Source organism: Cynocephalus volans, chromosome 6, assembly GCF_027409185.1.
Source record: "Cynocephalus volans isolate mCynVol1 chromosome 6, mCynVol1.pri, whole genome shotgun sequence".
NCBI classification, from domain to species: domain Eukaryota; kingdom Metazoa; phylum Chordata; class Mammalia; order Dermoptera; family Cynocephalidae; genus Cynocephalus; species Cynocephalus volans.
The window spans coordinates 86,558,316-86,630,404 of NC_084465.1; the positions used below are offsets into that span (position 1 = coordinate 86,558,316).

General features: G+C 37.5%; 1 protein-coding gene across 1 annotated transcript; it reads left to right on the plus strand.

Moving 5' to 3' along the window:
- The first annotated feature begins 3,451 nt into the window (after positions 1-3,451).
- Positions 3,452-39,426, plus strand: CCDC126 (coiled-coil domain containing 126). The gene is made up of 4 exons (XM_063099658.1): positions 3,452-3,680; positions 4,068-4,149; positions 16,390-16,775; positions 38,552-39,426. The coding sequence occupies exons 3-4, from the start codon at positions 16,538-16,540 to the stop codon at positions 38,734-38,736; spliced, it is 423 nt and encodes a 140-aa protein (XP_062955728.1). The 5' UTR covers positions 3,452-3,680; positions 4,068-4,149; positions 16,390-16,537; the 3' UTR covers positions 38,737-39,426.
- Positions 39,427-72,089: the final 32,663 nt, after the last annotated feature.

Here is a 72,089-nt window from a genome sequence, read left to right on the forward strand (position 1 = left end):
GAAAATAGCATTAGATGAATTGTTAGACAGAGATCAGGGAAACCTCTGTTGGAGAGTTAAACAGCACTTATACATACATACAGTATCCAGAGATTTGTGTACGGAGGTCAGTAGGAAGATTTGTTCACTCACCATAGATTTATTGAGTGTTCCTACCAGTGTCTGGAAACAGTGGATAGTGAGGTGTCTACAATTTAATATAGGAAATTGGTTTAGCATACATAAAAATTAGGTAATAAAATAGTCTAACAGACAAATACAGAACCATCTCCCCACCTTAATACTTTGCATGGCTCCTTAAATCAAGTAGAAGTTCCCCTTAGTTTGGCTTTAAGCCCCTCCAAGTTCTTGCTCTCTCCTATCTTTCTGGTTTTCTTATATATCTCTATAGCAGCATTGTTCAATAGAGCTGTAATGCAGACCACATATGCAGTTTTATTTTTGCTTATAGTCATATCTAAAAAGTAAAAAACAACCAGGTGAATTAATTTTAATAATGTATTCTATTTAACCAAATATATATAAAAATCATTTTGACATATAATCAATATTTAAAACCCCTTAGAGAGATATTTCACATTCTTTTTCATTGTGCTAAATCTTTGACATTTAATGTGTATATTACACTTAGCACATCTCAATTCACACTATGTACATTGCAAATTCTCAAAAGCCACATGTGGCTGGTGACTACTGTATCGAACAGTGCAGGTCATCTGTACCCAGATTATTCCATGTTTTGTGCACATGACCTCTACTGTCTCTTCTCCTTTGTGTCTGCCTACCTTGCAGACTTTTCCCATTCAAATACATGTTTTTTTTCTCTCCATATAGCAGATATAACATTCTGCTGTGGCTGTTTGTGTATTTATCTTCTCCTCCATACCCTCTACCATAAGAGATCATCTCATGATCTATGTGCTTTAGTGTCTTTAATGTTTTAATGTGGTCATTATGATAACAGCCAATATTTCTTGAGAGCTTGCCATAGGTCAAGCACTGTGAAAACTGCTGTATACACATGAACTCATATTTTCGTTTTAATTTTCACAATTTCCTTATGATGTACTCTGACTACTGACATTTTACAGATGGGGAAACTGAAGCTTAGAGAGGTTATAAGCTTGCCCAAGGTCATATAGTTGTAGGGCCTAGAATTGAACAAAGGCAACCTATCTCCAGACCTATGCACTTTCATTTTTAAATTGGGAAACATAACACGTGTGTGGAAAAATGCATAAACAATAAATATACAGTCTAATGAATTATTATAAAGCCCACAACAGTGTAACCATCATCCATACCAAGAAATAGATTTGTGGAATTCCAAGCCATTCCCTACCTCTTCCCAGTTTTAACTCCGTCCCCATAGGGCTCCCTCTGTCTTAGACGTAGGTAGCCATTATGGTAACCAATTTCTTGCTTTTCTTTACTGTTTTAACACCCAAATATGTATTCTTTTTTCCTGTTTTTGAAAAATAAAAATGGAAGAACACAGTACACATTCTTTTTGTGAGTGGTTTCTTTCTTAACATTATGTTTTTAGGATTCATCCATATTGTTGTATGTAGCATGTCCCTTTTTCCAAACTGCTGTATTAATTTATTGTTCCTAAAGTAAAACATGAGAATTACCATTGCTCTGCTCCTGGGTAACACTTATGATTGTCATCTTTTTTGTGTGTGTGTTTCTTTTTTCGTGACTGGCACTCAGCCAGTGAGCTAACCGGCCATTCCTATACAGGATCCGAACCTGCGGCGGAGCGTCGCTGCGCTCCCAGCACCGCACTCTCCCAAGTGCGCCACGGGGCCAGCCCAATGATTGTCATCTTTTTAATTTTAGCCATTTTGGTGGGTGGTGTAGTATTCTCTTGTTGTGGTTTGAATTTCCCTTTTTTCTAATGAGGTTGACACTTTTTCATATGTTTACTTATTATTTGGATTTCTTCTTTAGTGAATAGCCTGTTCCAATCTTTTTCTTATGATTGTAGTTCCTCACAAGATACAAGATCTTTATTGGTTACACATGCTGTAATTTTCTTACTTGATTCTGAGGCTTGCCTTTTAACTTTCTTAATGGTGTAATTTGACAAAACCAAGTGTTAATGTTAATGTAGTCAAATTTATCCATTTTTCCCATTATTGTTAGTACTTTTTGGATGTTTAAATACTCTCTTTCCTATCCTTGAGGTCATGGATATATTTAAAAACAATAAAAGCTTCATTATTTTCCCTTTCAAATTTATGTCTAGTACCTATCTGGAATTGATTTCTGTGTGTAGAGTCCAATTTATTTTTTTTTCAAATGGGAATCTATTAGCTCCAGCACCAATTAATTATTAAAAACTGTTCTTTAGGCATTGCTCTGCATTGCCATTATGACAACATAAATAAAATTCCCATATATGAAACTTTTTGGGCTCTCTATTCTGTTCCATCGTTATATTTGCCTATCTTTGACCCAGTAGCATACTGCCTTAATTACTATAGCTTTATAATAGAGCTTGGTATATGATAGCACAAGTATTCCTCTTCCTCATCTTTTCTCTTCTTTCTCCTCTTCCTAATGAACACTTGTCTTTGCTTTTCCATAAAATCTTAAATTAGCTTGTCACGTTTCTCACACACAAATCTATTGAGATTTTGTCTCAAATTTCACTGGATCTATATATAGATTTGGAGAGACTTGACATCTTTCAGTACTGAATCTTCCAATCTATGAACATGTTATATCTCTTATTTACTTAGGTCTTCTTTGACGTCTTTCAATGTTTTCTCTATACAGGTTTTGCACTGCTTTGATTTCTTCCTAGGTAGTTGATATTTGTTTGGAGCTACTGTAAATGGTATCTTTTTAAAAAATTAATTTTCTTTTTTCCTGGTATGTAAAAAGAAATTCTGATTTTCAAAAACATGATTTTTATATCTATTAACTTTGTTAAAATCTTTTATTAATTGTAACGGTTTATTTGTAGATTCTTTTGGTTTTGCCACATACACAATTTATATCACCTGTGAAGAAACAACAATTTTGTTCTTCCTATTTAATCTTTAGTTCTTTTATTTTTCTTGCCTTACTCCACTGGCGAAGGCCCTTGAAAGGCAATAATGCGCATTCTGGTCTGTAGCTCACTTAGTGACTACCAAACTCTCCCGCCTCAAGGTAACAGCATAGGGAGGGTTGGTTCCCAGTTGGAGGGTGGGGAGTAGGACGCCCGCACCCTCCTTTCGGCGCCTGCAGGAGTTAAGGCAGAGGGAACATCTCGCAAGCTTATCTTCCAGTGCGGAAGGAGTCGTCTGCCCCTCTCTGTTGCCGCGCAACGGCGGCGTCCTGACCCGGAGTAGGTGCCAGGCGGCTGGAAGCACGTGCCTCCTTCCTCATTCCGGGACTACAATCCCCATAATGCCGCGCGCCGCAGGCGGTGGGCCCCTGGAGTGGGGGAAGGGCCGAGCCGGGAGGCGGAGCGGAAGCTGAGTGCGAGGGACGAGCGGAGTAGGATTTCGGCTGTCTGGGGACCAACCTCGTCCTGACTTCCAACCCCCGGCTTGTCTCCATCTCGACCTGGAGGCTGCTGCGCGAGTGCGGAACGCAGCTGACACTCGCTAACCGGCTTTCGCCTCGCCGCCCCGGCTCAGGAGCCCAGTGGCGGCGGCGACCGTAACGAGAAGCTCACAGGCAAGGTAATGGGGAGGGGGCGAGAGAGAAGCAGGGGTGGTGGGGTCTCAGCCCGCCCGGCCCGCTCCTCTCGCGAAGCCCCTCGGGCCCGGGCGGCCGCCCCTCCCCCGCCGCGCCCCCAGCCCGTGTCCCCGCCGCGTCGGGGCCGCAGTCGCGGCAACCGGGCTCAGGGACGGGCGAGCACCCCCGGCCACGGCGGGGAGGGCTCTTTGTCCTTTCCTCTGGCTGCGTCCCTGCCCCCTCCGGGGCTGACAGCCGCGGCCCCGGCGGCCCGGGGAGATAACCGAGCGTGGCTCCGGCTGCGTGAGCCAAGCGGGGCGGGCTCGTCCCGAGCTGCGGGAATGGAGAGCTCGGGCGGCAGCCGCACTCACTTCTTTTTCTGTTTTTGACAGCTCAGTTCTGTTCTACTTTGGGAGAGAGAGAAAGTCAAATGCCCCTTTTTAACTCCTTCGGAGCTCATCTCCTGGGTGACTGGTAAGGATGGACTTAAACTGCTGGGTCGACTGTGGCGGTGTCGAGTGGCTCAGACAGTCTGGGTTCGAATTCTGATGTCACTGCCTGCCTTTGTGAATTTAGTGAATTAGAGGCTCTAAGCCGGAGTTTTCCCATCCATCAAATGCAGATAACAACACCCACCTTTTAGTTGTTAGAATCAAGAAATAATATATCTATAACGTCGTTAGTTCTTTATTTGATGAGAAGATTCTTTGAATGTGATACTTATTATTGTTTACGACTGAAGTGGCCTCTGGACTTTAGAGTTTGTGCTTTTCTTTGTGTAATCATTAGCACCCTAGGTAGTATGTTCTTCACTTTATACTTTGTTTACCTTCAGCCTAAGCAAAGAGTTCTTTAAAACATGCCGTCTTCTTAATTTCCACTGTTTTAAGACGGCTGAGAATTGTCTTAGGAAATTGATGAGTCTGCTTTTCTGTGGATCAGCTTTAGAGATACAAGGACTTATTCACCTTCCCCCCCCACCCCCCAGCTGTCCCAGCTGTGTCCTTCGGGGATCTTTAGAGGAGCTTATGTGTTTGTTTTGTTAGAGTAAGCAATCTAGGTGTTCTGCACCATCTTTACTGTACGTCAACTTTTTTCTGTCCCTCTCTACACTTTCTCACATGCTAATAATTTCCCCCCTTTGGGATTTTTTCCAAGTTGTAGTTTTTGCTCTCAAGACATGTTGAATGAATGCAGTAAATTGGATAAGGAATGACTTGAAAAATTTTACATTCGTGAAACTTCAGTTTTGGCTGTTCTCCTGAATTTTACTGACATTGGTGATGTCACGTTTTTCTGATTCTTAGTTAAAATTTATTTTTCATTTTAAAATGTGTGCCTTTTACTGCTTTGAGTTCAAACACTATTGTGCAATATGTAAAATAACATGTCCTGAATAAATGCTGTTTTAAATTGTAAGTCGAGGCGGGGAAAGCCATTGGGTCTGATGAATTGTCCGTGTAATGTCTTTAGTGACAGATGAATTTTTGAGAAATATATATGAGAAAGAAAAGGAGAAATCTAATGAAGGTATATCATAAGGATAACAGAAAGCCTTTGAGGAAAACGTTTCTGTGTTGGTGTTATTTAGCGCAGTGTAGGACAGAGAGTAATGACTACGGGACCTTGGTTCTTCTGTTAGCTCTGTCTCTGTGTAACCTTAGGTTACTTTGTGGTCCTTAATTTCTTCATTTCTAAGATAGTGAATTGGTCTGATTCCAAGGACTCTTCTTGCTCAGACTTTCAATGATAATGGTTTTTAGAGGTTGTTCTTAACGTGGGAAAAAATGTGATGTAAACCCTTTTAGTTATTTATTTGTCTTAGGGCGTTTTTTTTTTTTTTTTTTTTTGCTCCAGGGCATATAGTTCTCTCAAACCACCTTGGGAAAAGGAATACAACATGAAAGAACTGTAAAGCTGGCAGAAATCTCTACCAACCAGTTCATCTCTCTCATCAGCTGTGCATCTTTTCTCTGCATTTTTGACATTTTAAATTCTCTTTCTTCTGCCTCTATATTTCTTTTTTGCTCATAGCTTCTGTACCTATTATACCTGCTTCTTCATAACTTTAGCTTGTCAATCCCCTAACCCAACTTCATTGTTTCTTTTTGTGAATTCTTCTCCTTTACCTCCTTCTGCCAACCCCCTGGTTTTCTCTGGGGCCTCTTTGTAAGAGGCCTCTGGCAAGGGTGCCCAGTGGTAGTCTACTTAGCTGTGGAAGGGGAGATGGGGTTATGTGACACAAAACGTGATTGGCTGAGGCTGTGGGCAGGTCAAGTTTTGTGACTGAAGAATCTAGTACTGCATAATATATTTTAGATTAAACTTTTTCTGTAGTATAGTGATTAAGTAGTTTTCCTTTTGCCCTAATATTGTCTATTTTTATTTCAGCCTTACTTTACCCTATTTCTTTTATCTATTTTTGTTATCTTCAGTGCTTTTGTCTTCTCCTCCCTCTCCCAAATATGCCATCTAAAAATGATCTGATATCTTGAGATTCATATTTTTGTATCTTAGCTGGAATTTTAGTGTAGCTTCTTTTCAGTCAGTGCATTTTAAATCTTAGACCTAATTATGGAGTGGATGGCTGTGCCCTATGTTAATTTTTTTTCCCCCAGATGTTAGCCTCAGGCAATATTATGTAGAGAAAATATTTTAGGAATGGGCCTTTTTCCCTGAAATTACATTCCACGGTCAAGTCTGTGGAGGGCTTTTTTTCTTAGTCTTATTTGGAGAGAACTGCCTGAACTTCTGAGCTCTGGTAAACATACTATGTCTTTTTGTAATAAATATATGCCTCTGTAGTTGTAAATTCTTTTGGAGACTAATAGGTAGTGATTCTTGTAGCACCTTTGGCAGAGTAAGAGCTTTTCTGCTTGCTAGTTGCTGCTATTGCTGTACTTTTGCTATAGTCATAACAGTACAAAAAGCAGAGCACTGAATAATTGCAATAATGGGATTTGAATGATAGATTTTAAGGTAGGATTAGCCATCTATTATTATTATTTTATTTTACTTTTTTAAAGATGACCAGTAAGGGGATCCTAACCCTTGACTTGGTGTTGTCAGCACCACGCTCTCCCAAGTGAGCCAACTGGCCATCCCTATATAGGGATCCGAACCCACAGCGTTGGTGTTATCAGCACCACACTCTCTTAAGTGAGCCACGGGCCTGCCCTTATTAATTTTTTTTGGTTTTGTTTTGTGCCTCTTACTGGGATCTAAACCCTTGACCTTGTTATCAACACCTTACTCCAACCAACATCTATTAATGTTTTTAATGTTGCCATTGCAATGTTTGCATAAAAATATAAGGAAGTACTTCATGACAGACAGTGTGAAAAATGCAGTGTTTTTTCAACTTCTTGACTACAACCCATAGAAAGAGATTTTTTTATATCAGGACTCCGTAGATGTATAAGTGTTTGCATGTGTCTGTGCATGTAAAAGGTAAATAAATAAGTAAACTGAGAGAAGAGATTCACAAAACAAAATCTGTAGTGTGTGTATGGTCTACTCAAATGGTTTCTATTTTATCTTGTTTTTTTTTATGAAGTGCTAGTTGCAAACTGTGGATTTTGGTTTTGAAAAACACTGAAGTCCTGGGCTGAGAGTTTGGATGCCTAATGTTTCCTCATTTGTTTGATGTTGGGTAATTATTAATCTTTTTTGTGCTTCACTTCTTTATCTTTATAATGAAGGTGTTCTAATCTAAATACTCAGTGAATCTTTTGTCTTCATTTTTCTCTAGTAATAATATTGAACTAATATATTTGGCTTTAGGTCTCTGGCTAGGGAGAAAGCACTGAAAAATTGCTGAAATATCTGGTTGTTTACATGGTGTGCTGCTTGGCAAGTGGCATAATAGAGCTTTGAACAGGACTTTTCTCCCCAAATCTAGTAAATTGGAGTAGAGATGTTAATGCCAGTAATAAATATAAAAATTTAGGAAAAAATGTACCCATGTTTGTTTTTCTACTTTTGTGTATCTTAACAAGGAATATTTTGGAGTTTGGAAAATTGTGTTTAAAATGCTTAATAACTGTTTTAAGTAAAATAGCTGGCAGATTGCTACCTAGATTTTATTCTATACTTCATCTTGTCACTGCTCCCTTTGTATTAGAAAATGCCAATAAGAATATGTTTTTCTGTGTAAAGACCACCATATCAGATCATTACTGTTCCTTTATATTACCAAACAGCAAAACTGCCGTTCTCATAAGAAACAGGAACACGAAGCTTTCTTTACTTGCCGGTTTCCTTCTGTTCACTTTGGATGATTTTTCCAAGCCAGGTCATTCCATGCTAGGAATTGGGAACCCTCTCATTCTCATTTGTTTGTACTGAGGAGAATAGAAATAAGGAATTTACTGCCCGCTCCCAAGATTCTGGTCAGAAAAGAATTCAAAAGGTTTTAGTTGGAAGGAAATTGGAACCAGACTTGGTACTTCCTTTTCTTTCTCACGTCAAATATCACCTCCCCAGAGAGCCTTCCTTGACCCCACACTTCATGTAGACTTCCCCAGATACAGCGCCCTGTTTATTTTCTTCATAGCAATTTATCACAAGCTGAAATTAGCTTGTCTTTGTTTGCTTATTGTCCCACTCCTACTAAAACATAGTCTCCAAATGAGCAGAAGTCCTACCTTTCTATCCCCCTACCCCCCCCCCCCTTTTTTTTGGAGCTGGCCAGTTCAGGAATCAAACCCTGGACCTTGGTGTCATCAGTACCACTCTCTAACCAACTGAGCTAACTCGCCAGCCCCCTTTCTTTACCTTTTACATCTCCAGTTCCTGGCACATAATAGGTTCCCTGGCACATAATAGGTTCTTTAATAAATATTGTGAATGAATGAGTGAACAAATGAGTGAATAAACCAAGTTCTTTCATGCTTTAAATGAAACTGCACATTGTAAATGTTGTATTTGAGCCTGGGCCTTCATGCACCCCCCCTCCAAATTGTTTTCTGAAAATGTGTTATCAGTTTTCTGGAAATGCTTGTTGATCATGGTGAAGGTTTCTACCTCCAGAAGAGCTTTTATTTATCTTTGTTTTACTTCATATTTTTTTTTCTCTTCTAGTTTTATGCCTGTGTAAAAAACTAAAATATAAGACTTCTTAAATCCTTCTTGTAGCAACTTCGTAATACTTTGATTTATGTGAATAAAGTGTATTTGAAATTTTAATGGGTTAACTTGATAATTTAATGAACAGTCCTAGTTAGGCATCTTCAGGATTTTAGGATGATTTTCTAGTTACATTCTTTTAAAGCAAAAAAGAACAAAGCTTTATTTAATATAGAATTCATGCAGTATTTACAAACACAGTCTTTCTAGTGGAGGTCAGGGAGCTAGTGTGGTATAGAGAAATACCTAGACAGTATGTCAGGACCTGTGTTCTGGCTCAGCACAGTTTGTGCTACTAACTGGTTGTCTCATTTTAGGCAAGACACATAACATCTCTTGGCTTTAGTTTTTTCATCTGAAATGTGAGGGGATTGGGTTAGATTTCCTCTCAGGTTCTTCCAGCCCAAAAATGGATAATTGAAGACACTTTAATTTTACCTCCAAATATCCATCCTCTCCCCCTCTACCACCAAAAACCATTGCAGGGAGGTCACATTGCTGCTGGGGAGAAGATAGAGTTAGACTCAGGGATTTTTTTTTTTTTTTAAAGATGACCGGTAAGGGGATCTTAACCCTTGATTTGGTGTTGTCAGCACCACACTCAGCCAGTGAGCCAACTGGTCATCACTATGTGGGATCCGAACCTGTGGCCTTGGTGTTATCAGCACCACACTGTCCCGAGTGAGCGATGGGCCGGCCAGGGATGTGTTTAAAAGTAAACTATGGGGCATTCCTCAGTGACTGCTGATTGCTCACCAGGCTCTGTGGGAGATGTGGCAGCAGTGTAAGGTATGTTATTCTTGCCCTTAAGGGACCCGGCACTTAATCAAGGAGACAAGGCACTCACACACGATTGGGTGATATGATGTGTAAAATCAATTGGTATAAAGTAATGTGCTGTGGGAGTTAGAAGAAGATCATTGTGGGCTAGAATAAGGTAATGAGGTTTTGGAATCCTTCTAACTGAGGTAGCATTTAAACAGATATTCTATGTAGTCTCCTTTTAGGAGACTACTTGGAAGATGAACTGTTCTCATCAACAATATGCTGTTAGGTCGTCTTTTAGGACTGGGTAATTCTTCAGTGACTTAATACCAGTGAAATATTTCATGTTGTCCACAAATTCTGAGTAGAAAAAATTTTCAAGCCTGCAGCCTCTCTGAGAGCTGAATGTTATTAACTGAATGAGAAGATGTCAGGAAACATGTAAGGAAACATGCTGAATAAGTAAAAATATATAAATGTAAGATATAATTATTGATATTATAATGAGACAGACAGAAGACTAGCTTGATTGGGGGGAGATTTTGTGGCTAATGAGAAATAAATTTGGTCTTTGGGGACTGGATTATGGAGGCCCATGAAAGCTAATCAGAAGTTTTATTTGGGTCTGTTGAAACATCTTGTGTATTAACTGGAGTTACTCAGATTATCAAGAATAAGTATTGTTACATAAGGGCCTGATACTAAAAATAAAGGTTGCTATTTACTGAGTAGTATGAGGTGTTATTTAATCTTCAGCAGTATTAGGTAGGTATTATTGTCTCCATTATATAAGTGAAGACATCAGAGCATAGAGAGAGAAAATAACTTGCTCAACACCGTATTCTGACTTTTTTTTTTTTAACTTGCTCAAGGTTTTAAAGATAGAATATGTAATTTCATATGGAGAAAGAGAGTCCCTTGATGCTGGAGGTGAGATAGGAATGGGAGTACTACATTTTTTTTCTTTATAAAAATCTCTTGGTTTTTTAAAAGTTTTTTTATCATTTTATTTAATTAATTTATTTATTAATTTTAACTTCTCAATATACCTTGTAGTTGATTTTTGTAACCCTTTACCTGTTCCTCTTTCCCTCTTCCTCTCTCCTCTCCCTCTCCCCACTACATCATATCTGTTCTCTTGTCTTAACAAGTTCCAGGAATTGTTGTGGTGGTTGTGTCTTCTTCCCCCGCAACCCTTTATTTGTTTGTGTGTTTATTTATTTATTTATTTTTAGCTCCTACAAATAATTGAGAACATGTGGTATTTCTCTTTCTATGCCTGACTTGTTTCACTTAATATAATTTTCTCTAAGTCCATTGATGTTGTTGCAAATGGTAGTATTTCATTCTTTTTTACAAGCAGAGTAGTATTCCATTGTGTAGATAAACTAGTTTCCTTATCCATTCATCTGATGATGGACATTTGGGCTGGTTCCAACTCTTGGCTATTGTAAATAGTGCTGCAATGAACATTGGAGTACAGGTATCCCTTCGACATGATGATTTCCATTCCTCTGGGTATTTTCCCAGCAGTGGGATCACTGGATCATATGGTAGATCTATCTGTAATTGTTTGAGGAACCTCCATACCGTTTTCCATAAAGGTTGCACCATTTTGAAGTCCTACCAACAGTGTATGAGAGTTCCTTTTTCTCCACAACCTTGCCAGCATTTATCATTCTCAGTCTTTTTTGGGGGTATTACATTTTGAAGAATTTACATTTGAGCTAAGTACTAAAGAGCGAAAAGGAACAAGCCATGCGAAGCAAACTCCAAGCATGGGAATAGCAATTGTGTAGACCCTGAGGTCAGAAAGAATTTAGTGTGTTTTGCTTAGTGTGCCTACAGCACATTGAGCAAGAGGGAAGAGGTGTGAGATTAGGACAGAGAGAGGTTGGTAGAAGTCAGATTATGTAGGGCCTTGTGGACCATGGTAAAGAGTTTGAATATTATTCTAAATGCAGTGGGAAACTGTTGGAAGGTTTTTAAGCAGGGGAAATGATGTGATATACTTTTGGGTGTGTGGTAAAAAAAATATATAAGGTTAAATTTACCATTTTAACCATTTTTAAGTGTATAGTTCAGTGACATTAACTACATTGATATCATTGTGCAACCATCACTGCTATCCATCTTCAGGACCGTTTCATTACCCCAAACTGAAACTCCATACCCATTAAATCATAACTCTCCATCTTCCCCTTCCCCCAGCCCCTGACAGCCACCATTCTACTTTCTGTCTCTATGAATTTGCCTATTCTAGATATTCCATATAAGTAGAATCACAATATTTGTCCTTTTGTGTCTGACTTATTTCACTTTGCATAATGTCTTCAAGGTTCATCTATGTCATAGCATGTATCAGAACATCATTCCTTCTTATGGCTAGAATATTCCATTGTATATACCACATTTTGTTTATCCATCCATCTGTTGATGGACACTTGGGTTGTTTCCACCTTTTGGCTGTTCTGAATAATGCTGCAGTGAACGTTGGTGTACAAGTGTCTCTGAGTCCTTGCTTTCTGTTCTTTTGTGTATATACCCAGAAGTAGAATTCTGGATATGGTAATCTTATTTAAGTTTTCGAGTTCCATGAATGGATACTGTTTTCAACTGCACCTGTATCCCTTCACATTGCCAAGAGCAGTGCAGAAGAGTTTCAATTTTTTCACATCCTTGGCAACACTTTTCTGGTTTTTTTTTGATAATGGACATTCGTCAGGGTTGTGAAGTGGTATTTCATAGTTGTTTTAACTTATGTTTCCCTAATGATTAGTGATGTTGAGCATTTTTTTCATTGGCAAAATGTCTATTCACATCCTGACTTTTGTTTTTGAAAGAATATTTTGACTGCTCTGAGGAGAATGGATTGAAAGGAGGATGGAGAAGAATCTAGAAAACTTCTTGAGAAACAGCTGTAGGAATCTAATAGGAGGTGATGGTGCTTGGACTACACTCTGTTGCCTTTCTGTAGGTCTAGTACTTCACAGCTACTTAATTTTAAGTGTGTCTTCTCTCCTTAAATTCTTCTACCTTTGTGCCGTATAGATTTTAAATCCTTTTGTAATTTCTGCAGTTGGGGGAGAACTTCCTCCTGGGAATCCTAAAAATATTCAGGAGATTATTTTAGGTCAGAATACAGGTTGATCATCCCAAATCTGAAAATCCAAAATTTGAAACACTTGTGGTCCCAAGCATTTTGGATAAGGGATACTCAACCTATAATAATGATGATAAAGGTGAGGATGCTTTTAATTTTTGCCTTAAAAACTCTTCAATTACTTGAGATGAATTTGAAGTTTTATTTTTAGTAAGTGATTAGTTGACAATATAGAGGCCTAGAGGTTAAGATTAAAAAGTTTTTAGATTGTAGACTGTTTTAGTAGAGGAAGTTAGATTCCTTTATTAAAAGACCACGCTAGAAGTAGCCATAAGCCCTCAGTAACAGTGGTGGCCTAGCAAGGTCCTAGTTAGTGACTCAGTCCTGACGTAGGTGGCCTTCAAGGAGCTGGACCAGTATTTGAAACATAAAGAGAAGCTGGAGAGGTTCAAAGTGCAAGTTCCTCTGTCACTTGTAGCTTTGAACGTTATGCAGAAAGAAGAGACATTGCATTCTGTCTTTTCTTTCTAAAGATTTTTCTTTCCTAAAGATTGAGGCTAAGAATAATTTTCCTTCCTAATCACTAAATTAAAAGTACATAAATAAATCACCTCCAGTTGCTAAGTAATTCAAAACTCCTTGTCTCTTTTTTTTCCTATGTGGAATCACAGAGAACAGAACAGAGTATTCATATTGATCCTAGGGGCTAAAGTGGTACCAGTGGAAATCACTTTCTCTTTATTCTACCTCACCCTTCCCTAGTAAATACAAGGTCTGTCTGGCCCACCCTGGCAGTAATGATTTGGTTTCCAGCAAAAGTCACCTGTTTTCTCTCCCCCTTACTCCTTCCCCTTCAAGGTCATTATGGGTATGTCTAAGTAACAGGATTCCTGTGTCACACCTGATGAACTGACTTGTAACTTTGAATTTAGTGGCCCTACCTGCAGCTATCATTGCTGCTTCATGAAGAAATTTGAGATTTGGATAGTGGTTCTCAAACTTTGCCGCACATTGGAATAATCTAGTGTTATTTTTTTTTTAAATACTGATGTCTGGCTCTTATTCCAGGCATTCTAATTTAATTGGTATAGGGTGTGACTGGGCACTGGGATTTTTTAAAAAGAAACCCTGCAGGTGATTTTAATGTGAATCATTCCCTGAGAAGAGGCCAAAGGGAGAATTGTATCCTTTTGGCAATCTTAGTCACCTCTACTGGCCTTGCTTGGAATTGCTTGTGGAAATGAACCCTTAGAACAGTTTTCAGCCTGCCTTGGGTTGCATCAAGGAATGCTCATGGGACTTTGAACTGCTCAGCCCTTTGTCAGGCATAAGCTGGCTCTGGGCCGTCTTTTTAACTTGGACAAGGCTCCAGGGTGTCCTTTCTTCCTGGTAGCTCCTGTAACCAGTTTATTTCTTGGTTTTTCTTTTGGAATTCTTAGTGTAAAGTGGTATTAGGTGCTTCCAAGTTCTCATCTCTTTGCTATTCCCAAAGACAGATCCTTTTCATATTGAATGTTTTACTTCTTATCACTATGGGAAAACATATAACAAACACCAATCAGTTACAAAGCATATAAATTGTTTATTATAGTAATCCCCATAAAAGCTCCTGACTTGCCTGAGGTGAACGTTTGTGCTGCTTTTATTTTGTTGAGGGCAGTGTTGAGCAGATAAACCGTATGAAGTCAAGGCTATGAAGACTTTCCATTCATGAAGTTCTCTTTTCTGAATCTGATGGTACAGTCGGACCTTAATATACAATCAGTTTAGAGCAATAAGGGGCTCTTTATTTGAAGTTTGCAATTTAGATCTTTGGGTCCCTCATACTGAGAAACACTAGGTTTAAACTAGCCCCCTTTGTTCCCTGGGATTTTTTACTTTGGGGGCATATCTTCACCAGCTGTGCCACTACCTTGTGCACCACCACTTTGTTTTCTATGTATGGTGTTGTTATTCTTTTTTCTTCTTTTAAAAAATTGAAACATACGTGTTGTTATTCTTAAGCTTGTACCTACTTGAAAGGACTTTACCTCTTGTAGATGAGGCTTCCTGTGTTTGACGATCTCATTCCCCACCCCATGCCCCCCTCCCAGTGAATCTCCAGTTCTCTGCTTAATGCCATTACACTCTTAGGATTTGTTACTTTTGTAAAGTTTTATAAAACCTATAAGTTCTAACAGGGCTGGGCCTAAGGAACTTTCTAAAGGAAAAGATGGACCCTGAATGGAGATACAGACTCTGAACTTTTGGACTTTCAGCTCTTGCCGAAGTTTGGGCAACTGAAGTCAGTTGGCCTGTGCAAAAACTTTGGGCAGACTAACCTCTCTGAGCCTTAATTTGACCATCTTTAAAGTGAGAATAATAACAACAGTAACAATATCTTCCTTGTGAGTTTATTGCAAAGATTAAATGAAATAACCCTTGTGAAGTGTTTACCTCAGAGTTAGGTACATAATAAGATCTCAGTAATTGTTCACTGTTGCATCTTCGGCTGCTGTTTTATTGCCTTTGCTGTAGAAGAGAGACAGTGGTTAAGAGCCTGAGCTTTGAATCTTGTCTCTAGTGTTATCCAGTTATGTGATGTTGGACAAGGTATTTAGCTTCTCTTTGCCTCAGTTTTCTTTCCTGTTAAGTGAGAATGTTATTAGTATGGGAAGTATTGTGAGGATAAAATAATTCATAAAAGGTGCTTAGAGCAGCATCTAGAACGTAGTGATTATAGTAATCGTTGTTGCTGTTATTTAACTAAAGTACTGTTTGCCTCTGGTTTCCAGTCTTTTCCCTTTTTAGCCTTGGACACACATACCCACACATACCCCTAGAGCTTTCTAGGCTGTTATTTTAACTTACGCCTGCCAAAATACCTACGAGTCTATGTTCTTAATTCTCTAGTGATGTCACTTTTCTGGCTGTGTTATCATGTCAACCTTAGAAACAACCCTGTTGCGATTGTTTCAGGACAGTTTCCCAGTTGATCCTTCCAGTGGGTACTAGGATAAATAGTGTAACTTATTTGTTATCTGAAGTTGGATCCTTCCAAAGATTACCACATTCCCGTTAGTAATATCTTATAGTGATATTTTCTTTCTTTTTTTTTTTTTTTTTGTCTTTTTCGTGACCAGCACTCAGCCAGTGAGTGCACCGGTCAGTCCTATATAGGATCCGAACCCGCGGCGGGAGCGTTGCTGCGCTCCCAGCGACGCACTCTCCCGAGTGTGCCACGGGCTCGGCCCTTATAGTGATATTTTCAAACATTGGCACACGATTTATTCTTGTTAGTCAGACAGACATTTTGATTTTCCAATCTGTTTTACCTTTCTTTATTTCTAATTTTCATTTTGGCTTTTTTTTTTTTTGAGGACTGGCTTTTAGGCATTTAGGTTGGTGACATGTATTTGAATAGACTGAGATCTTCTATAAATCTTATTATATATCTATGGTTTAAGTTACAAATGAGAAGAAATCATTCAAAGAGTTTTGTAATCATAGTAGCATTTTTTCAGATATTTTCAATGTATTGATGTTTATTTCTAGTTTAAATTTTGAAAAGATGTGTAAATGAAACTTAAATACAAGAAAGCTTACTTAGTGGTGGAGAAAGTTGTCAAAGAAGGTAATATAGTTCCAAATCAAAACTACAGAATCTCTTCTTTATCACTGTCTATTCTGTTACTCATATAGGTTAAGACTAATTGCCTTTTTTCTTCCCAATTTTACAGAGTTAACAGAGTGGAGGCAACGTTGCTGAAGATGGAGAATATAAAATATTAAAGGAAACTTTTTTTCCTTTTTTCCTCAAAGTCTTGATTGTTTGGTGGCTTGTCTGCAGTTACCACTTTTAAATCAAATCTGTTTGCCTCATCAGAAATGTTTTTTACAATCTCAAGAAAAAATATGTCCCAGAAACTGAGTTTACTGTTGCTTGTATTTGGACTCATTTGGGGATTGATGTTACTGCACTATACTTTTCAGCAACCAAGACATCAAAGCAGTGTCAAGTTACGTGAACAAATACTAGATTTAAGCAAAAGATATGTTAAAGCTCTAGCAGAGGAAAATAAGAACACGGTGGATGTCGAGAATGGTGCTTCTATGGCAGGATATGGTAAGATAACCGTAGAATATTTCTAGTTTTCTCCTCTTCAACCTATCCACATTTAAACATAATCATGGAAATTGAACTCATTATTTCATGCATCAGTCTTTACAAAGTAATTTTTTCTTGACTTTTTTTAAAGAAAATTTTCAAATGTACTGAAAATTGGAAATATATGATACTCATATATTCATCACCCAGACTTAACAGTTACTAATATTTTGCAACATTTGTTTTATCTAATTGTTGAAGAATATTTAAAGTAAATTATATAAATTGTGACATTTCACTGTAGTTATATATCTCTTTAAAAAATACATATATCACTTTTAAATGATAATGCCATACCAACATCATACCTAGTTTATATTAAAATTTTCCTGCTTGTCCCAATATAAGCCATCCATTATGTAAGCATTTATTAATTCCTGAGAACCAGGATTTTCCTACATCCCCAGTATTGTTTATTGCCATTCTCCTTTTCGCATCCTGGGTTTCTGTTGTGTTTTTCGTTCCTTAGGCATGTGCCATGTTCTCTCTTGCCTTAAAGATTTCAAAACAAACAAACAAACAAAAAAAGAGACAGATCAAATAGAAGGGTTCTGTCTGGAACATTGTTTGTACATGAGTGTGTAAACATTTGCTGTATTTCAGTGTTTGTTTAACTAAAAGTTATATACGCATGTATTTAAAGAATCAAAATGTTATGATTCTTGTAATAAAAAAGGGCAGTTCTTCCCACTCCCAACAGTCCTCAAATTTCCCTTTCCTCAGAGCCACCCATTTAAAATTCTTTCATCTCATTTATTTGGTGATTACTTCCGTATCTAAATAACGTGCTCTATGAGCTACTTCTTGATTTTTCAGATATAGCTGTTATCTGTGAACTTCCTATTATGCAGGTGAGGTTTCAGCTTGCTTTCTCACCCAAATATGCTTTTCATTCCACCTACCCTGAGGCTGCCTTTGCATACACGTCTTTCTCGTCCTGCCATTTTCCCTTCGTAATTTTGGTTAGAGTAATATTCAGTGTTTGCATTATGATGATTGTGTTAATGGTATCCATTACTGAGCCATATACTATATTATGTTTACTTTTCCTTTTCTGTACAACATTATTTAACCGCCCTAGAATTAATAAGTATCAGTTTTTATTTCTTTGCCTAGTTTAATACCCCATCCCTCCATAGTTGTTTAAATATCCTTCTGGTATATTCAGGCACCTTAGGTATTTTATCACTTTCTTTTTCTTGAAGAAATCTTTCCTGGAGCCTTCTGATCCATAATGGTCTGGACTGTTTGCTCTCTAGGCTTGCAGCAGTGAATTGTTCTAGGATCTCAATCTGCCATTATCTCAGGATTTCCTTTATCACTCTCTTGTGTTGGATGTCCTGTTTCTAGAATTCTGTAGCTTCCTCTTTATTGGTTATCCACAGATTTTAGGGGATCAGATCTTCTATTAGGTTCCTGAGAAAGGTCTAAGAGAGGTAAAGTTTTGAGTACTTTTATGTCTATAAAGGTCTTTTTTCCCCTTAACCCTCATGCTTAATTGAAAGTTTGGCTGGGTGTAGAATCCTAGATTGAAAATAATATTCCCTGAGATTTTAAAGCCTTTTTCCCCTGTAGCTTCCATTGTTCTTTTTGAGAATCTAATGCTATTCTGATTCTTCATCCTTTATTTTTTAAAAATTTTTTTGTTTTTCCTGACCGGTAAGGAGATCACAACCCTCAGCACGGTGGGGTCCGCACTACGCTCAGCTAGTGAGTGCACCAGCCATCCCTATATAGGATCCGAACCCGCGGCCTCGGCGCTGCCAGTGCCGCATTCTCCCAGTGAGCCACGGGGCCGGCCCTGATTCTTCATCCTTTATATGTGACTTATTTTTTGGAATCTTGTAAGGTCTTCATCCCATACTGTTCTGACATTTCTCAGTGATGTGCCTGTGTATAGGTCTCTTTCATACATGTGTTGGGTCCTCAGTGGGGACTTTAAATCCTGCAATTTATGTCAATCAATTCTGGGATATTTTCTTAAATTATTTGTTTGACACCCCCCACCCCCCACCCCTCGCTTTTCTCTCTTGAATTCTGTTATTCAGCATTTGGGTCCCCTGAACTTATCTTCTAATTTTTCCTTATTTACTGTATTTTCTATTTCTCTGTGTTTTTGTTTTATTTTTTTGAGAGATTTCTTCAGCTTTATTTTCCAGCACTTTATGGAGTTTTTCATTTTGTCTCTCATGTTTTTAATTTCTAGGTACTTTGAGGTTATCGATAGTAGCTTTTCTGAAGGTTTTCATGTTTTTTCCAAATATGTCTGGAGATCCTTAGCCTTTAGCCCATGTTTAAGAGTGGAACACTGAAAGGTTGAAGGGAGGTGCTGAGTTGTTGGGTGGTCTTCATTATAGGATAATCTGGCTGAGACATTTCCTTGGGTATATCATTAATATATGCAGTGACTTCTCATACCAACTACCTGGACTTGGCCAAACTCCACAGGTTAAGGCCACTGTCCTCCACAAGACTGCCCTTCATTCAGACACCAGCCACTAGTTTGGGCATTCCCAAGCTATCCTCAATTTTGACCAGCTGCCTCTAAATTTGGGGTTTCACACTTCCCTCACCCCATGTTCAGTAATTTGCTAGAATCACTCACAGAACTCACCAAAAGCATACTTTTACAGTTTTATTATAGCCAAAGGGAGACACATATAGGGCAAGGTCTGGGAAGGTTCCAAATGCAGTTTTCATTGTCCTCTCCTCATGGAGTCAGGACATTACCCTCTTGGCACACTGAGGCATGTCAAAGTGTGATAATAATACAAAATATTGCCAAATAGGGAAGCTCACCCAAACTTCAGTGTACAGAGTTTTTATTGAGGTTTCATTATGTAGGCATGATTTATTGGTTCATTAGCCATGTGGTCAAACTCAATCTTCAGCCTCTCTTCCTTCCCTGGAGGTCAGCTGGAAATTCCTAATACTTTGATCACATGGTTGGTCTTTCTGGCATGGTCAGCCCCCATCCTGAGTCATCTTATTAGCATGAGATAGCTAGGGGCCCATTCTGAGGCAACCTCATTAATATAATCTAACAGGTGTGGTCCCAGGGGCCCACCTAAGTAACAAAGACATTCATCACTCAGGAAATTCCAAGCATTTAGTGGCTACCTCCAGGAACTGGGGACGAAGACCAGCTAAATTCTTTGTTACACAATATCAATTTATTTTATTTCTTTGGGGTTATCTCTAATATCAGTATATTTAGGTTTTTCCTCTTAAGTACCCTAGAGAAGCACTTCCAGTCTCTTGCTGGAGAGTATAAGCCTGTAAGTGTTCTGGGATCTGAGTGAGAGAAAAAGGCTGGGTGAGAAAAGATGGTCTCAGTACTCACTGTAAACTTCCACTTACTCCTCCAGTTTTCAGTGTGATACCCACGCCCTCAACTGTTTCACTCCCTTCAGAAAATACATTTCAGATCTTCTGCAGTGGGGGAGGTTTTGGAGTGGTGTTGAGAATTTAGGAATCAAATTGCTTCATAGATAGGTTTTCACCTAGTCCTTCTGTTTTTAGTTCCTTCTTTACCTTTATTTTCAGTAGTACCTGGTATAAAATTCCTGTGCCTTTTGGGGGTGGGGTTCTATGGAAAAAATTGGATTGCTTCTTGGTTTTTCTTACTTCTCATTTAAGGTTCAGCCTTTTCAGGTCTGCTAAGTTAATTACCACTCATCCATCTGCTTTCCAGCTTCTGAAGTTTTGTTGCTATTGTCTCCCTTCTATTATTTTTGGCCTCATGGATTTATGCTTAAAAAAAAAAAGAGAGAAAAACAACTTTACTGTTTTGGTGGGGTGTCTAGAGTCAGCATAGGTTAAATGACGGCTGTGTAGTTTACCATCTTTACCTGGGAGTGCCCTGGATACTTTCTATTTTTTCTTTCTTCCTTTATGATGATTTTCATGAAGTGATGAGGATTAGCTTGCGTTTGCTCTTTAGGATCAAATTTAGATGACTAGAGATGAAAGAGTGGGTGTAAACTGAGATGGAGGTACTTGTGGCAGATACAGATGCAAAAATTATATTGTTTTGCATTCTGGTTAGTCAAGGACACTGATAGAAACAATGAAGAAGCAGATTCTTACGGAACAGGAGAAATAACTTGAAAGAAGATTCCTTCTACTTGAGCACATTAACAGTGGTGTTTTCTTACCTTTTTTTTTTTTTTTTTGGCGGCTGGCTGGTATGGGGATCTGAACCCTTGACCTTGGTGTTATAACACAGCACTCTAATCAGCCAGCCCAATAGTGATATTTTAAAAGGCAGCCATCTGTGCTATGCTGCCCAACTGTGGATAATGGCCACGTATCTTAATGGAGAAAGAAACAAATGACCAAAGAGGCAGATTGTTAGAACTTTTAAGAAGTTTCACTGCTTAAATCCATCCCATTTTATTTCTCTTATTACACCACTTACAACTTTAGATACAGGTATATCTCATTTTATTGCACTTTGTTGTGTTGTGCTGGGTCTTTTACAAATTGAAGGTTTGTGGCAACCATGCGGTGAGCAAGTCAATTGGTGCCATTTTTCCAACGGCATGGGCTCACTTCATTTTTCTCTGTCACATTTTGGTAATTCTTACAGTATTTAAAGTTTTTCATTATTATTATATCTGTTATGGTGATCTGTGATCAGGGATCTTTGATGTTACTATTGTACTTGCTTTGGGGCACCATGAATCACTCCCACGCTAGACAGTGAAGTTAACAGATAAATGTGTATGTTCTTACTACTTCAGTGACTGGCCATTTTCCCATTTCTCTCCCTTTCTTTGGGCCTCCCTATTCCCTGAGACACAACAATATTGAAGTATTCCAATTAATAATCCTTATAATGGTCTCTAAGTGCTCAAGTGAAAGGAAGAGTCGCATGTCTCTCACTTTAAATCAAAAGCTAGAAATGATTAGTGTGGGAGGCAAGATAGGGCAATGCTAGGCTTCTTGCCCCAGTTAGCCAAGTCATGAATGCAAAGGAAATATTGTTGAGGAAATTAAAAGTGCTACTCCAGTGAACACACTAGTGATAAAGCAAAACAGCTTTATTGCTGATACGGAGAAAGTGTTAGTGGTCTAGATAGAAGATCAAACCAGTCACAATATTCCCTTAAGTTAAAGTCTAATTCAGAGCAAGGTCCTAACTCTCTTCAATTGTATGAAGGCTAAGAGAGATAAGGAACCTGCAAAAGAAGAATGTGAAGCTAGCAGAAGTTGTTGGTTCCTGAAGTTTAAGGAAAGAGGCCATCTCCATAACTTAAAAGTGTGAGGTGAAGCAGTAAGTGCTGATGCAGAAGCTGCAGCAAGTCATCCAGAAGACCTAGCAAAGGTCATTGTTTCAGTGTAGACAGACAGCCTTCTATTAGAAGAAGATGCCATTTAGTCCTTTCATAGCTAGAGGGAGAAGTCAATGCCTGGCTTCAAAGGCCAGGCTGACTCTCTTGCTAGGGACTATTGCAGCTGGTGACTTTAAGTTGAAGCTAGTGCTCATTTACCATTCCAAAAATCTGAGAACCCTTAAGAATTATGCTAAATCTGTTCTGCCTGTGCTCTGTAAATGGAACACCAAAGCCTGGATGATAGCATATCTGTTTACAGCTTGGTTTGCTGAATATTTTAAGCCCACTGTTCAGACCTACTCAGAAAAAAATGGTTCCTTTCAAAATATTACTGCTGGGCTGGCAGGTTGGCTCAGTTCATTAGAGTGCTGCTTTACAGCAACAGCATCAAGTGTTTGGATCCCAGTACTGGCCAGTGCCAGAAAAAAAACAAAACAACAAAAAGACAAAATATTACTGCTCATTGACAAAGCACCTGGTCACTCAAGAACTCTGATGGAAATGTACAAGGACATTAATGTTTTCATTCCTGGCTAACATAATATCTGCTATGGGTCAGATGAGTCCCCCTAAAAGTTCATGTGTTATAAACTTAATCTCCATTGTAACAATGTTAAGAATAGAAGATCCTATTATGCTAATTGAAGGGTGGGGCCTTTATGAGAGGTGATTAGATTGTGAGGCCTGTACTCTTGTGAATGAATTAATCCATTGATGGTTTAGTGGGTGGTAATTGGTGTGGTTCTGATAGCTTTAAAAGGAGAGCAAGTGAGGAGGTTAGCTCTTGCTTAGGTCATTTGCCATGTGATACCCTGCATCGCTGTAGAGTCACCACTCACAAGAAGACCCTCATAAGATGTGTCCCCTGAACTCTGGAATTCCCAGCCTCCCAAATTGTAAGAAATAAATTTCATTTATTTATAAATTACCCAGTTTCAAGTATTCTGTACTAAGCAACAGAAATGGACTAATACAACATCCGTTCTCTATTACTCACCCAGTACTCCATGGATTAAGGATTAATTTTGACTTTCAGGTCTTATCATTTAAGAAATACATTTCATAAGGCTATAGCTGCCATAAATAGTGATTCTTGCGATGGATCTGGGCAAAGTAAATTGAAAACCTCCTGGAAAGGATTCTTCATTCTAGATGTCGTTAAGAACATTAGGGATTCGTGGGAGGAGGTCAAAATATCAGCAGTAACAGGAGTTTTGAAGAAGCTGATTTTAGCCCTGATGGATGACTTTGAGGAGTTCAAGACTTCAGCGGAGGAAGTAACTGCAGATGTGATGGAAACAGCAAGAGAACTAGAATTAGAAGTGGAGCCTGAAGATGTGGCTGAATTGCTGCAATCGATTTCATGATAAAACTTTAGTGGGTGAGGAGCTGCTTCTTATGGATGAGGAAATAAAGTGGTCTCTTGAGACAGAATCTACCCCTGGATAAAATGCTGTGAACATTGTTGAAATGACAAAGAGATTTAGAGTATTATATAAACTTACTTGATAAAGCAGTAGCATGGTTTGAGAAGATTGACTCCAATTTTGAAAGAAGTTCTACTATGGGTAAAATGCTATAAAACAGCATCATATGCTATGGGGAAATCTTTCATGAACAGTTGATTGATGTGGCAAACTTTGTTGTTATCTTATTTCAAGAAATTGCCACAGCCACCCCAACCTTCAGCAACCACCACCCAGATCAGTCATCAACATGGAGGCAAGACCCTCCACCAGCAAAAAGATTACGACTTGCCGAAGGCTCAGATGATTGTTACCATTTTTTAGCAATAAACTGTTTTTTTTATTAAGGTTTGTGCATTGTTTTAGATATTATTGCTATGGCACACTTAATAGAGGTAATATAACTCGTATATGCATTGGGAAACCAAAATATTCATGCGACTTGCTTTATTGCAGTGCCCCCAACGTCTCTGTGGTATGCCTGTACTTCTGGAACTCATTATATTAAATTGTGCTCATAGTAATGCCAGCTCCTCAAGAAAAGGTAAAATTATGCTGACTATATGACTGTTAGGGAAATAGAAAAGTATACAGTATATACTTACAAAATATTTTAATAGAGATTTATTTTATTTTGGCTATAATAAAAATATCTATTTTTTATAATTAATAAACTAATATATGTTTTGTGTTAAGAAATTTGACAAGTCAGAAATAAAGAAATAGAAAATCACTTAGAGTTAGTCCTACTACACAGATATTTTAAAACTATGTTTTAAAACTTTGTATATGGTAGAGATATTTTTGTGTCAGCGAATATATACCTGCATCATTTAATGCTCACATGGTATTTAAACAATTATCTGAAAATTATTTTTTACTTATTTCTTATTATACAAATATTATAATATATTTTATATAATAATATAATTATAATATATATTTATATGTGTATTTTTTATATATCAGGAATATGTAAAAAAAATTAAAATGTTCAGTTGTTATAGAAATGTATAATAAGTAAAAGTAGATAAGGGTAGATAAGTAAAAGTAGAGCAGAGAGTTGCAGTTAATTTGGTATGTATCAGGAGTTGTACTTTTTCTTAAAGGGCTAAATAGTAAATATGTTTGGCCTTGTGGGTTATATGGTGTCTGTTGCAATAAATGAGCATGGCTAAGTTCCAATAAAACTTTATTTACAAAGATAGGTGGCCAGCCAGCTGTAGTTTGCCAACATACTGTGTGTATGCATATTCCAGTACATTGCTTTATTTTGAACAACAGTGGGTTGTACTGTGCATACCACTTTGCCATTTATTTGTTTTCATTTAATTACTCTGGATATATTTCCATGTTATTACATATAGGTCTATCTTACCCTTTTTAATAACTTAATGTTTCATTTTGTAAATATGCCTTTCTTTTTCTTATTCTCTAACAATGAATTATTTGGTGCTAACCTTTTCTGTGTGTTTTATTCAGTGCTGCAGTGCATGTGTGTGTATATGTATTTCATATTTGTGTGAAGTTTCAGAAGGATAGTTTTCTTAAAAGTGGAATTTTTGGGTCAAGGATAAACACACATTAAATATAACAGACATTTGTCAGTTGCCCTCCAGAATGGTTCTACCAGTTTACATTCCTACTGCCGCTTTCCCACCAGTGGGGTAGAACCATTATGGAGGGCACTATGACAAACTGGCACCAGTGGAAAAGTTTATCCACACTTTACAAATTCTATTTAACTTTAAAGGGCATCTGTATTAGTCCATTTTTCTTGCTTATGACAAAATACTTGGAACTGGGTAATTTATAAAGAAATAAAATTTATTGCTTACAGTTTCTGAGGCTGGGAAGTCCAAAGTCCATCTGGTGGTGGAGACAGTGACTCAGGGGTCTCACACTGCAAGATGGTGGAAGCAGAGAGAGCAAAAGGCAGATTCTCCTCTTCTTTTAAAGCCCTCAGAACCACACCCCTGACCACCATTTTTAGTCCATTCACTACTGCATGGTCCTACAATGCAATCACCTCTTTAAGGCTCCACCTTTCAGTTACCATAATAGGATTTCCCACCCTTTTAACAGTCACAGTGGGGGCTAAGTTCCTAATACATAAAACTTGGTGGACACAATTCAAGCTTTGGGGAGTTTTGGGGGGACATAATTTAATCCACTACAGCGTCTGTTTGCTTTTGTGTTTCTTTGCTGTCAGGAGAGGTTAAAAGATTCTCCTATGTCTGTTGGCTAGTTGTACAACTGTACTTCAAAAAGATTGTGGAAAATAGAATTAAAAGATAACATGAATCTTTCCACGAACTTTTTGAAGTACCTTTATATTTTTTGTGTGTATGAAGATGAATTATATGACTCCTTTGATTTTTCTGCTGGGGAATTTGTTTATAATAAAGATATTAATGTTGTCATGTGCTGCAAATGTTTTTCTTTTGGTTTTTCAGTTGTCCAGTAACTTGGTATGTTGTTTTAAAAATTTATGTTTAAATGTGTCCATCATTTTTTATGGTTATATTTTATGCTTAAAATTTTTTTCTCCAAAACTTATATTCTAATATTGATGGAGTTTGGATGTGTTGTCCTCTCCAAAACTCATGTGGAAATTTGATCTTCAATGTGGCAGTGTTGGAAACTGATTGAGTCATAGGGGTGGACCCCTCATGAATGGATTAATGCTCTCCCTGGGGGAGAGGGGATTAATGAGTGAGTTCTCGCTCTATTAGTTCCCGCGAGAGCTCGTTGCTTAAAAAAGACACTGGCACCTTGCTTCTCTCTCTTGCTTCCTCTCTCTTGCTTCCTCTCGCCATGTGATCTGCTTGTACCCACCGGCTGCCTGCCACTTTCCACCATGAGTAGAAGCAGCCTGAGGCCCACGCCAGATGCAGCTGTCCCAGAATCGTAAGCCAAATAAACCTCTTTTCCTTATAAATTACCCAGTCTCCGGTATTTCTGTTATAGCAACACAAAACAGACAAAAACAAATATATTATTGTTTTGGTTTTTGTTTATTTGTTTTACATTTATATCTCTAATACAGTTGGGATATCTGGTGCAAACAGTAAGAGATATAAGTTCTTTTTTTTCCAAATTAGGCAGTTATTTCAGATTCATTATTTGAATTCCTTTACTCCATTAATTTGAAATGGCAGTATAAGTTACAATAAGATTGGAATTTTACAAGAACTTAAACTTCAGCTGTCTATAGAAATCATTTATCTACAGCCTCTCACTATAGTACAAAAAAGCTAGTCAATCAAAAATATTTATTTAATGGACTTCCCTTGAGCTATTTAATCTGTTTTTCCCAGTTGGTAAAATAAGCATAACAAATATTTTTTAATATTCTGGTCTACAATGAATCATTACTATTTCAAAGGCTATGGACAGATTAATTAAACTTTATAGATAACTATAAATTTTGCTCAGTAACTTGTGCTTTCTCTTTAATATATAATTGTTTCCGACTGTCTTATGTCTTTTTCTCAACAATCTTAATTCTCTCTAATGTAATTTTGTATTTTCCCATGTAATATTCTCTCTCTTAGATTCTGTGGTTTGCCTAGAACAATGAATTGGACATACTTGCTCTGAGCCTCACATTGACTTTTGTGGAACACCTTGCAGTTGGTACATGATTTCCTACACCTGGTTCTGAATCTCTAGCCACACCAGTCCTTGACCTTCCCAGGCTTTCCTGTTCAAAGACTGACCTGCTTTCTTTTAAGGGTTTTGGGTTTTCTATCTACCAGTATAGTTGAACGACTTAAAAAAAGACTCCACAAATATTTTAGGAGAATTAGGGAATAATCTAATGTTGATATTTAAATGCTCTTATGAAAATTAGATTAAAAAGTAGTTGCTCTTTCACACAAATCTACCAAAAATTTCAATAGTAGAATGACTGAGTTAAAATTATTTTCTTTAATCAATTTTTCAACTATATAAACTGTTATATAAGTAATGAATGGAACAGCGTTATAAACATTTTCAGAAAGCAAACTACTAGAGAATATCTTATCTTAGCAGAAAAGTGTTTTGTGTAAGAAGAAGAAGAAAAAAAAGAAAGCTAGTTTTAAAAATTCCCTAAGGGCTGGCTGGTTAGCTCGGTTGGTTAGAGTGTGGTGCCGATAACACCAAGGTTCAGGGTTCAATCCCTGTGCAGGCCAGCTACTAAAAAAGATAAAAACAACAACAACAACAAAAATTCCTAAACCAGAGACTTCTGGGAAGATGGCAGTCTATCTCTTCTCTATTCTTAAGTTATCCATCTTTCCTCTATTCTTCCCATCTAAGTACAACTAAAAACCCTGGATTTTATATAAAACAAATGTAAGACGACTCTGGAAAAGCAGAAATCAGGCTGTTTAGGGACCTCAGGATCCAAGGAATGACACAATGGTATGCTCTCTTTGTGTATCCCAAACTTGGAGTGAAAGAAGTCAGCAACCCAGAAATGCCCATAGGCAAAGACATTAACAAAAGCCCCACCAGAAGCCTGTTCTCTCTAGACAAGAAAAGGAGAGCCTAACAAGGCAGAAAACTTATAGACAGTATTCACTCTCCTCTTGTCAAGCACCACAGAAAAAAATTATGGCTGCACCACCAACATGATCAAGAGCCAAGTGGGAGCTCAAACATCCACCCTTGAGAGGCTACAATGTAGTGTACAACACCTGCCAGGTTGGTATCAGAGAAGGCAGTAGCAGCTGGAACATTTATCCCTGCCAGTAGTGAGGACTGCCACCCCCCCACACCGTGGTACCAGTGGAGACCACATGAGAAACCAAGACTTCCACCCCCAAATGGCAGTAATGAAGTGCCCATCCCCTTCCCCTCTGGGATGATGTCAGAGGAAGCCTAGTGGAGGGGCAGGATTTTCACTGTTCCCTAGCGATTATGAGGCCACCCCACCACAGTGTCAGTGGAGTGTATGTGGGGACTCGGAACTCCCACCTCCACCCAGTAGTAATAAAGATCCCACCACCCTTGCATGTCATGAAGGCTGCATGGGGAACCTGGACTTCTGCCTCCACCTGGCGGTAACAAGGAGGTACCCCTGCCAGAGTGGTGTTAGAGAAAACCACCTAAAACAGGAGGTTTAAATAAGTTCCAGAGTCTCATAATACAAAAATGTCCAGGTTTCAAACCAAGAACCAGGTGGGCTGGCTGATTAGCTCAGTTGATTAGCGTGTGGTGCTGATGACACCAAGGTCCAGCATTCGATCCCTGTGCCCGCCAGCCAAAAATAAAGACCAGGAAGATCTCAGACTGAATGAAAAAATGCAATCAGTGACTGCTATGGTTTGAATGCACATGTCCTTCCAAAACTTATATGTTTAAACCTAATTGAAACAAAAGCTATTCTCCCAAACTCATTCTGTGAGGCCAACATAGCTTTAATACCAAAATCAGATAAAGACACAAATTAGAAAATTACAGGCCAATATCCTTGTTGAACATAGATGCAAAAATCCTCAACAAAATATTTGCAATCAGAATACAGGAACACATCAAAAAAATTATATACCAGGATCAAGTGGGATTCATTCCAGACGTGCAAGGATGGTTCAACATACAAAAGTCAATAAATGTGATACATCACATCAACAAAAGCAAGGACAAAACCCATATGATTATCTCAGTAGACACTGCAAAAGCATTTGACAAAAGTCAACACCCCTTCATGATAAAGACTCTCGGCGAATTAGGTATAGAAGGAAAGTATCTCAGCACAATAAAATGACAGTCCCACTGCCAGGATCATTCTGAATGGGGAAAAACTGAAGGCTTTTCCCTTAAGAACAGGAACAAGACAAGGATGCCCACTCTCACCACTTCTATTTAACATAGTACTGGAGGGTTACTAGCCAGAGTGATCAGACAAGAGAAAGAAATAAAGGCCATCTAGATTGGAAAAGATGAAGTCAAACTGTCCCTATTTACAGATGACATGGTACTATATATAGGAAAACCTAAAGACTCTATCAAAAAATTCCTAGAGCTGGTTAATAATTTCAGTAATGTTGCAGGATACAAAATAAATGCCCCCAAATCAGTTGCATTTATATTCTCCAATAATGGGCCACAGAAAGAGAAATCAAGAAAGCAAGCCCATTTATAACAGTCACACACAAAAAAAATACCTAAGAATCAATTTAACCAAGGAGGTGAAAGATCCCTGCAGTGAGAATTACAAACCACTACTGAAAGAAAGAAGACACAAAAAGAAGGAAAGACATTCCGTGCTCTTGGATTGGAAGAATTAACAGTGTGAAAATGTCTATACTACCCAAAGTGATCTACAGATTCAATGCAATCCCCATCAAAATACCAATGACATTCTTCACAGAAATAGAAAAAACAATTTTAACATTCATATGCAACAACAAAAGACCCTGAATAGCCAAAGCAATCTTGGGAAAAAAAAAAAAAAGCCAGAGGCATAACAGTACCTGACTTCAAATTATACTACAAAAGTATAGTAACCAAAACCTCATGGTACTGGCATGAAAATAGACACTTGGGCCACTAGAGCAGAATAGAGAATCCAGAAATCACCCGTCAGGCTTACAGCCATCTGATATTTGACGAAGGCAACAAAAACTTACATTGGGGAAAAGACTGTCTCTTCAATAAGTGGTGCTGGGAAAATTGGATATCCATATGCAGAAGAATGAAACTGGATATGCACCTCTCACCATATACTAAAATGAACTCCAAATGGATTAAAGACTTAAGTATAAGACCCGAAACTGTGAAATTACTAAGGGAAAATATAGGTGAAACACTTTGGAAACTAGGTCTGGGTACAGGCTTTATGAACATGAACCCCAACGCACAGGCAACAAAAGAAAAAAATAAACAAATGAAACTATATCGAAGAAAAAAGCTTCTGCACAGCAAAGGAAACAACAGAATGAAATGACAACCTACAGAATGGGAGATAATTTTTGCTAACTATGCATCTGACAAGGGATTAATATCCATAATATACAAGGAACTCAAAGCAGTTACACAGTAAAAAAACAAATAACCAAATTAAAAAATGGGCAAAGGAGCTGAATAGACATTTTTCAAAGGAAGACATACAAATGGCCAACAGGTACATGAAAAATGCTCCACATCACTAATCATCAGGGAAATGCAAATTAAAACCACCTTGAGATATCACCTCACCCCAGTTAGACTGGTTATAATCAAAAGGATGGAGAATAACAAATACTGACAAGGATGTGGAAAGAAGGGAACGCTCCTACACTGTTAGTGGGACTGTAAATCAGTACAACCACTATGGAAAACAGTAGGGAGGTTTCTCAAACAACTATAGATAGATCTTCCATATGATCCAGCAATCCCTCTTCTGGGTATATACCCAGAGGAATGGAAATCATCATGTTGAAGGGACACCTGCACTCCCATGTTCATCTCAGCTCTGTTCACAATAGCCAAGATATGGAACCAACCTAAACGTGCATCAACGGATGATTGGATAAGGAAACTGGTATATATACAGCATGGAATACTACTCTGCCATAAAAAAAAATGAAATTCTCCCATTTGCAACAACATGGATGAGCTTGGAGAAACATGTTGAGTGAAATAAGCAAAACACAGAGGAATAAAATACTGCATGTGCTCACTCATAAGTGGGAACTAGGAGAGAAAGAAGGAAGGAAAGAAAGACTACCGTGGTGTGCTGGACTTTCAGAGTGAGAGAGCATACCTAGGGATACAAAGTGGAGTGGGGAAAGGGGAATGGGGAGGGAGGTCGGGGACATTTGGGTGGAGGACATGGGGTACAGTTGCAATTTGTGGTAATGGGCATGCTGCAATCACATCTTGGGCATGAGTGGTGACAATCAGCTTTGTACTCCATGAATATTCATAACCAATAAAAAACCCCCTAATCACCAAGGTCATGGTATTAGAAGGTGGAGCCTTTGGGAGGTGATTAGGTCTTGAGGGCTCTGCCCTTGTGAATGGGATTAATGCCCTTATAAAAGAGGCTTCAGAGAGCTGCCATGTCTCTTCCGCCATGTGAACATGCTTAGATGGTGCCATCTGTGAAGAACAGTGGGCCCTCACTGGACACCAGATCTACTGGCGCCTTGATCATGGACTTCTCAGCCTCCAGAACAGTGAGAAATAAATTTTATTATTTATAAATTACCAGTCTGTGGCGTTTATAGCAGTCTGAACGAACTAAGACAGTGACAGATGTTAGAATTACATGGAAAAGATTTTAAAGCAGCCGTGATAAAAATGCTCCAGTGAACACTTAAGAAACGTGAAGCAAATGAAAAAATAGTTTCAACAAAAAGAAAGTCTCAGCAGAAAAGCAGAACATGTAAAGAAGAACCAAATGGAAATTTTAGAACTGAAAAATACAATTGAAATCAAAAGCTCAGCAAATGGACTCAACAACAGGATGGAGAAGACAGAGGAAAGAGTCAGTGAACTGCAAGACATAGTATTGCAATCCAAACAATGTAATCAATCGAATCCAAACAACAGGGAGAAAATAGACCAAAAAATAAATAAAAAGAATAGAGCTTCAGGAACCTGTAGAACTATAACAAAAGATCTAACACAGTGTCATTGAAGTTTCAGAAAGAGAGGAGAATGAGGGCAGCGAAGGAAAAGCACTTGAAGAAATAGTGGCTACAGACTTCCCAAATCTGGCAAAAGACACAGACCGCAGATTCAGGAAGCTAAGGGAACCCCAAGCAGGACAAACCAATGCCAGGAAATCCATGCCAAATTTTAAAATTTGAAAAATAAAAACATCTTGGAAGTAACCAGAGAAAAGCAGCACTTTACCTATAGGAGAAAAACAATTTTTCTAATACATATAAAATTTACATATTTACATATATTGAATGCCCTGTATGTCTAATTTACATATATAGAACACTCCAACTACAGTGGAATACACATGTTTTTCAAGAGTCTATGGAATATTTACCAAAATAGAATTCTGGCAGAAGTTTAAAGGAGGATTAACATAACTCTACACAGTCTTTTCCAGAAAAGAGAAGAGGAGGGAATACTTACCAGTTCATTTAATGAAGCTAGTATTACCCTTATACCAAAACCAGACAAAGATATATAAGAAATAAAATCTACAGATCAATATCCCTCTTGAATAGAGAGGTAAAAATCCTTAAGAAAATATTAGCAAACTGAATTCAGCAACATTTAAAAAGAATTAAACACCAAGTGGCATTTATTCCAAAGTTGCAAAGCTGGTCTAGTATTTGAAAAGTCAATTAGTGTAATACACCAAATTCACAGGCAAATGGAAGGGAAGTGGGTGTTACTGTAAAAGGGCAACAAAGCAATTCTTTTTTTTTTTTTTTTAAATTTTATTTTGTCGATATACATTGTGGCTGATTATTGCTCCCCATCACCAAAACCTCCCTCCCTTCCCCCTCCCCCCTCCCCCCTCCCCCCCAACAAAGCAATTCTTATGGTCACGGAAATATTCTGCATCTTGACTGTATCAATGTCAGCATTCTGGTTGTGATACTGTATGCAGTTTCGTAAGACGTTATCATCGGGAAACTGGGTAAATGGTATAGGAATTTCTGTATTAACAACATGCTCTAACCAACTAAGTGAACTGGCCAACCTTTTCTGTATTTATTATTTCTTACAACTCTGTAAATCTACAATTATTTCAAAAAGTTTATTTACCAATTAAGAAAAAAACCCTAATTCAAACCTGTAAAATGGGTAGTCCTTGTATTCCAAATATGATAAACGATAGCTAATCTCAGAATTCCTATTAGAAGTGATTTTGGTGTGGCTATTTAAAACATAGCTTATTTATGTTGATTTATATTGTTTAGTCGACTCATTATCTAGCATTTCCTTTCTCAAGAAAAATTAGGCTTATTTTATGTACTTAGGCATTTAATTTGTATTTAATGTTTGATGAGAATATATCTTGGTCCACTCATGAGATGTGAACAGTATGCCTTACCATCTTAAGTAAAGAAGTAATAAAATATTTGTTGAATGACTTAATTTATTCAGTACTCAAAGGGAGAAGGTAGCTATATTAAAAATGCAAAAGATTAAACAGTGAATGTACATTTAATCTTAGAGTTGATGAACTTTTAGAAAGTACTTTTGATTTGCTATGATATTTAGTCTATTTCTTAGTAAGCATTCTTGTTTAATCGCTAGCTTCATAATGAAACTTTACAGTGGGCAGTTCACTTTGATAATCAAGAAGCGACTTAAATTTTCTTTTTCTACCATTAAGCTGGTGTTTAGTGGTGGTAAAATATCAATTTGAATTTGGAAAATATTAATAAGGAAAAGTTTGCGTGATGTGTATTAAACACTTGTTTTTTTTCATTACTGTAGTCATTTTGCATTTTTAGTTCTTTTATTTTTGTGTACATGTTTATCTTTACATCTCCTTTCTACACAACAGATTTGAGGCAGCTAGCATTAAGAGTACAAAGAAGAAAACGATATTGAGATATAAAGATAAATCAAGGCAGAGATGTATAACATAAGTAGGGGGTCTGCAAGGGTATGTGTACTTGCTGTTTGTGCTGGTCCTATGCCTGGTTGCCCTCAGATTTATTTCTTACCCATTCACTATTCTGTTCTGTATCTCAAGGGAAAGCGATTCCAGTAGGTGGCATTTTCCAAGTTCCCAAATCAGCTGGCTTCTGCCTGGGTTTCGCCAGTGAGAGGCACTGGCAGAGGTTTGGAAAGTAGGAGGGAGGGAAAGCCCAGTGTATTTTCTCCTTCCCTCTCTGCTTCAAGTAGTGTTTGGTGGTACCCATGTCTCCTTTGTAGTGCCAGCTTCTGCCAGAATGCCTGCCTTGGTTCTGTTTTTCCACTAGGTGACTTTTGACTTGGGCTCTGATATATCACTGCTTTCTTCCTCTGTTCCATAGACCTAGGGATGGTAGTGGCTTCCTGCTGTGTCTGATAATCCCTGATTATGTTTAGCATAATTAGAATCTTTTTATGTCTAGTATGTTTAGCACATTTAATAGCTTTAGAAAAAAATAGCATTATGGGCTGAGCCCGTGGCGCACTCGGTAGCGTGCTGCGCTAGCAGCGCGGCGACGCTCCCGCTAGCAGCGCGGCGACGCTCCCGCCGCCGCGGGTTCGGATCCTATATACGGATGACCGGTGCACTCCCTGGCTGAGCGCCGGTCACGGAAAGGAAAAAAAAAAAAAAAAGAAAAAAATAGCATTATACCCTTATTTTGATTTTTGGGTACTGTGAAATAATCAGGCTAGGTGCTATTTTAATAGTATCTATGTTTTTATGTACCTTTGTGATAGCCCATTCATTTTTTTCTTCTTAAACTAAAATATTTTATTTTTTCTGTCAGAATAGGGAAGTTTTAGCAGAAGCAGAGCAACCTTAAAGGGTTTTATTTCCTAAATCTGATGCTTCATGTCAATCTCAACATTGATACTGTCTGCCAAACATGTGAATTAGACCTTCAGCAAATGTGGATTTCAATCATTTGTTGAGTGTCTGCTGTGTGATGAAGCACCAAGCTAGGTGGGCTGAGAGTAAAAGGATGGATATGATATGGTCTCCATTTTCAAGTTGCTAATTAGGATTTCTAAACAGAGCCCATGGTAGAGAAGGGGTTCTTAGTGCTAGCACCTTCAGTGACAGGGCTTTATGGGGAAGTATTATAGACTCCCATATAATATGAGCATGTAATTCCCATAAATATATAGTCCCATGATATGTAAACATAAAATCATATTGTGAATATAGAGAAAGGGGAAGTTTTGGTGTATTTGAAAAAGCCCCAAATTCAGATAACAATAGTTTTGTTGTGGTTTTTCAAGGAAGTGATTTTATATCGAAGAGCAAGGTAGTTGTAATTTCTTAGTCTCTTCTTTTATAATATTTTATTAAAACAACTGTTTTACAAAATTTAAAAGGAGCTCTATATTTAAAGATAATTTAGAACATTATTAAAGTTACATAGTTGTTTCTCATTCACCGCAACTTTTCCTCTAGTTGCTGTTCTTAACCCTAACTCTGTTCAGTGATTAGACTGTACCTTTATAATTCATGTCACAACTTAGCTTGTTGTCAAACCTCCTGGGGCTTTAACTTCATTTTATGTTAATGTGCTGATAAACCCCCCTCCTTCCATATTCTGTGTAGTCTTCTCTGGCCTAGATAGCTACTTCTTCAAATATTATAAAGGAGGTGAATGCCAGGGAAAAACAGGTCCAGCATTTATCATGTAGACTTATTACTAAAGGATTTAAAAATATATATAATTCTCTCCTATTTATTAAATACTCTTACAACTCTTGATTGAAAAGTCTTAATAAAGATGTCTCCCTAGTCATTTATTTTGAAAATTTTCAGCTTTACAGAAAATTTTTAAAAATTGTAAGTTAAACATATATCCTTTGTCTAGACTCACAATTTGCATATTAACTTTTTTCTTCATTTGCTTTATCTTTCTCTATACATACAAATATATATATGTTTATTTTGGGGGGCAGCATTTTGAAAGCAGTTGTATATATCATAATACTTCATCCCTAAGTACTTTATGTCAAAGGATTTTTCTTGTATATCTTTTTTTCTTGTACATACCCACGAAAGTAGAATATTTAGGTGCTCATGACAAATGACACCAGAGATGCACTGCTTGGAAAATCTCATTCTTCCATGACTAGACTTCCTGCAAATAAAGTTTTTCTTAGGGTCGGTCTGTGGCTCACTCGGGAGAGTGTGGTCTGATAACACCAAGGCTGCAGTTTTGGATCCTATATAGGAATGGCCGGTTAGCTCACTGGCTGAGCGTGGTGCTGACAACACCAAGCCAAGGATTAAGATCCCCTTAGCGATCATCTTTAAAAAACAAAACAAAACAAAACAAAACAAAACAAAAAACAAACAAAAAAACCCCCAAAGTTTTCCTCTCACTTTATATTACATTAATATTTTTTGATAAGCACTTTCTGATCACTCTCTACCACCACTCACCACTACTCTCACTATGCTTTTGTTATCCTTTTTTTTCACTTTTAAAAAATTGTGGTAAAATATGTATAACATAATATTTGCCATTTGAACATTTCTAAATGTACAGTTTATTGGTAATTAGTTACATTTACAGTGTTGTGCAACCATCACTATCATCTCTTTCCAAAACTTAGACCACTCCAAACAAGGAACTTGGTAACCGTTAAGCAATAGATCTTTATTTTACACTTCCCCTGGCCCTTGGTAACCTCTAATCTACTTTCTTTCTTTATAAATTTGCCTATTCTAGACATTCTATATAAGTGGAATCATACAGTACTAGACCTTTTGTGTATGGCTTATTTCACTTTGCATAATATCTTCAAGGCTTATACAGTGACATATATCAGAACATCATTCCTTTTTATGGCTGAATAATATTCCATGGTATGGGTATACCACATTTTGTTTATCTGTTTATCCATTGAGGGACACTTGGATTGTTTTCACTTTTGACTATTGTGAATAAAGCTGAAATGAACATTGGTGTATAGGTATCTCTTTGAGTTCCTGCTTTCAGCTTTTTGGGGATAGATATCTAGGAGTGGAATTTTTAGGGTATATACCTAGGAATGGAATTCATATGGTAATTCTATGTTTAGCTTTTTGACAAACTGCCAAATGGTTTTCCACAGCAGCCGCACCGTTTTATATTCCCACTAGTAATGTATGAGGATTTTAATTTCTCCATATCCTTACCAACAGTTATTTTCTGTTTCTTTGATTATAGCTTTCCTAGTAAGTATAAAGTGGTTTCTCATTATGATTTTGATTTGCATTTCCCCAATGGCTGCTGATGTTGGGCATTTTTTCATGTGCTTATTGGCCATTTGCATATCTTCTTTGGAGAAGTGTCTATTCAAGTCCTTTACCCATTTTAAAAATTGAGTTATCTTTTTGTTCTTATGTTGTAAGAGATCTTTATATGTTGTGTATAGTAAATTTTTAACAGATATATGATTTGCAAATATTTTCTCCCATGCTGTCTTTTCACTTTCTTTTTAATGTCCTTTGATGCCCCAAAGTTTTCAATTTTGATTAAGTTCAATTTATCTCTTTTTTCGTTTGTTGCTTATGCTTTTCTGATACATGAGCAAACTTATCAGTTGTGATATTATTTTTCCCCTAGTGATCCCAGATTAGGGCTGAGTTTTTGGTCCAGGATCAACAAAAAGATAATGTTAGTTGCCACTAATTGAGTACCTAATATGTGCTAGGTGCCTTTGGGAAACCTGATAAAAGAGAATTTTGAAGGAAAAAAGGCTCATAATTTCATTTGTACCAGGTAAATTTTACTGAATCCCCTTAACCTTCCAAAGAGGTTAGAAGATACTAGTTTTCCCCATCGTTTCTCTGGAAGAAATTTCAATCAGCACTACTGCTGGTGTGCCTACTGCACTGACCAGGTTCCTGGCATTTGCCCTGGATCGTAGGCTCCCCCGCACACTTCAGCCTGTGGAGGTTCCAGGTTTCTTGTTTCTGCATTTTACTGAATCTGTTACTTAGCTGACTTTTTGCCTTACCTGACTAGTCTGCAGTATTCTTTATAAACTGCTTAAGAAATTCAGGGTAAAATGGGTTCCTCTTACAGAGGGACTGATATTTTTTGCCAGACTTTAAATCTGTTATATTGCTCTAGAAAAGTGAGTTTCTCCCACATTTACAACTCTGAAATGTCTTTTGGAAACTCTATATTTTGATGCTATTGGTTAAAATAATAAGGCTTTCCTATTTGGGTTACGAGTGCATTTTCTCTAGCACATTTTCTTTCAGATGACCCAATAATTGTTTGCCTTTCCCTCTCAGACTATAAAAACATAAATATTAAGTGCTCTATTAATGTTTAATATGGTTTATTCTGATTTTTCCCCCTAGCGGATCTAAAAAGAACAATTGCTGTCCTTTTGGATGACATTTTGCAACGCTTGGGAAAGCTGGAGAACAAAGTTGACTACATTGTTGTGAATGGCTCAGCGACCAACACTACCAATGGTACTAGTGGGAATTTGGTGCCAGTCACCACAAATAAAAGGATAAATGTGTCAGGCAGCATTAGATAGCAGTTGAAGATCACCTTGTGCTGCTACATCCACTGTGGATAATATCCTATGGCAGAAAAGCTTTTTAATCACTGGCTAGGAGAGAGTGATATTTTACAATAAAAGCTCTACATGTTTTCAAGGAGTATGCAGGATTCATGGAACTCTTATTCTGTATATACAATTTTAAAAGTCATTAGTTTGCTTTCAGGCAAGTCTCTTCAATGCTGTACTATATCCTGAAAGGGAATTTGTTAACATGGTTGATGTAGTAAGCAGGTAGGTGATCTTTGTATAAATCTTTTGTGTTTGAGATCAAGCTGAAGCAAAAGCACTGAAAGATATGGATTCGTTTCTATAAAATATTTATTTAAGTATATAACATGTATTTCAGACAAGTGGAGAATATTGTTATTGAATCATTTTGTCATTTGTTCTCAATAGATGTAACTGGTAGACTAAGGCTATTAGAAAATGTGCCTACTTCCAGTACTATATTTTGTTACTGAGATTATGAACAGAGGAAGGAAGTATAATGTTGAAAATAATGTTTTGAAATCATGACCCAAAGAATGTCTTCATTTGCACTATCCTTCAAATCACTGAAGTTTGATTATTGTATATTTTTAAAAAATTAAATTTGTAAGAGTATAATCTTGAAATGGGTAGCAGTCACTGTGCATAACTTATTAAACATTGGGACAATTTAATAACAACATTAAAATAGTAATCTCTAATGTGAGACTTAAAATTCTCTTACGTATATTCTGAAGAATAAAAGATATTTTTATGATGAGATTAAAAGTAACTAAAGTATTCATGATTTTTCACATAGATGAATGTTAATTTAAATGTTTAACCCTTTGATTGTCTGTGTCATCAAGAAAGTACATTATTTCCATATTTGGGTAATTTTTCCTTTTATTATGTTAGTAGGGGTAGAGGGGTACAGATGTTTAGGAGACGGGGACTCTTGAGGACTTCAGCCAGATGTATATAATAAAGGTATTTGTGCTGCATTAAATTGCTTGGAAAACATTAACGTTATGTTATATAAGAATGACGTGCTTTATGAAATTTTGGTTTTATATAACAGATACATTAGATGTTCATTTTATATAACGGTCACTTAAAAATAAAGAACATTTAAAATATCATTTAAATTATGAAAATTGACCATCTTTTCAGGAAAACAGCTATTGTATATAGCAGAAGAGAGCCTAATCTTGGGTAATTCTACTATACAGAAAATTGCACCTTTATTTTAATTTCCCTTGTAGCAAATCTAATTGGCATATGGTGCCCTATATTTCATAGTATTTATTCTCTATAATAACTGCTTAAGTGCAGCTAGCTTCTAGATTTAGACTATATTGAATTTAGTTTTGGAATTGTATTGTTCATTATTATAATATGCTACCACATGTAGTAGCAATAATTGTAATATTTTATTAAAATATGTATGAGAAAATATTGTTTCATGAAAGACAGCTTTCCAAACTCTCTTCTCTGTACTCTACCTTTATGTGAAGAAATTCATTATATATCATTGCCAGGTGAAGTTCAGAATAATTGTCTCTTACTAGATGTGGACGTTTTTGTTTTTTGTTTTTGTTTTCAGGGATGAAATAAAATATATTATTTGTACTTAGTGTTACAAGCTTTTTTCTTTAATGGTCGTTATGCATTTAATAAACGGTAAATGATTGAAAGGGATCTTAAGATAATTTTTGATTTTGTTTTATAAACTCCAGATAACTTTTTCAAAGGAAAAAAATTGAAGGTTTCCTGATAGTGTCTCTCATTTGACATCTAGGAGAGTCTGAGTTCAATGATAGTTGGGAACAAGTCTGGGGATTGTGTTTGGAGGTGGGTCCTAGGTTTGCACTCTCAAGTTGAAGTTTAATGCTTTTTCTAAAAATCAAGCCTTAGCATTTATATCTTCAGTTAATCTTGGTTAATTGGGACATTAGCACAGAGGGCATCACTAACAGTACTGGAAACTTCCAAATTTATTTCAGAGTATCTTTGTGTTTACTTTAAACTGTACTGATTAAAAAGTACATTAAACATTATTTCAGGTGGTTAATGATTACTTAGTCTCATTAGTCTTCAAGAAACACTTTTGACCTTGACCCTGAAGTTAGGTAGACTATAAAGATTTAAGTACGCCTTTTTATTGACAGATCATATTCTTCTTTTGAATTTACAGAATCTGCCTCATCTCGTTTAATTATGTCTCAGAAGTTTAATGTGTTAGATTACATAAGAACCTCTGACTTGGAGTTTTGGTATAAATGTAAACAATGTTCTGTTTTTAACCAACACTTCGAGCTGAATAGCTATTAATATAGTTACATGTTTTCCTTTCTCTTAGAGAAGCATCTGCCTGAAAAGGGGCCACAATATAACGAAACAGGTCAGAGGAATGAGTTAATTGAAAAAACATTTTTATATTTAAATGAATGCAGTGAATGATTTTTAAGAACTTTTGGTTAAGGGAGAGGTAGGGCTCATTGTTTGAGATGAGAATAAGAATACAGAGAAACAATATGTGGAAAAAATCTGAAATCTTTATGCTTAGGGATAACTACTGTTGACGTTTTAGGATATAAATGTGAATCTGATCTCCCCTGCCCGTACTCTCTATGGAGTTCCTGATTCCACTGAAAGTCCAGAGTTCTCACTGGGGCCGTCAAAGCCCTGATTTACCCCTGGCTGCCTCCTGGTCTCATTTCTTACCATTCTCTTCCTTCCGAATGCCTGTTCAGTCGTATTTACTTTCCCTTCCTAGGACATACCAAACATGCGTTGACCTCACAGCTTCAAACTTGATGTTCCTTTACCTGCACCTCTTACCCCAGCTATCTTCATGGTTCCCTCCCAAACATCAGTCAGGTGTTTATTCCAGCGTTACTTCTTAAGGGAAGTCATCTTTGACCACTTTCCTAAAATAGCATGCCTCTAGCACTCTTTTCTTACCCTTTCAGCTTTTCTTACCAGTTCTGATATACCCAACATTAAATTGTATGTTAACTTATTCTGATATTTGTTATATGTTAACTTGTTGTATGTTAACTGTTATGTTGTATGTTAACTTATTACAACATAACTTTAGTTATGTTGTATATAATTGTATGTTAACTTATGCTGATACCCAACATTAAATTGTATGTTAACTTGTTTGATACTTCTTAGAATCTAAGCTCCATGGAGACAAGGAATTTGTTATTTCACTGCTGTAACCTGGGCATCTACAACTGTCGGCACATAATAATCACCTGATACATATTTTTAAGATAATCAGTTACTATTCTACATTTTTGCTTTGTGTATCTATACATATTTTTATATTTTAAAAATTATACCATATGTTCCTATTTGTACAATATATCATGAGTTTCTTTCCAAGTCAGTAAGTATATAACTTTCATAGTTATTCCATTGTGTGGCTATCTCATAATTGATACATCTTTCATTCAATGATTAGGCATTTTGGTTACAGATAAAAGATTTTGCCCTAGGTGTGGGACAAGTCTAATGTCTGTCTCCTTTCAATTTTTCCATGCTATCATTATTAATTTAAATGCTAGAGGGTAACAATATGGTGTGATTAATACCTATATGGGGAGATAAAGTGGTGAAATAGCTCCACTTGTACAGAAACATAAGAACATAGAAAATCCAAAATAAGAGGCTTCCAGTCAAGATGGCAGAATAGAAGGTCCCCAGCGTCACTCTCTCCCACAAATCAACCAATGTACAACTATTAAAAAGCAATTACAGCCAAGCTGGGGCTGCTATAGATCAGCGGAAGAGGAGGAGGGACCTATGGAGTGCATGAAGGTGGGAGAAGCCATGATGAGAGGAAGAAAGAACTGCTCCAACCTTTTTGAGCCCTGGCGCTTCAAGGCTGGAGCTGCTGAGTGCACAGAGCAAGAGTTGGCAGAAGCCACAGCTGTGTCCTTTATATGAAGCTGCTTGGAGGTGGCAGGGGAGAAGAGGGCCTTGGTGGCTCCCAGGCCAGCCAGACCACTAACAGGATTCTCACGGACCCACATAGGACTGAGGAGCCACAGACAACAGAAAAAAGGAGCCACTCAGAGGCCAGTGAGTCATCACAAGGAACCAGTATATGGCCCATCCCATGGGAAGTGTTTGGAGTGAGGGTGGTAGGGGAGATGGGCCACCAGGGGACATTGGGGCACAGAATGGACAGCTGATCTGCTCTCCAATCAGCACAGGCCCACTCAGTGTAGACTGGTCAGGAATATAGAGGAGCAGTTTGCTGAAAAGACTCAGGCCCAGACCAGAGTTTCCACACAACCCAAGTGTACTGGACCTCACAAGACCCATACATACATACAAGGTTGACAATTAAACCCTCAGTTGCACAAAAAGCCTTCCCAAGGGAATCAGCAGCAATGAAGCAATTTAGCTCAACTACAGGGCTCAAGTACTGGTCCCCACAGGAAGTTCCTCCATTTTAGAAGGAAGCAAAGGACAACAAATTGGTTCCAGTGCAGAGTTTAAGTGGTGGGAACAGCAAATAATCCAACACAGAACTAAAGTAAAAACAAAATACCCACAGATCAGAGACAAAGTTTGATATTAACTAGTAAAGGTCTAACACCACCAAAGAACACCTGTAAAACCTAGAAGGACCGGAAGTCCCCTGGGCTCCAACCCAGGGAGAGGGGATGGCCAAGAGCTTCAGCCATGCGCCCCCAACATCTGCAACCAACCCAGCGATGACCACCAAGCCACAGCAGGAAATGCCCCAGGCTCCCTAGCCAGATGGTGAGGAACCAAGGGCTTCAGCCACACCCCCCTGACATCTGCATCCAGCCCAGCAATGACTGAGCTGCTCCTGGAATCCCTCTGGTCTCCCCAGCCAGAATGAGAAGGGTGCCATGGGCCTTAATCACGCTCCCCCTCCTTCCTCCTCTTCCCACCCTATTTCCCTTCCCCTTCCCCTCTCCTTCTCCCACTCAACTGCTCTGCAACAACATCTCAGAATGAGGCATGGAGCTGGGGAAGCTGAACCCAGCCACAACTAGATAAGCCTCTGCCATTGCCCTGGGGCCCCAGGTAAAGAGCACAGTAAAAACACATTTCCACATGGGTAGCCCACCACAGCCACTGCAATTGCCATGGCTGCCACAAAAGCATTTATTACCTATAGCAGCAGTCACAGCCACCGTGCAGATGGCATGCCAGACTCTCAGCTGCATTGACACAGGAGAGGCACCAGTGGAGATTAAAAAAAAAAAGAGGTGCTCTCTCTCCACAAAGCACACTCCAGAATAATAGAAGAAACATCTGAGGGCTGGTCCGTGGCTCACTTGGGAGAGCGTGGTGCTGACAACATCAAGTCAAGGGTTAAGATCCCCTTCCCAGTCATCTTTAAAAAAAAAAAAAAAAAAAGCATCTGATTTACGATAATAGGGGAGGACTCAATCATACCTGTGTGAGTACTGGACAGGTCATCTAGGCAACAAACCAACAGAGGAACAGTTAGTCTATCAGATGGAGAGAACAAATCTATGGTTGTTGACGGGGGAAGAGGAGGTAGGGAAGAGGGGAGATTGGATAAGGGGCATAAAGAATAAGTATGATTTGTAACAATGCATATGCTAATAAAAATAAAAAAAAAAATCCAAAATAAATGATCATCTTCAGACTTTGTTTTATACCATGAGTAGCAGGCTGGAAGCATTTTGCATAGTGGGGAGAAAACAGAATAAAATGTACAGTGGCTAATCCATAATTGGGTTAGAGAGTGGGGGAGGGGATTGGTTAGTAGTCAGACGTGCTATAGCTTTTGGTTTAAATAAATCAATAATATTACTGTGCATTTAAGTATGGAAGTTAAGCCTTAAAGACAAAAAATTTTATTGTGTTTTAGATTTTACCAGTGTCAGTATCTTTCAAACATCTTTTCAGAATAAGTTTAGTACCTCCACTGAGCACTTAGTAGGTCAAGTGTAACTTCATACTGCTTCTGAGTGTTGGTTAACAACATCATTCATTTGAATGAATACTGCTTTTCATTTAACTTTCCCTGGTGCTTAATTAAATCACCCACACACCTTTTCTTCAATATCTACTGATTTTTCAGGCAATTAAGTGAACTCTGGTTCTGAGGAGTCTATGGAGGTGGGAGAGTGATAAGGTAGATGTGATATCAAGGCTTGGAGAAAGGAAACATTTTGAAGCACTGGTGTTAGGGAATTTTGGTGTTATGTGTAAAATTAGTTTATGTTCAATTTTGAGAAATGTTTTGTTTACCTTCAAGTGGTGTTGAACGAACATTTGAATATATTGTGATAATAGGTATAATTTAAATAGGACTTTATATTAAGTCTTTTATTACAGTTATTTCTGTGCAAAAAGTCATTTATTTAATACAGAAAATAAACATTACTTTGAAGTCGATTGTTTTAAAGTATCTATCGTTTTTAGAGTTGAGGTTGAGAAAATTTGATTCTTAACTTCCATAGCTTTAACAGTATGACTTTGGGCAAATATGTGTTTTCTGATTCAGTGTCTCCAACTCCAAAGCTGCAATAATATCTGTCCTATGTGATCCCTTGGAGTTTTTGGTAAAATAAGCATGGTATGTCTAAAAATACCTTTTAAGTTCTTAAGAAAATATGTAAAAGAAGAATTATCAGATTTTTGCATCAAGTCCCTAGCACAAGGACCTGCCCAAAGTAGGTATCCAATACATATTTGTTAATTTAACAGGAGAAAAGGAGTCTGTGCAATAGCACATATAAAGCAACAGAAAGATATACTCCTACAATTCCTAGGCTGTATCACAACACAGTTCATATTCAGGATTTACTTTTTCTAAAAAACCTTAAGGACCACTTAGTACAATATTTCAAATGGCAGATTATGATCCAGTAGATGTAAAGTTGATTTACTGGGTTGTGATCAGCATTTTAAAGCAATGGAATAAAGTTGAAATATCAAATTGCATCATAAGTAAGAAGGGTACATGTTTCCTGAAACTTTTGATTCAACTCTGTGTGTGTGTGTGTGCCCTGGGTTGTGAGGTAAAATGTATTTCTTAGGTAAGTAGAGATTTTAAAAATGTTTTGAAAACCACTGATAATAGTACAATTACACTGACTATTGCTTACATAGCTGTTTTCATTTTGCTTGATTTAAAAAGAAAAATAATGGGTATAGAATTCTGGTTTGCTGTTAGCAGTAAGAAGAAAAAAAATTCTATATCAGACAAGTCATATGGAACTTTTTTTTTTAGGTGAAGGAGGTTATTAGAAGAAATTGAAATACACCTGCTTTACTAAGTTCAAGTCAGGTTCTGGGAGACCCTTGGTCAAATATTTCTTTATAGGCTTACTTGCCCCCATACTACGTAATTAATGGTTTTTTCATTTCTTATGGGAAAGAAATGGGGTTATCAAATATGACTATCGACTAATATTTTTTAAGTCAAACTAAGAACTGTGCACATCATACCCTGAACACAAATTATATGTTGATAAAAAGAATGAAAATGTGTAATCTTGTAAAAATTCCTGTGACAAATTTCTGTTTCTTCAAATTATGCTTGATACTTAACATATCAATTTAGAGAAAGCCTGCTCACTAATCTGCTTCAAATGAGGCAACAGAGCTTTATAAAATTTTTTTTAAACATTTTACTGTGAAAATTTTCAAACATGCAACAAGGTTGAAAGAATTTTAGTGAATACACATCGATTATACCATTAATTTTTTATTATACTTCACTACAACTATCCATTAATGTACTTTATTTTTTTATGCTTTTCAAAACAAATTACAGATATCAGTACATTTCCCCTAATTACTTTAGCATGCATCTGATTAACGAGTTCAATATTTGTTTAAGATTTTCTTCTTCTTATGTAAAATTCACATACAATAAAATGTGCAGATTTTAAGTATACATTAACTGAGTTTTGACAAATGCATTATTAACCTGCTACCCAAACTCCTATTAAGATAATAGAATGTTACCGTCACACTGGAAAGGCCCCTTACACCCTAGCTAGTCAACTTCCACTCCCCTGATCCTAAGGCACATTTTTCCACCATAGATTATTTTTGCCTATTCTAGAATTTCATGTAAACGTAATTATCCAGTGTGTATTCTTGTGTCTGGCTGCTTTCACTCATTAGAATTATTAGTATTTATTCATGTTGTTGCATATATCAGTAATTTGTTTATTGCTGGGTAGTATTTCATTGTATGAAGCTAACAGTTTGTATATTCATTCTCCTATTGTTGAACACCTGGGCTATTTCTAGTTTTTCGTTATTGTGAATAAAACAGCTATGAACATTCTTGTCTTCTTGCGAATGTAAGTTTTCATTTCTTTTGGATAATTACATAAAATGAAATTGCTGAGTCATGGGATAAGTGTATTAAGTAATACCCTTTTTTCCAAAGTGGTCTTTTTCCGAATTGATTGTGCCATTTTATATTCCCACTGGTAATAGAGTTTTGATCAGATGTCCCCACATTTCCTCAATCCCAGGGTAAGTAATATGTAATAGATGAGTCATTATACCTCTCTCCTTTGAAACAAACACGCATTATGCCTGTAGAACTTAGCTGGAGGTTGTGAACAAACCCATAAAAATCATGTTAGTAGTGGTTCTGAACTACTTATGCATACACTGTGTTGGGAAAACAGAATAGTTTGGTCAGGGCCCTTGCCTCGGGTCCAGTTGGGTGTGGTTCAGCATCCTTTGTAGGCAAATTGTGTGTGTGTGTGTGCGCGCATGTGCACCAGTGTATCTTTATAGTTTTGTTGCTATTCTTGTGTTCTTCAGAGAGAGAGAGAGAAGTTTTAGTGAAGCAGACCAGCAGGCATCTGCCTCAGGCGTCCACCCAGTGCGGCCATGCTTTCAAACCTGTGGTTCCAAGGACCTTTTGGCTGGTTACCTAGCTCATAGACCTGCGTGAAGGGGTCTGTTGACCCAGCTTGGTGTTTGAGGGGTCTAGGGACCCAGCCTGGTATGTGAAGGGTTTGTGGCCCTGTCTGTGAACAGGCTTGAGGGGTCTGTGAGCTCCGGACCCAGCCTTAGCTCGACAATTGGCCCAGTTGGTGCAGGATTAGCAGCAGGTAAAAGAGCCCGACAACTAGCGTGGTCGTGTAGCTAGACAATTGGTGTCACGAACAAGATTAAGAGCTAGACAATTGGCGCTGTGAGGATTCCAGGCCTTAGCCTAGCCAGACACACTGGAAAAAAGAAAGTTCTATCAGCAGGGGAATGTAAAAGTATTGTTTTTTAAACAGAGACTAAAGGGACTAGTAGAATGACCCTTTATAATAATGATTTATTATAAAGGATACAGATGAAGAAATGCATAGGGTGAGGTATGGGAGAAGGGGCTTAGACCGTCCATGCCCTCCCTGGGCACTCCACCCTTTAGGAACATCCACATGTTTAGCTATCTGGAAATTCTCTGAACTCAGTCTATTTGGGTTTTTCTGGAAGCTTCATTAAGTAGACATGACTGATTGAATCACTGGCCGTTGACGATCAACCTAACCTTCAGTTTGGCTCCCCTCCCCACAAGTTGGGGCAGGTGGGGGTGGGGGAGGGGGGTGCAGCTGAAAGTACCAACCCTCTAATCCTGCTTTGGTCTTTCCTGTCCCCATGCTGAAGCTACCTAAGGGCTGCCAGCCGTCAGCCAACTCATTAGCATTAAAAAAGACACTCTTTGGAGATTTAAAGGATTTTAGGAGTTGCATGCTAGGAGACAGGGATAAAGACCAAATATATATATTTTCACAATATCACACAAGTCTTTTTAAATAGTGCTGAAGGGAATAAATTTATATGTATGTGTTTTTTATACAACTTTATTGAGGTATAGTTGACAAGTAAATATACATATGTATTTAAAAAAATTTTTTTGCTCATGTATCTTTGGAATACATTCCTAGAAATGGGATTTCCTAAAAATGGGGAGAGGTAATAGTTACAGATTAAAAGATTTAAGAAATACAATAATCAAATGCAATAGATGATCCTTGATTGGATCCTGCTATGAAAAAAATGAGCTATAAGTGACATGTTGGGGGGGTGGGGAAATTTAAATAAAGGATGGTGTAAGATGAAATTAGGGTTATTTTTATGTTGTTGGGATGATAATGCCATTGTATTTAGGTTGGAAAATGTTCTTACTTATTTTTAGAAAAAATGTGAAGTATTTTGGCATGAAATGTCATAATGTGTGATACTTACTTTGAAACAATTGAGCCACAATAATAAAAAATAAAATATAGATAGATTGCTAAATAAATGAAGCTAACAACTGTTAACAGTGGTTGAATCTAAGCAGTGAATTTATAGGTATTTACTGTACCATTTCTACTTTTATATATGTTTGAAAATTTTATTATAAAAAGTAAAAAAGAACTAAGATTTAATATTGTTTTTATCTTTCTGGTTAATTATTTCTTTTATACTTATGTTGTGACTTTAACCATAATTAGAGGTTTTTTTTCTTAAAAGTATATTTCACTGATACTAAAATAATTATCATTATCTCACAATAATATCTCACTAATATATAATCTCAAAGGCTAGTGTAATTTATTTGCTTTATATTTGCTTGGTATTTTTTCCATTCTTTTACTTAACTTTTTTTTCCTTATGTTTTAGATGTATCAACAGCCTGTGATCAGATGTTTTTATTTTCTCCAATCTGAGGTTCTTTTTATTTTAATTGGTGAGCTTAGTCTATTTGCCTTTATTGTGATTATTAATATATTTTTATTTACTTATGCCATCTTATTTTGTGTGCTTTATCCTTGTTAGATGTAGGGAAAAAACAAACTTTTTCTTTATGCCCCTATACACACAACACAAAATACTTCTGTGACCAAAATGTGTGAGGGTTTTCCCCCCCACACCAAGCAGTTCTCCAGTGGACATCAGCTGGGTATTCTATAATTAAATTCTGATACTGTCTATCAGGAGAGAGTGTCAGATCCCACAGGTTAGAGGCTCAGTCCCACAAGACTGCCCTCCACTTCAGATGCCAATCACAAGTTCCAAGTTGTGACCTATACTTCTGACCAACTGGCTATAAACTGGGGGTTCCCACCACCTCTTCCTCAAGTTCAGTTAATTTGCTAGAGTGGCTTACAGAACTCAGGGAGACACTTCACTTACATTTACCCATTATTACAAAGGATATTTTAGAAGATACAAATGAACACCAGACGGGAGAGTTACATAGTGCAGGGTGTGTGGGAAGGGGAGCAGAATTTCCATGCCCTCCGCAGGTGCACCACCCTCCAGGCACCTCCACATGTCCAGCAACTCAGAAGCTCTCCAAACCCTGTCCTTTTGGATTTTTATGGAGGGTTCATTACACAGGCATGATTGATTACATCATTGGCCATTGGTAATCATCTCAACCTTCAGCCCTTTTCTCCTGCCTGGAGGTGGGGAAGGGATGAAGCTGAAAGCCCCAACCCTCTAGCCACAAGGTTGGTTTCTGCCCCCCTCCTGAAGCTATCCAGGAGCGCCCAGCCATCAGTCATATCATTACTGTACAGAAAGGCACTTATCACTTTGGAGATTCCAAAAGTGTTAGGAGCTGTGTGCCAGTAAACAGGGACCAAGTCCAAATATATATATTTTATTTAAGTCACAATATCACAATTCTTTTTCGTGCTTTCTTTTTTCTCCTTTCCTGCTTTCTATTAGAGTAATTCAACTTTCTTTATTTCTCCTCTCTTTTCTACAGTTTTGGAAGTGATACATTCTATTTCTAGTCTTATGCTAGTTATCTTTAAATATTTCATGCTTATTTGACTTAAAATCTAACGTTAATAAAAAATCTTGACCTTCTTGGGGCTGGCCCGTGGCTCACTCGGGAGTGTGTGGTGCTGACAACACCAAGTCAAGGGTTAAGATCCCCTTACCGGGAACCTTTCAAGTTTTCTGTATTCATTTGATATGGCAATGCTTGTTTTTAAAAATTGTTTTAATTTGTAAATAAAAATTAAATGTGTATGATGTACCACATGATGTTTTGCTATATATACGTTGTGGGATGATTAAATCAAGTTAATTAACATATTAATCACCTCAAATACTATTATTTTTTTGTGTGATGAGAACATTTAAAATCTACTCTCTTAGCAAGTCTCAAGAATACATTATTAGTAACTACAGTCACCAAGCCATAAAATTGATCTCCAGGACTCATTCCTCCTACCTATCTGAAACTTTGTCACCCTTCGACCAACATTTCCCCATTCATCCCTTCCCACAGTCCCTGGTACCCATCATTCTACCATCTACTTGTATGGGTTCAACTTTTTTAGATTTAACATATGAGTGAGATCATGTAGTATTTGTCTTTTGGTGCCTGGCTTATTTCATACATAACGTCCTTAACGTTAACATAATGTCCTTCAGGTTTGTCCATATTACCAAAAATGATGGGCTTTCCTTTTTTCAGTGCTAAATAGTATTCCATTGTGTATATGTACTACATTTTTTCATCCATTCATTCATTCATGGACACTTATGTTGATTCCATATCTTGACCATTGTGAATAATGCTCAAATGAACATGGAAATGCAGATATCTCTTTGACACACTGACTTTAGTTTCTTTGGGTGTATACTCAGAAGTGAGATTACTGAATCACATGACAGTTCTATATTTAATATTTTGAGGAACCTCCATAGTGTTTCCATAATGGCTGTAGTAATTTACATTCCCACCAACAGTGTGCAGGGATTCCCTTTTCTTTACATTCTCGCCAACACTTGTTATTTTTTGCCCTTTTTTTTTTTTTTTTTGGCTGCTGGCTGGTACAGGGATTTAAACCCCTGACCTTAGTTATAACACTGCCCTCTAACCAACTGGGTTAATATACCCCTCTTGTCCAGACCTCTTTTGTCTTTTTGATAATTCTTTCTGGTGTGAGGTGATATCTTATTGTGGTTTTGATTAGGCAATATGAGTTTTTGTTTGCTTCCTTGCTTTCTGGCACAATAAGATGTCTGTCCCAAGCTCACCAAGAACATTTACTGGAATTGGCCATTTATACAACAAGCCCTGAGTTCTATTAGTGTGAAACAGTGTTATGTTATGAGATTACAATATCAGGTTCTTGTGACTACTGGGTTATCATTGGTAATAGGCCTTCTCAGTGGACAGAGCTAGAAAATATATCATTTTTAAAAATAAAAAAATTATGAGTTTATACCAATATTACAAGATTTTTTTGAATATTGGAAATGTGGAAATGTATTTAATGTTGTGTAACAATAATCACAAAAGTACTCCATAAGAAACGTATTAATAATATAGTGATAAACACAATTATAATAATATTGTGGATCATAATGGTATTATTATTAATAGTTATAATAATAATAATGATAATTATGATCCTCCTAAAATGATTGCAGATTAGAATACAGATTCCCCTAATTTTTTTACCCATTTTTATTTATCATTTTTTTAAGAGTTTTAAACATTTATTTGTGCATATTTGTGAGGTGCAGTGTGTTGTTTCACTACATGCATATACTGTATATTCATTTACTTAGGGTAGACAGCATAGCTTTGTACCCATCAATCCACAACTTTCTCTTCATCCCTGTCTCCCCTCCATCCCTGCCTCTGGTAACCATTATTCTACTCTCTACTTCTATGAGAACCACTTTTTTTTTTTTAAGTTTCCACATATGAGTGAGATCATGAGGTATTTGTCTTTCTGTACCTGACTTACTTCACTCAACATAATGTTCTCCAGTTCCATCCATATTGCTGCAGATGACAGTATTTATTTAAAAAAAAAATAACTGAATAGTATTCCATTGTGTAAATATACCACGTTTTTTATCCATTCATCTGTTGATGGGCATTTAGGTTGATTCCCGATCTTGGCTATTCTAAATAGTGTTGCAGTTAAGATGGGAGTGCAGGTGTCTCTTCGATATATTGATTTCATTTCCTTCGGGTATATACCCAGTAGTGGGATTGCTGGGTCTAGGGTAGCTCAAGTTTTAGCTTTTTGAGGAATCTCCATATCTTTTTTCACAATGGCTGTACCAATTTACATTTCCACACACAATGCAGGAGAGCTCCCTTTTCTCTGCATCCTCACCAGTATCTGTTCTTTTCTGTCTTTTTTATACTAACCATTCTTATTGGAGTAAGGTGATATCTCATTGTGGTTTTAATTTGCATCCCCCTGATGATTAGTGATGCTGAGCATTTTTTCATGTACCTGTTGGCCATTTGTATGTCTTCTTTTGAGAAATGGCTTTTCAGGTCTTTGCCCATTTTATAATTGGGTTGTTTGTTTTTCTACTGTTCAGTTGTTTGTAGTCTTTAAATATTCTGGATATTAGCCCTTTGTCTGATGTGTAGTGTGCAAACACTTTGTCCTATTCTGTAGGTTGTCACTTCACTTTGTTTACTGTGTCCTTTGCTGTGCAGAAGCTTTTTAGTTTGATTGGTCAATTTTTGCTTTAGTTTCCTGTGCCTTTGTAGTCTTGTTTAAAAAAGCACTCTCCACTCCCATTCTGTGTGAAGTCTTCCCTATGTTTTCTTCTAGTGGTTTCACAGTTTGGGGTCTTAAATTTAGGTTTCTAATCCACTCTGTGTTGATTTTTATGTATGGTGAGAGATAGGGGTTTAGTTTCAATCTTCTGTGTGTGGATATACAGTTTTCCCAGCACCATTTATTTATTGAAGAGACTGTCCTTTCCCTATTGAATACTCTTTGCACATTTATTGGAAGGCTGAAAATACATGACTTTATTTCTGGGTTCTCTGGTCTGTTCCATTGGTCTGTGTGTCTCTTTATATGCCAGTAACATGCTGTCTTGTTTACTGTAGCTTTGTGTAGTGTATTTTGAAATCAGGTATTGTGATGCCTCCAGCTTTGTTTCTTTGTTCAGGATTGCTTGGGCTATTTGGGGTCTTTTGTAGATCCATATGAATGTTAGGATTGTTTTTCTTTTTCAGTGAAGAATGTCATTGGTATTTTCATAGGGATTGCATTGAATCTGTAGATCACTTTTGGTAGTATGGTCACTTTCACAATATTAATTCTTCTGACTCACAAACATGAAATATCTTTCCATTTCTTTGTGTCCACTTCAATTTCTTTCATCAATGTTTTCTAGTTTTCCTTGTAAAGATCTTTCACCTCCTTAGTTAAATTAATTCCTAGGTATTTTATTTTTTGGTTGTTTCTATTACAAATGGGATTGCTTTCTTGATTTCTTTTTCATCTTGGTCATTATTGGTGTATAGAAATCCTACTGATTTTTGTATGATTATTTTGTGTCCTGCAACTTTATTGAATTCATTTTCAGTTTTAAGAGTTTTTGGGTTGAGCTTTTAGGTTTTCCTCTATATAAGATCATGTCATCTGCAAACAGATGACTGCCCCTTTTCCAATTTGGATACACTTTCTTTCTTTCCGTTGCCTAATTGCTCTCGTTAGGACTTCATGTACTATGTTGAATAAGAATGAAGTGAGTGGGCATCCTTGTCTTGTCCAGTTCTTAGAGAATTGCTTTCAAGTTTTCCCCATTCAGTGTAATATTAGCTGTGAGTTTGTTGTACATGGCTTTTATTGTGTTGAGGTGCATTCTTTCTATGCCTATTTTGTTGAGGGTTTTTAATCATGAAGGGATGTTGAATTTTATCAAATGCTTTTTCTGTGTTGATTGAGATGATTATGTTTTTGTCCTTCATTCAACTGACATGATGTTTCACACTTATTGATTTGCAAATGTTGAACTGACCTTGCTTCCCTGGCATACATTTTCCTTGATCGTGGTGAATGAGCTTTTTAATATTCTGTTAGATTTGGTTTGCTAGTATTTTATTGAGAATTTTTGCATCAATGTTCATTGTGGATATTGGCCTGTAGTTTTCTTTTGCTGTTGTTGTATTCTAGTCTGGTTTTGGCTTCAGGGTAATGCTGGCCTTGTAGAATGAGTTTGGAAGAGTTCCCTCCTCTTCAATTTTTTGAAAGAGTTTGAGAAGAATTGGTATTCATTCTTTTTTAAATATTTGGTAGATTTCAGCAGTGAAGTCATGTGGCCCTGGGCTTTTCTCTAATGGGAGACACTTTATTACTGATTCAATCTCATTACTTGTAATTGATCTGCTCAGGTTTTCTGTTTCTTCTTGGTTCATTATTGGTAGATTGTATGTGTCCAAGAATTTATCCATTTCCTCTAGGTTTTCCAATTTGTTGGCTTTTGGTTGTTCATCATAATCTCTAATGATCCTTTGCATTTGTGTAGTATCAGTCATGATGTCTCTTTTTTTATTTGAATTGTTTCTCTTTTTTTCTTGGTTAGTCTAGCAATAGCTTGTCAATTTTGTTTATCTTTTCAAAAAGCCAACATTTTATTTTGTTGATCTTTTGTATTTTTTGGTCTCAATTTCATTTATTTCTGCTCTGATCTTTGTTATTTCTTTTCTTCTGCTAATTTTGGGTCTGGTTTGTTTCTACTTTTCTAGTTCCTTAATATGCATTGTTAGGTTATTTATTTGAAATCTTTCTACTTTTTTTGGTATTTATTGCTATAAACTTCCCTCTTAGTACTGCTTTGGCTGTATACCATAGGTTTTGGTATGTTGGGTTTCTCTTTTCATTTGCTTCAATAATTTAAAAAATTTCCTTCTTAATTTCTTCTTTGACCAATTTGGTCATTCAGGAGCATGTTGTTTAGTTTCCATCTATTTGTACAGTGGAGAGTTTCTCTTGCTATTGATTTCTAGTTTTAGTCCCTTGTAGTCAGAGAAGATACTTGATATAATTTTAGTTTTTAAAAATTTGTTGAGACTTGTTTTGTGGCCTAACATATGGTTAGTCCTGGAGAATTTCCATGTGCCGATGAGAGGAATATGTATTCTGCAGCTGCTGGATGAAATGTTCTATAAATGTCTGTAAGGTCCATTTGGTCTCTAGTGCAGTTTAAATCCAATGTTTCTTTATTAATTTTCTGTCTAGAAAAACCATCTATCCAATGCTGAGAGAGAGGTGTTGAAATCTCCAACTATTATTGTGTCAGGGTCTATCTCTCCTTTTAGATCTAATAATATTTGCTTTATATATCTGGGTGCTCCAATGTTGGGTGCATATATATTAAACATTTTTATATTCTCTTGCTGAATTAATCCTTTTAACATTATATAATGACCTGTCTTCTCCCTTTTTACAGTTTTTGACTGAAAGTCTATTGATAGCTACTCCTGCTTGATTTTGGTTTCTGTGTGCATGGGATATGTTTTTCCATCACTTCACTTTCAGTATATGTGTTTCTTCACACAGGTGAAGTGAGTTCCTTGAAGGCATTATATTGTTGGATCTTGTTTTTTATTCATTCAGCCAGTCTATATTTTTTAATTCAGGAATTTAGTCTACTGACGTTCAATGTTATTGATAGGTAAGGATTAACTTCTGCTATTTTGTTGATAGTTTTCTGGTTGTTTCTTATATCTTTTGTTCCTTTCTTCCTCTCTTTCTGTTTATCATTGCAATTTGGTGATTTTATGTAGTGATAAGGTTTGTTTCCTTTTTCTTTCCCATTTATGTACCTGCTTTACTGTGAATTTTATCCTTTTGTGTGTTTTCTTCATGGTGGCTATCTTCCTTTTGCTTCCAGATATAGGACTCCCTTGAGAATTTCTTGTAAGGCCACTCTAGTGGTGATGAATTCCCTCAGTTTTTTCTTGTCTGTGAAAGGCTTTATCTCTCCTTCATTCCTGACAGATAGCTTTGCTGACTATAGTATTCTTGGCTGGCAATTTTTTTTCTTTTAGCACTTTGGATATATCATCCCATTGTCTCTTGGCCTGTAAGCTTTCTGCTAAGAAATCAGATGTTAGTCTAATGGGGATTCCCTTATATGTGACCTTATGCTTTTTTCTTACTGCTTTTAGAATTCTCTCTTTGTCTTTGACTTTTGACATTTTCACTATAATGTGCTTTGGAGAGGACCTTATGGGGTTGAATCTATTTGGGGACCTTTGACCTTCCTGTGTCTGTATGTCCATATTTCTCCCAAGACTTTGAAAATTTTCAGCTATTATTTCATTAAAATGGTTTTCAATGTCTTTTCCCTTTTCTTCTTTGGGAACACCCATAATTTGAATATTTTTTCACTTAGTTTCTGTAGACTTTCTTCACTTTATTTCATTCTACTTTTTCTCTGATTGGACAATTTCAAATGATCTGTCTTTTTTTAAAAAAAGTTTTTTGCAGCTGGCTGGTATTGGGATCAGAACCCTTGACCTTGGTGTTACCAGCACCAGGCTCTCCCAAGTGAGCTAACTGGCCACCCCTCAAATCATCTGTCTTTGAGTTCAAAGATTCTTCTCCTTGCTCTAGTCTGCTGTTGAAGCTCTGTTGTATTTTTTATTTCACTTATTGAATTCTTCAGCTGCAGGATTTCTGTTTGGTTCTTTTTTATGATATCTATCTCTTTGTTAAATTTCTCATTCATATTATGAATTGTTTTCCTGATTTCATTGAATTATCCATCTGTATTCTCTTGTATCTTGTTGCGTTTTCCTAAGATAATTATTTTGAATTCCTTTTCTGGCATGCCATTGATTTCCTTTTTGGGGGGTTCACTGGGATGTTTTTGTATTCCTTTGGTGGTTCATATTTCCTTGCTTTCTCATGTTTCTTGTGTCCCTGTGTTCATGTCCATGCAGCTGGTAAAAAAAATTGCCTCTTCTGAACTTTCCAGAGTGACTTTCATAGACAGTCTTTCACCCGCAGTTGGGTCTTAGTGTGTTGGTTCAGAAGGGTGTGGTGGTTCTGTTTCTGTGCAGATGTAGTAGTTTAGTCTCTAAGCAGGTTCTTCAGTTTTGATCAGTGTTGCCACTAACTGTGGGTGTCTCAGTGCCCTAGGCTGTAGAAGTTTGTGGCAGTGGTGGCAGCATTGGTTGTTAAGGTCTTCAATGGCAAGGGCTTTTGGGGTCCTCCTATTTTCATTTTTTCCCACAATGTGGCAACTTTGTCAAGGAGATTCTTCTTGGTGTTGGGTCTGCCCCAACCTACAAGGAGCTGCAGTGGTGCTGGGTTCTAGGTGCAGGTGCTCAGACTGGCTGTGGAGCTGGGATCCTGGGCTCAGTGTCTCTTGAATGTACTGTGGCACCAAGTTCTTGTGGTGCATGTTCACTCTCTGTGTCAGGATGTCAGTTGTCCCCAGTGCCAGGGTCTGTGGCTCTGATGCTCCCCTGGCAGCTTGGGCTCTGTGGGCCAGGTTATAGCTGAGACTGTGACCTTAGGAGGCTGAGCACAGCACTGACCTGATTCTGGGGGAGGAAGGAGTTCTCTGGAGGTTTGGGCCCAGGGAACAGAGTACAACTGCAATTCAGGAACCAGAGAAAAGGGGGCTCAGTTGTCATTCAATTCCCAGGGGTTGAAGCACCTTGTAGTGGTGTCTCTAGCCATAGGAGCAGTAGGACTTGGCAACATCTCATTCTCTGTGAGGCCAGGTGCAGCAGCAGCAAGAACCCAGAATGGCAGGGCACAGCTATTGTTTGGGCCTTATGGGGCAGGGAGTAGAACAATGTTGACTTTACTCCCGGGCGTAAGGGGTGTCTCAGCAGGTCAGTCTCTAGGGAAGTAGTTCAACTCCAGGGAAGCAATATACTAGATTTGTTTAGCTCCTACAGCAGGATGCTACTCAGCCACTGCTATTTTCCTGGGACACTAGGTATTACTTCAGCTTAGCCTTGCAATGCATTGCTGCTCAGCTCAGCTAAGCAGCTTCTTGGCCATGCCACTTCTCAGCCAAAACAGCAGTTCCCTAGAGGGTGATGTGCCCCTTCAGCTCTGTCCTAGGGGAGAGGCACAGCCATGAAAGGGAGGAGTAAAGATTCCACAAGAGAGAGTGTTCAGCTTTGTGGCTTCTGTGCCAGCTTGAGGGGGAGGGGCACTGCTGCCAATGCCAAGGATGGGTGGAGCAGTTCTACCACTGCCTAGTCCCTCGGGGTAGGGTGTAATAGCTGCTCTCAGATCAGCTTGGAGAAGTTAGTTCAGTGGTGGCCTAGTCTCTGAAATGAAGGGGTATCACTCATCTGCAGGATAAGATACTCTCCAGCAGCAGTTCCAGTGTCAAGATGGCACAGTAGCTGAATGAACCACAAAGGTGGGGCGCAGTCTCAGCCCCTCTGGGGGAGCACAACTGTGTGGACTCCAGGCAGCTCCCTCAGCTGGGCTTAGTGCCTGTGAGGACTGCCAGGATTCCCAGTGATGAGGATGGTAAATGACAAGACGTTGATGAGGGCTGCTGGGGTCCTCTTGCTTACTTTTTCCCCATAGGGAGAAGTTTCTCCTGGATCCCTTCTGCTCCTGGCTGGGGGATCCAGATTTCCCTAGTTAAATGACAAGGTACTGATATCAAGCCTCACTGGGTTGTTTGGGGTTAGAGTCCTAGGTTTGTACCTGAAACATGTTCTCTTTGCTCTCTGACTTGTGCGAGGGTTATCAGATTACAAGGGTTTTTTTTAAACAGACTTTTTATGCTGAAAGTTATGTCTTTAACATAGTTTCTAGGTTGCATTGTATTAAAAATATGCAAACGTAAGTTTCAAAACAATAACAGTATTGCTGTTAACAATGAATGTACTAAATGAAACTAGAAAATTTGAGGTTTGTTTGCCTTTTTATTTTTTGTCCTAAGAATGTATCCTGCTAAGAAATGTACAGATAAAATATTTTGTTCTAAGGTCATTTGGAATAATTCTTTTCTCTGTGGGATTTTCTCCGAAGTGATACACTTTTAGGATCATTTGTTTCAGTTTGTTTTCAAATTCCAGGTATTGGTTTTTATTTTCTTTATAATTTAGTTTTATGTTCTGTTTACTACCTCCTTCTTTAAATACGTCTTTTAAAATATTTATTTTACTTGTCTTCTTGACATTACTTTTTTTTATGTTTTATTTTTATTTTTTTCTTATTTACTGGGGTTTTCTCCTTAGTCATTTTTCCTGGTTCCTCCTTTTCCTGCTCTAAATTTTCCTGGACCTCCTCTACTTGCATTCACCTCCTAGGAAGCTTGTCTTGTCCCATGGTTTTAAATATCTCCTATTATCTGTCCACTCTAAAATTTATATCTCCTGCATCGACTTCATCCCTGAATTTCAGATCTAGATTTCAAAATTTTACTCACTATCTCCAATTGGATGTCTAATAGGTAGTTTAAACTTAATGTGTCCAAAAATGAACTCTCAATTACCATCCAACTATCTCTGGTGGTCTCCCCTTTTTCAGTAAATGGCAACTCTGTCATGTTGCTCAGGCCAAATACCTTGAAGTCATCCCTGATTCTTCTCTCTTACATCCCATAACCAATTTGTCAGTATATCCTTCCAGCTTTGAAATATACCAAGGACCCAATCAAGTCTCCATTGCTCACCATCTCCGTGGCCATCACCCCAGACTATGCTGTTGTCTTTCACATGGATTATTGAAGTATTCTCATAACAGACGTTCTTGTCCCATCCTTGCTTCTCCTTCACAAGCTATTTTCCACTCGACAGAGTGAGCTCTTGAAAGTCATTCCTCTGTTCAAAACTCTCCAATATGTTGCTTCAAAATAACCTGGGTTTGGGCCAGCCCATGGCTCACTTGGGAGAGTGTGGTGCTGATAACACCAAGGCCATGGGTTCGGATCCCTATATAGTGATGGCTGGTTAGCTCATTTCGGAGAGTGTGGTTCTGAAAACACCAAGTCAAGGGTTAAATCTCCTTACTGGTCATCTTTAAAAAAAAAAAATGAAAAACCTGGGTTTGGGGAGAGTGGGTGGAGGTATAGGTGAATCAAGATTGGACATGTATTGCTAATTGTTGAAACTGGGTAATGACAACACTGAGATCATTATATGTTCTTTTTATTTTTGTGTATATATGTATATATATATGTATATTTTAATTGAAATAATTTATTATACATATTTGTGGGGTACAGAATCAAATATCAATACCTATGTACAGTATGTGATGATCAAATCAGGATAATTAATACAGTCATCATTACAAAAAGTAATCATTCTTTGTGACCCTTTACCAGTTTCTTGCTAGCTCCCCCCTTTCCACTTTCCCATTTCTGTTAACCACAGTTCTGTTCTCTACTTTTGAAAGTTCATCATACTATTGTGATTTTTGCATTTTTTTTTCTTTTTTATTTATATATTTGTTTTCTAGCTCCCTCTTATGAATGAAGATGTGGCACTTCTATTTCTGTGCCTGGTTTATTTCACTTAACATACTTTTCTCCAAGCTCATCTGTGTTGCTGTGAATGGCAGAATTTCATTCTTCTTTATGGCTGAGTAGTACTCCATTGTGTATATAAACCACATTTTCCTTATCCAGTCATCCAACAATGGACATTTAGGTTGGCTCCAATCTCTTGGCTATTGTAAATAGAGCTGTGATAAACATGGGGGTGCAGGTATCCCTTCAACATGATCATTTGTGTTCCTTTGGGTATATACCCAGCAGTGGCATTGCTGGGTCATAGGGCAGTTATATCTGTAGTTGTTTGAGAAACCTCCATACTGTTTTCCCTAACGGCTTCATTAACTTACAGTCCCACCAACAGTGCAGGAGGGTTCTCCTTTCTCTGCATCCTCACCAGCAGTTGTTATTCTCTGTATTTTTGACAATAGCCAGTCTACCTGGGGTGAGATAATAGCTCAATGTGATTTTGATTTGCATTTCCCTGATGACTAGTTATGTTGAGCATTTTATCATGTATCTGATGGCTATTTGTATATCTTCCTTTGAGAAATGTCTATGCAGCTCTTTTGCCCATTTTTTAATTGGGTTACTTGTTTTTTGACTGTTAAGTTGTTTGACTTTCTTGTATATTCTGGATATTAATCCTTTGTTAGATGCATAGTTTGCAAATGTTTTCTCCCATTCTGTAGGTTGTCTTTTCACCCTGTTGATTGTCTCCTTTGCTGTGCAGAAACTTTTTGGTTTGATGTAATCCCATTTGTTTATTTTTCCTGTTGTTGCCTGTGCTTTTGAGGTCTTATTCATAAAGTCTTTGCCCATTCGTACATCCTAAAGTGTTTCCCATATGTTTTCTTTTAGGAGTTCTATCATTTCTGGTCTTATATTTAAGTCTTTAACCCATTTTGAGTTAACGTTGGTGTATGGCAAGTGGTACAGGTATAGCTTCATTTTTCTACACATAGATGTCCAGTTTTCCCAGTACCATTTATCGAAGGGGCAATCTTTTCCCTAATGTGTGTTCTTGGTGCCTTTGTTTAAGATCAGCTGGCTGTAAGTATGTGGATTGATTTCTGGGTTCTCTGTTCTGTTCCATTGGTCCAAATGTTTGTTTTTATGACAGTACTATGCTGTTTTGGCTACTATAGCTTTGTAGTATAATTTGAAGTAAGGTAGAGATGACTCTGGCTTTATTTTTTTTGCTCAGGTTGCTTTTTCTATTTGTCATATTTTTTGTTCCATGTGAATGCTAGGATTGTTTTTTCTATTTTCGTGAAGAATGTCCTTCGTATTTTGATGGGGATTGGATTGAATCTGTATATTGCTTTGGGTGGTATGGACATTTCACAGTGTTAATTCTTCCAATTCATGAGCATGGACTGTCTTTCCGTCTTTTTGTGTCTTTAATTTCTTGCATCAGTGATATGTGGTTCTTGTAGGGATCTTTCATTTGCTTGAAATTTATTTAAATTTAAATTTATTCCTAGGTATTTTATTTTTTGGTGACTATTATAAATGGACTTGCTTTCTTGATTTCTTTTTTGTTTTTTGCTAGTTCACTGTTGGAGTATTAAAATGCTACTGATTTTTTTCATGTTGATTTTGTATCCTGCAACTTTACCGAAATTGTCTATCAGCTCTAAGAGTTTTTGATAGAGGCTTAGGTTTTTCTATTTATAGGATCATGTTACCTGTAAATGGGACAATTTGACTTTGTCCTTTCCAATTTGGATGCCCTTTATTTTTTTCTCTTGTCTGATTGCTCTGGCTAATACTTCCAATACTATGTTGATTAGGGGTGGTGAGAGTTCCTGTTCTTAAAGAAAAAGCTTTCAGCATTTTCTCATTCAAAATGATGTTGGTGGTGAGTTCGTTGTATATGGCTTTTATTGTGTTATTTTCCTTAACTAATAACTAATTTGTTGAGTCTTTTTCATGATGAGATGTTGAATTTTGTCAAATGATTTTTCTGCATCTATTGAGATAATCACGTTTTTTGTCCTTGATTTTGTTGACATGGTGTATACATTTATTGACTGGCATATCTTGAACCATCCTTGCATCCCTGGGATGAATTCCACTTGATCATAATGTATAATCTTTTGGATGTACTACTGTATTCTGTTTACTAATATTTTGTTAAGGATTTTCATGTCTATGTTCATCAAGGATATTGGCCTGTAATTTTCTTTTTTTTGATGGATCTTTGTCAGATTTTGTTATCAGGGTAATGCCGACCTCAGAGAATGAGTTTGGGAGAGTGGCCTTTGTTTCAATTTTTGGGAATAGCTTGAGAAGGATTGATATTAATTTTTCTTTAAATGTTTGGTAGCATCTAGCAGTAAAGCCATCTGGTGGTCTTGAGCTTTTCTTTGTAGGGAGACTGCTAATTACTGCTTCAATCTCATTGCTTGTTATTGGTCTTTTCAGATTTTATATTTCTTCTTGGTTCAGTCTTGATAGTTTGTATGTGTCCAGAAATTATCTATTTCCTCCACAATTTCAAATTTGTTGGTATATAGTTGTTCATAATAGTATCTAATGATTCTTTGTATTTCTGTGGTATCAGTTGTAATTTTTCCTTTTCCATTTCTGATTTTTGTTATTTGGGTCTTTTCTCTTATTTTCTTACTTAGCCTAGCTAATGGTTTGTCTATTTTGTTTGTCTTCTCAAAAAACCAACCTTTTGCTTCATTGATCTTTTGTATCAGTTTTCTGGTCTCTATTTCACTTAGTTCTGTCCTGATCTTAATTATTTTTTTGTGTCTGCTAACTTGGGGATTAGATTGTTTTTGTTTTTCTAGTTCTTTGCGGTATAATGTTAGGTTGTTTGTTTGAAGTCTTTCTATTCTTTTGATGTAAGCATTAACTGCAATAAACATCCATCTTAGTACTGCTTTTGCAGTATCCCACAAGTTTTGGTATGATGCATTTTTATTTTCATTAGTTTTGAGAAATTTTTTGATTTCCTGTTTAATTTCTTATTTGATCCATATGTCATTCAGGAGCATGTTGTTTAATTTCCATGTATTTGTATACTTTCCAGAGTTTTGTTTGTCCCTAGCTTTAATCCATTGTGGTTGAAAAGATACTTGAAATGATTTCTATTTTTTAAAATTTGTGGAGACTTATTTGTGATCTAATATGTGGTCTGTCCTTGAGAATGTTCCATGTAAAGTATTCTGTAGTTATTGGGTGAAATGTTCTGTAGATGTCTGCCAGGTCCAGTTGGTCTAAGGTATAGTTTAAGTCATGTGTTTTTCTGTTGATTTGTTGCCTAGATGATCTGCTCAATGTTGAGAGAGGGTTATTGAGGTTCCCCACTATTACTGTATTTGTGTCTGTCTCTCTCTTTAGGTATTAAGATTATTAGTATTGTTTGCTTTATAAATCTGGGTGCTCCAGTGTTGGGTGCATATATATTTATGATTATTATTTCTTCTTGTTGGATAGATTCATTTATCATTATGTAATGGCCTCCTTTGTCTTTTTATGGTTTTTGTTTTAAAGTGTATTTTATCCTATGTAAGAGTAGCTGTTCCTGCTCATTTTTGTTTTCCATTGGCATGATGCATCGTTTTCCCTTCCTTCACTATTAGTCTGTGTGAGTCTTTACAGTTGTGGTGAGTTTCTTGTAGGCAGCATATAATTGGGTCTAGATTTTTCCTCCTTTCAACCATCCTGTGACTTTTGAGTGGGGAATTCAGTCCATTTACATTTAGGGTTGTTATTAAAAGGTATTGTCTTGCTTAATTCATGCACTAGGCATGGTCCTCAGAATCTAATCACCTCTTCAAGGCCCCACCTTTCAATACCATAATAGGATTTCCCACACTCTTAGCAGTTACAGTGGGGATGAAGTTTTGGGGGGACATTTAACCCAAGGCACCTATGTTGACGTCTGGTCATCTGGTAGAGTTGTGTCTTCTTCTATTACTTTGGAGTGGCTTTTGAGGGGAGAGACTTCCTCCTGTAGGTGTGCTTTATATTTACCTTTGTGTAGGGTGCTTTAGTATTGGTTCTAGATGCAGGGGTTTAGTCTCCATTTGATTCCATTGGCTGTATTCATTGTTGTAGTTGCATATTAGTACCTCTGTGTCCTAGGTGCTGGGGCAGTTGGTGGTTCCTGGCCAAGGTTAGTGATAGTGTGTTGGGTCATTGTGGAATTGAGCAAGATCTCATGTTCTTGGGAGAAGCGCCTGGGTGCCCTGTTGCTCTTTGGCTGGAGTGGGTGGCCCTGGACAGGCTTGTTGGCACCTTGGCTAGCCTCCTGTGACCTTTATAGATGCACTGGGTTATACTAGAACTCCTCAGGTTGAATGCATGACCCTGGGCAGGGTTTCTGTTTCCTCATTCCTACAGGGAATGGTTCCTTCTGGGTTGCTTCCCCTGGTTGGGGGATGGGTTGGTGCTGCCTGGGAATTTTCTTCTGTACTCTACTTGGCTATCTTGGGTTTCTGCATTCTGCAGGGGTTCTGTCTGTGTCTCTATCCAGGTCAAGGCAGTTGTGTAGGTTGTGCACATAGCTCCCATTCCCAGATGCACAACCACAGGGCCAGCCTAAATCCCCTTGTGCGTTGGGCCACTAGGATGTGTGTCTGTGCTTGCTTGCCTCTTTACTGTGGCTCTGCTCATGACCCTCCTTGTGTCAATGCAGTTGAGCAGGCATCAGCAGGAGGTCCTATGCATGTCCGGGGTGCCTGGTGTGACAGTCAGGGTGTCTAGTGTGGCAGCAGTGTGGATGTGTCTGCATGCAGCCAAGGTCCTGGTGTGGTGGGCAGGGTGCCTGGTGTGGCAGCTGTGGGAGGGGGGGTGTGCACTTCTGGGGTGCCTGATGCAGCAGATCTATGGGGGGTCTGCATGGTGCAGGTGGTCACCAGTGGCTGTGGCAGCAGCAGCAGGGAGCCAGATGAACCTGTCTGTGGGAAGGTAGGCCACAGTCCTGGGACGAGATAATGATAGTGGTGGCTGTGGGGATGCTGTGCTGTAAGTGGCAGTGGTGGAGAGCAGATGAACCTCTCTGTGGGAAGGTGGGGACAGTCCAGGGACTAGACAGTGGTGCTGGTGACTGTGGCAGTGGTAGTGATGTGTCTGCTCTCCTTTTCTTCTGTGGGGGGAGTAGGCCTTGGGCACCTGTAATTTGCTATCTTCCCATTACAAAATATTCTACTTTTGTATATTTTTGAAAATAAAACAAAACCAAAACTCTTCAAAAGCTTTACAGTTGTCTATAACTGCACAGCTCAGTATGATAGCCACTAGCTAAATGTGGCTATTGAATACTTGTAATGTGACTAGTCTGAATTTAGATGTGCTATGAGTATAAAATACATGCTGAACTTTAAACACGTAGTAAGAAAGAAAAAAAGTAAAATATCTCATTAATATTTTGTTATATTGATTGCATGTTAAAATGATAATGTGGTTATATACAAATAAAATATATTATTAAAATAATTTCCCTTGTTTCTTTTTACTTTTTAAGTATGATTACTAGGAAATTAAAAATTACGTATGTGGCTCATGTCATCTTTCTATTGGATCCGTAAGGCCTTATGTGATCTGGGGCCTGCTTCCTCTCTGACCTTATCTCCTACTGTTCTTCTCTCCCTTGCTCACAGCATTTCAACCACACTGACCTCTTTGCTTAGAACAGGCAAAATACATCTCTGCCTTAGAAACTTTAGACTTGCTAATCTGTCTGCCTGGAGCTCTCTTTGTCAGTGTCTTTGTGGCTTTCTTTCTTGCTCCCTTTAGGATTCTGCTCAATCAAATCACCTATTTTATCAGAGACTCTTTTACCTAATCTGTGTAACACCCCATCCACTTCATTCTCTATTCTTCTTCATCTCTTTTTTTCTTTATTATACTTAATACTGCTTACTTTTTTGTTTTGTTCATCTTCCTGTATCCTGAGTACCTAGCATAATGCCTGATACAGAATAGGCATTTGGTAACAATTTGTGAATTAAATGGCTATTGGTTATGGAAATAATTATCTTTCAAGCTCAGTATTGACTTCTTCTTCAATAAGGTTCAGATTCCCTAAATATATAAAAGTAAAAATTATTAGAGTAGAACAAACTTTAATGTAATTATAATTACATGAAATTCTGTATGTAAGAAAACATACTTTATAAAATGATTATAGAATGTATGTTTCATTCCTTTCAAAGGAATTAAAGTAAAATAACCTTATACTGATAAATATTTACATATTCATGTAATTGGTAAGAAAAGAAGTGTAGAGATACTTATGTGGAATTCAAGAAAGTACATAAAATATAGATCAAGACTTGCTTAAGAGTCAGAAATGTCTTTTACCCAGTAGATAAAGGCCCATTTCTCAAAGGAATTTTTCAAATTCTTTTCCTAGTTTGGTATTATTATATTAACAGTAATTCAGTAAATTGGGTCATGTCATAGAGCTTAGACATTTTTTGGATACACTGAAATTGTTGTGCTGATAATTATAACAAAATTTAACCTGCTTATAAATTAATTTTTGAAGGCAGTCATTGTTCTTTGTTTAAAGCTTAAACTATGAAGCAGGAAAAGGAACCAAAAAAGGAGAAATGAAAAAGGACTATATTTAACTTACTGTTTTAATTTTAAAATGTAAGATGACTAAATGTACTAATGTAATAACTTAAAAGTAAGGGGATCTTTTCCTTATCTGAATATAGTTACTTTTTATTTTAGTTTCAAACAATTTTGAGCACAGTATTCCCTTCAGTTGTAACAAGAGAAATGAAATGACATTAATATGGTGCATGACAATTTGAACTGTGAAATTTCAATAGACAAAATTGACAGATCAGGGCTAGCACTATATTAAAGACCTCTAACTAAGGCTTTTAAAGTCACAGTGATGCATTGCTTAACAATGGATATATAAGGTGAAAAATGCTTCATTAAGCAATTTTGTCATTATGTGAACATTACAGAGTGTACTTAAACACACCTAGATGGTATAGCCTACTACTCACCTAGGCTACATGGTATAGCCTATTGCTCCTATGTGAGTAATGTGTTGTGCTACGACATTGTGACAGCTCTGATGACACTAGGCGACAGGAATTTTTTCAGCTCCATTTTAATGTTATGGGACCACTATCCTGTATGTGTATGGTCCATTATTGACTGAAATGTTATGTAGCACATAGCTGTATATCCCTAATGGATTTTTTTGATATTACTTTGTACTAATTTATCAAATATTTACTAAATATACATAGTATATCAACACTGTGCAATCTACCAAAGTCTACAGAACTATTATTTTATAGTAGCTATCCTTTACTGAGAGCTAACTAAATATCAAGTAGTGCTTCTCAGGGATTATCTCACTTAATTCTCACAGAAGATGTAATTTTATTATTCTCAATATACAGACCGGGAGATAGAGGCTTTCCAAAGAGTTCTGCCCTCAGAGAGTTCACTACCTAGAGGAATGAGAATAACAGTAAACATATAAAATGCTACAATAGAGAGTGCATGAGAAGAATTGTCTTTGGGGAGTGGCAATGAGGGAAAGCCTTCCAGAGGACAAAATGCTTGTCCTGAATTTCAAAGGCGGGGAGGAATTTTCATGGTGGAGGAGAAGAGTGGAAAATATAGCCAGCACAGGCAAAGACACTGAAATCTGAAATGATTTAAGCATTAGTGAAAACTTTTCTACAAACCTTTGATTTATTCATCCTATAACACTCATTTTGTATTTCCTTATTTTTATAAAGGTCTGGCTCGGGCAATGAATGATCATTTGCTTGAGTCATTACTGGGGGCCTGGAATGATGGCAGGGCTTGTTAGGGTTAGCATATCGGTTAGAACTTCATGTCCTGGGCTTGGGCCTTAACTTTGCAGGTGTCTCAAGGACAGATTCTGCACTGAGTAGCACAGTGATTAAAAGAACAGATTCTGTCTTGGACTGCCTGAGTTTAAATCTCAGCTCTGCCACTTATTTCCAGTGGATATGACCTTAGAAAAATTACCTAACGTTTTTATGCCACAGTCCCTTCATCCACAAAAGGAGAATAGCAGCAGAATCTACTTCATCATAAGATTCTTGTAAGAATAAAAGGAGTTAATATATAAAGCTCTGGGAACAGTGCATGGTGCACAGGAAGCTCTACATAAGTGTTAGTTACTAGTATTACTTGAGACTGGTATTTAAACAAAAATGCTTCTTTGTTCAATTATAGTAAACTTCGTTCCTTCCTAATAATGCTAGAGTCTCCTAGCTCCTATTTTTTTAATATTAAGATAACTGAGAAGCTAAATTTTGAATCAGAAAGTTGTTTGATGTGAATAGGCATAGAATAGTTATCCTAGGCACTGGTAAAGGCCAGTGAGATATCCCTATACCATAACAAAGTATAATTCACTACTGATTAGGTTTCTTCTATCTCGCAGAATTATTATCTTACTCCTATGTTCCTGCCTGCCCAGCTGAATACAGCTACGGGGTTCAGAGTCTAATGGAAATAGAACCTGGAAAGAATCCCAGAAGTGCTAGATGTTAAGCCAGGATCTTTTTGATAATGTTCCCAGGGTGACCTGTTTGAAGGACTGCTCTGTAATCTACTACCTCCCCTGGGTGGAATATGACTGGGGTTTCCCCAAACTGGAAGGACTTTGGAATAGTCGAGGAACTCCAGGAATTGCTAAATGTGCCTAATAGACTAGAGAGAGGGAAGGTTTTACTACAGAACTCTTGATATAGTGTTTGGAACCCTCATCTAAGTAGAAGTGGCTCAGGAACTTTACCTTGGGGTTCTCAAAGACATGTTTCTCCAGTTTTGACTTGGAGGTGATACTGCCAAATGCTATCAGAGACTCACAATATGTTTGGTTGAAAGATTGTAGAGGATAGTGTTTAGGTACCCAATAACTTTGTCAGCATGAAATCCTCCAAGATGCTGGCCATAAAATGCTTGAAGAAGTAGAGGCATCATACAACACCAATAACATGCAATATTTTCATACTGATCAAGGTTTGTCTGGAAGTTATTTTCTACTTGCTTCCTTCCAGAATGAAGGTGAGGTTATAGGTACCCTGGAGCTCTTATTTAGTAAAGACCCCTTGCTCCAGGGAGCAGGTTCAGAAGGCCAGAGATCAGTAGCCTCCAATAACTCCTGGGCAGACCAGCTTGAGACTTCTACTGTGGCCATAGATACAAAGCTTACCTTCTTTTGTTCTCACGAAGAACTACTATGGCTACCTCTGGGATTCTGAAGGACTTTTTATCTGCCATCTAGAGGCAAGAGACAAGCCATACAATGTAAAGTGCCAAGTTCTAGAAAAGAGTTTAGAGAAAGAACTATCTTTGAAAAGTGGGAATCAGAGAAGTCCTTAAAGAGGACAGGATGCTTGTCCTGAATTTTAAAGGTGAGGGAGGAGTTTGCATAGTGGACAAGAGAGGAGATAAAATGGGTGTTCCAGAAATATTGCCAGTATAAGCAAAGATCCAGAAAATTGAAATTATCTGAATATTAGTGAAAACCTTTCATACTATTAGCTATTCAAAAAAATTTTAAAGGGCCTAATACTGCGAGGCTGGAAAATAGAGTCACACTCTTTTCCAGAGGAGAGGTTATCTGAGCTGAGTCTTGAGGATAGGAGTTTAATAAGTAGAAATAGGACCAAGGAGGGCTGATGCTGCATCAGCTGTTTTGTGATGGTGGGGGAAAGGCCAAGGACACTGCGGAGATATCAGCCATGACATCAGTCAGCCACAGAACCAGCTACATTTTGTTTAAGCCATATAAGTTGAGTTTTCTATTATTTTCAGTAAAATGCACTCCTAACTCTAGTGAATTCAGCATTATATGTGAGGTGCTAAGGGTAAGAACTCTGTAATATGAATTTGGCTGAGTAGTGGGGTTAGGATAGCAGGCAGTGAGGGCCTACAACTTCTCTAGGCTGGTGGAAACAATGCAAAAATTGTTCAAATTACACTTGCTATGTCTTGGGACCAAGACTATGTAATAACAACAAGGCTATAGTTTTCAGGTTTTTGATGTGTGTTGGCTGCTTCTTGATTTGAAAATAAAAAGATGGAAAAGATATACAATCAAAGTAAAGTTGATGTCATTTTATTAATACAAAGTGAAATAGACTTTAAACCAAAGAATTTACTAGAAATAGATTTACTTCATATTGATATATAGTTTAATGTACCAGGAAAATGTAACAATTAAAATAATTCTAAACTTGTATTTGAATAATACAGGTTTTGAGTTCTTTTATTTAACTACAAGTTTAGTATTCAAATTATGTAAAGCAAAAAATGAAGGAAGTAATTAGGTGAAAAGAGAAAGGAGAACATTATGGATCATACTGACAACAACTGAACCAATTGATTGATCTTAACATTACAAAAAGAGACAATCAGATCTTATGTGTGTAATCCAGATAGAAATATACAAGACCACCTATGAGGTATTTTTGCCAAAAATTTGAACTTCAATCTGATCAAAGCTCTAGATTGACCTATCCGTTCATGGGACCTGTAGTGGGCAGAGAACAGATAAAGCATAACCACAGGAATACAATCAGTGAAACTTGGAATGTGGGAAACTCTACAGGAAAAATGGCCCAGTGTCCTCAACAAATAACATTCCAAGGAGGAAAAAAGAGGATAAACTTATAGATTAAAATAGATTTAGGACACTGTCTTAGCCTAGGTTCTTCTGAAAGACTGAATATGTTATGTGGGAGTGTGAACTCAGAGATTAAGGAAGTAAAACAGAGAAGAGTCAACACAAGGACAATTATGAATGAGGAAACCGCTCAATCCTGTGGGACCCTCTGTGGAGCCATATGAAATGCATGTCAGAAGCATCCATAGAGAAGAAAGAGAGACATAGGGACATACCTATCAGCTCACATTCCCTACTGGTCAAAGTTTGCTCTCAGGGCAGTCACTTGTACTTGGTTGTTGCTCAAACGTGAAGAACAAGCAGTTTCCTGCACAATGAACAGAGAGTCCCCAGGACAGGAAGAGAAAGGTGCGACGTGTGGCTGAAGGCCTGGCACTGTCAGGTTGCACTCGTGTGAAGCCAGCTGGAAGCTGCCACAGAACTGGCCAGTGCGGCA

What these genes read in the sequence shown, in the direction of transcription:
- CCDC126 (XM_063099658.1), top strand. Translation starts at nt 16,538, where the DNA reads ATGTTTTTTACAATCTCAAGAAAAAATATGTCCCAGAAACTGAGTTTA. An exon ending in TGCTTCTATGGCAGGATATG is followed by an intron (nt 16,776 to 38,551) that starts GTAAGATAACCG and finishes TTTTCCCCCTAG; the next exon opens with CGGATCTAAAAAGAACAATT.